This window comes from Nelumbo nucifera, chromosome 1 (assembly GCF_055504915.1).
Source record: "Nelumbo nucifera cultivar China Antique chromosome 1, China Antique-T2T, whole genome shotgun sequence".
Taxonomy (NCBI): domain Eukaryota; kingdom Viridiplantae; phylum Streptophyta; class Magnoliopsida; order Proteales; family Nelumbonaceae; genus Nelumbo; species Nelumbo nucifera.
Window position 1 is genome coordinate 75,371,476 of NC_142649.1, and position 72,089 is coordinate 75,443,564.

The window sequence follows — 72,089 nt, forward strand, 5'->3', positions numbered from 1 at the left end:
ATTCATTTACAGATTTGTTGTCACCATATTTTCTTTATCCATCGGACAATCTTGGTGCAGTACTGGTATCATTATTGCTGAACGGAGAAAACTATCCAACTTGGAGATGTGCAATGATCAACACTCTTAGTGCGAAAAATAAGATTAGATTCATGGACAGAATGATAAGCAAGCTGGATATCACTGGACTGATAGAATTGAGAGCCTGATCAAAATGCAACTACATGGTGGTCTCGTGGTTGTTCAATGCCCTAGCATGAGAACTACACCTGAGCGTTGCCTACATTGGAACCGCAATAGAAATCCGGCACGACCTAGAGCAAAGATTTTCTTAGGGCAATGCTCCACGCGTTTTTCATTTGAAGCGCAAAGTGGTTGTTTTGAGTCAAGAAAATCTCTCTATTTCATCATACTACACCGAAATGAAAGGGATTTGGGATGAACTCTCTGTTTATACTCCAATCTCAACCTACGCTAGCTGCAGAGCAAAAGATCTCACCGCAGCATGCTTGTGGATGATGCAATCAAGGCAGCTATAAAATATTATGAAACTAAGGAGCTAAGTTGGGGGCAAATGCTGAGGCTACAACAATTGAGAAGGTAGCTAATGCTTGTTGAAGGAGGAGAGAGAGAGAGAGAAAAGAAACTGAAGCAGAATTGGTGGAATATAACAAAGGGTAAAATGGTAATCTATTAACACCGTTAATATGTTTAATATGTTCAACATGAAGTTACTGACATGGGGTTCTTTGGAAGTTTTGAAAAGTTATGGTGAGTTTAAGAGAAATGCTAAAAAGTGATGGTGAGTTTTAGACAAAAAAACCTATTCTAAAATATATGATTGGTCATTTGAACAATTTGAGAAATTTGGATTTTTGAAAATTGAAATGCAAAAATTTTATGAATAAATTATAGTTGATTAGTTATTTTTTTCTTGGATGCTAAAAGCCTAAAATTTGTTATTTATAGACAAGGTTTAAAATTTTGATATGATACGCCCGATATGGGGCGTATCGTGTCAAATCTTTGAAAAATAGATATAGGATACGCATTGAAATCTGGTGTCTCATCCTTTTCCATGTGTATAGGACCCTATTGGGGGTGTATTGAGGCATTTTGGGGGCATACCAAGGGTGTATCATGGCGTATTGTAGCATATATATTGACGAAAAATATACAACCAAAAATTGGAAAAAAAAATAAAGGGGGAAAACAACCTTCTTTTCTCTGAAATAAGGCTTATTTCACCCCCTAAATAACTCTAAAACTCCAAACCTCATTCCTAGAGTGCTAGATTTGCAAGAAAAAAGTGTGACTCGTTAAATGTTTTTGAAGATTTTTCAAAATTTGAAGAAATATGGCAAAAATAGGTAAACTTTTTCAATTTTTTATAATATCTTGTGAATTCTTTTTTTTTCTTCAATGTTGAAATTTATGTTTACATTCAAAATCACATTTTTTTTTGTGTTATCAATAGATTTATGGAAATTTCATGAAGATATTTGGGGAAAATATAAATTAACAAAAATTTGAAAATGTAATTTTTTTCTTTGCCTATAAAGACTAAATATGTTTTAGATCTGTGGATTTATTTATCATATCCATAGAGCAATTGAAATTTCTTCTTTAATATAATTTTTTGACTTTTTATCTTTTTAGAATTAAAAAGTAAATAATAATTAATTATATTTTATCATTTGATCACAACAATTGAAGATATTATAATTCTATGGATGATCTATCATATCCACAAACCAATTGAAATATCTTCTTTAATAATTATTTATTATTTATTTTTATATTTTTAGAATTAAAAAATAAATAAATAATTAATTGGTTAAATTTTCTCAAAAAATAAATAAATAATTAATTATATTTTATCATTTGATCATAATGATTGAATATATTATAATTCTATGGATGATCTATCATATCCACAAAGAAATTGAAAATTTTTCTTTAATAACTATTTTTTGAATATATTATATAATTTTTATTTATTTTTTATAATTTTTTGAAATAAATAATAAATAATAAATATTTAAATAATAATATGTGCTCACTTATAAGTTGTGCCAATGTGTGTTTTATGGTTGGATAAGAGAGTTGGGCTTTTCCCATTCCATAAAATATTAAAACTTAAGAATTATAATTTATAAATTATAGTTAAACATAGGATTTTTAATGAAATTATAATTAATTACAATATATTTCTTCATAAAACCATTAAAATATATTAATTTAATGTATATACACCTGATTGAGGTCTTATATTGAGTGTTGTTGATGTATTTTTATGATTTATTAAAGTATTTATAGTGTTTCCAAGCATATTTATACGTATCTTAGTTTTTCTCCGATACACATGCATATCCAAGGTGTATCCCGATACCTCTTAAAATTGGCTTTATGATACACTTGGCATTTCCGATACTTCGAACGTTGCTTATAAACAGTGGTGTAGTTAGGAATTTTTTATAGTGGAGTCATACAATAAATTAAAACTTCATAAATGTCATTTTTTTTTTTCAATTTTCAACCTACCAAGTCACAGTTTACGAAGGCCATTGTGCCCGTTTTGGAGGGTTCAAACACAGTGACTTCTATCATTATGTGAGCCAAGAAACCCAGAAAATCGTGAAGCCCTATTAGGTAAAATCTAAAAATTTGAAAATAGGCATAAATGGGCCTGACTTTCTAGTGAAGCTATCATAGGTATATTCTTGGAAACAGTTTTGTGGAAAGTCTTTGGCATCGATGCCATATTCAGAGAAAATGACACCATGTAGGTGCCACATCAGAGAAAGCGGTGCTTCAAACAATGCCTTCTTGTTTGGTACCATTTTTCTAGAAAAAACGTTGCTCCAGACTACGCTTTGGAAATCGGGAAAGTGTGGTATGGAGCAATGCCAAATTCTAGTGGTGCAATGATGTGGCATCATCCTAGATATTGGATAATATGGATCAATGTTGAAAGCATTGCTGCCAGCACTGGTACCAAAGAAAATTAGTGTTGTTTTCTCAGAAAATGCCTATGTGGCAGCACCGATTTGAAACAAAAAATAAGAGAAAACAATGCTTACAATGCCACATACCTAGCACTATTTTTGTGAGAAAATGGTGCGATGTTCCTAGCATTGATGCCAAACACCTACTTTGTCAATGCAGCTCAACCACTGCATGAACCCTCCCAAATGGGCTCTTTATATGGTCTAAAAGTCAATTTGTCTAAAGTCCCAATAAAATGCCTAAGTGGAACACACACTTATATTTTTATTTAACTTTACTGGGGTTAATATGAAAAAATGGGCAGAAAAACTTGAAATAATATATAACCTTCATTTTTTTAAACTTTAGTGGGACAATTGACCCCACTCAAATTCATGTAGCTCCACCCCTGCTTATAGACTTATATTTTATGAATTCGGATTTGGTCCTCACAAGATCGTGCTCACACCATCCTCACAGCCACTTGCAATTGTGCATTGGGAATATCTTCTCATAAATAAAAACATAAAGTATGAAGATATTCCCAATGCATGACTATAAAAGGGTGTGAGGACAGTGTGAATACAATTTTGTGAGGACCAAATCTGATCTCCTATTTTATGGATGTGTGTAAATTATATCATTTAATCTTAATTCTTTTTATTATTTATAAAATTTAATTATTATTTTTTTTTTTATTTTTGATGCCTTGTTTCACCTTGAGGCTTATAGCTTATGCCTCACCTTTTAGAGCCACTACGCCTCAACTATATCTTTGGTCTTTTAAAACCTTGTCAGCAATGTCTTCTTTTGTTCTTCTATTACCGTTTTTATAATCTTCCTTTCAGGCTAGATAGCAACTAGGAGGTGGATAAAAAACAATCAGAGTAAAATGAAAAGTGTAGGATTGATAGAACTTTGCAGAATAGACATGGATTTAGATATGTTAATTTGTAATCAAACTTGTTGATTCTGTAGATTTAGGGGTGTCAACGGTATTTGAAAATCCGATTTCGAATTCGAGATTCGACATAATCGAATTGAATTCGGATAATTTGAATATCTAGTCGGTCGAATTCGGATATCCTATTCATACCGAATAGCTAATTGGATTTGAATTGTATGACCTAATTTGATTTGATAAATATCCGAATTTGACTGATTATTTAATTCTTATATATAATATATAAAATTTTTAAATGTTTTATATAATTATATATAATAATTAACTTATATAAATAATTTATATATTTATATACTTTATATAAATAAAATATTTATTTTGTATATTTATTAATTGCCTAAAATAATTAATTAGTCGAATTCAAATTAAATAGAATATTTAAATATTTAATCGGATTGATATTGTCTGATCTGATTCGAATTCGACCCGTTTACACCCCTATGTAAATCCTGTTGGACTGGTCTTGTTCATATTGGAACTCAGGCCTGCACAATACTGGTCTGGACATGCAACCAAATTGGGTTAGGGGCTGGATAAGGTTCTTAATTATTGGACTTTTTAGTTAATATTCCTCGACTAATCTGAATGCAGTATGCTTGTAACATCAATTTTATCTCTCAATTATTGTACAAGATTATGAAATTAATTAAGAAAGAAGCAAATAGAGCTGATGTTTGACTAGTTTTTTTCATGGTTTTCAAAACCAGATTGGATTGGACAGTGGGATTGAAAAAATCAGAAACTGATCATCGGTTCCGTTTTACTCCAGAATCGTTTTTATGGCCAAAATCCCTTGATTTGGTCAGTAAACCGTTGATTCAGATGGTCAAACCGTTCAAATACGTCCAGCAGTTTTTGGCCATTTTTTTTTATTTTTTTGTCAGAACGGGCCATCCATTCTATTCAAATGATCAGACCGTTCAACCGGGAACTGGACCCCTGAACGGGGGTTAGGTTTTAAAAACCTTGGGGTTGCAACAAGAGAGTATTTTTACTACTTTCTTTGGATTTCCCGAGCCACATCCAACCCAAATATAGTTACAAAGGCCAAAAAGAGAACACGCCATTGGGTGTAGATGTGCTAGGGCTTAAACTTTTTCTCTGGGTGAAGGAAATTTTCCTCCCTCTCAAAAAAGGAAAAAGAAAGAAAAAGACAGTAAGTAAAAATGTTCCAAGAACAACCAAACATGCATCTACTCAATGCAGTTATTAATGTCGTACTACAGAAGCTGGGCTGTAACAAAATTTAAATCCACTGTTGACGAACACTACCAAATTAATCTTACACAGCCAGACAGTCTGCTTTCTTCTCTCCTTCAGTGTTCAAGCTTTGATCAAATAATTGTAAACACTGTTTGCGAGGACATTACTATAAATGCTTAATTAGCTTATATAATATGTTAATATATACCAAGTGATCTTTGGGGAGCTCCCTTTGTTTTCATGTGGCATGGTTTCTGCACTGTACTTCTAAGTTGTCTCTGAAAGCAATCATTTCAGTTCTTTCACAAATTTTCACAGACATAAAAGCCTTCTGCATCGCCACAAAACAAAACCCAATATAGTTAAAGGACTTTTTGTTCTTTTTTGTTTTTTTGATTGACATCCATCTTGGAACAGAACACAAATGAGGGTGCATTTCTCCTTTGCTTTGTTAGATTTCTATCACTTCCGACATGGCATGTTCTAATTAGCAAAAAGCTTAATCTAGTGCTTATTATTAAACCCTGTAGAATTATGCAAGGTTTTAAAACCGGGATCGGACATAAAACCATTTTGGCGGTTCGAATTAGTGGCCCATTGTGATTTAAACAATACAAAGTTAAAATATAATTCAAATAAAAAATGATCAAAAACCATTTTCCTATTTGACGGGTTGATGATTCATTGTTTGAATTAACGAATTGCTGACCAAGTCAACGGTTTTGGCCAAAAACGGTTTTAGGGTGAAATAGAACCAATTACCTGAATGGTTTTCAGGTAAACCGGTTTGACCATTTGGTCCTGTTCGCTTTTCAAATTTTCAAAACTATGGAATTATGTATAGAATTAGGGCTAGCTGTCAATGGGTTCGGCCTAGCTTCGGTCGGAGTAGACTGGTCCCAACATGGCCAGAAAATACTCGGTCCAGTTTGACCCAAATCCTCTAAGGTCTGGAAGTAACTTCCCAAAACTCTAAGCCTATTAGTGATCATGCCCAATATGACCCAACGGTAACAGAGAAATCTTTTCGCTTGGAAATTTGACAATAAACCTGCTAATTCTCTTGTTTTCTCTCCTCGATATATCTTATATAACCCTACCAAATGACAACTTTAGATGTTTTTGTCTGACATTATTACAAGCAAAAAGCGTAAAAACATAACATATATAAAACTTTGGGGGTATCTAATTTGCATAAACACATGAAAATTGGTTTGGACCGGTCTGTACATAGACCCAAAATTTGAGATCTTGTTTCTTTAATCTTGTAAAATATTCGATGTCTTACCTATGGGTTGCTTTTGTTTTGTTGTTTGAAAAAGTGTGAAAAAAGTATTATTTTACACCTTTGAGATTTGTTTTCTTTGTGAAGGTAAAAGCTTTAAAATTTTACTTCCAACTTCCTTGACAGCTAAATAAACATGAATTTCTTGGCATACACGTCCCTCTTAACATTTGGATCACATGGTGAAAAGCTGGGACTCACGGTCCTAAACCAAGGGCTGACGCGGCTCAACATGGCTCGTGGTAAAGAGAAAGGACTGTATCACCACATGATCTGGACTACTTCTTGATATAGAAGGCTGAAGGCCCAATCAAAATGGGAATGACATGGTTAACAACCAGGTCTACTCCTGAGAGCTAGCTTAGCATGACTGACTCATGGGCCATGGCAAAGAGCAAACAAAGCCAGTCCTGAGGACCATGATGGGCCGGCCGGCCGGCCCAGTGAATGGCCCTGTCAGCTGAATTTCTGGGTATACGAGCACAATGGGAATGCACTCATTGGATCAATGTACACTCTTTACTTTGTCATGTCACCTAAAAAAAACCTAGAAAACCCTCCTTGATCATGATGCAGTTTGGAACATATTCCTGACTACTAGTAATAGAATGAGTGCCCAATGTCGCAGCATTTTGTTGGGTTTTGATCTTTGATGAAAGAAAGCGACGGGTCTTTGATGTATTGCAGCAGCCCATAAATTTTTAAAGTGAAATCTGAAGTGTGCCCAACGATTGGAAGAACGGAGAAGCTTTTGTTAATTTGTTTACTTTTATAACTAACATGTCTGTGCCTGTGGACTGTGGTATCAATTCATAAATAGGTCGACAATTTGATGAACAAATCCTTATGGTAAGGAGCCTACTTGTCGTTTGTGATGGATTTACATGCCACAAGCAATCCACCTCATCTTATTTGTGATGTGTGTGGAAGGATGGGTATCCATCAATCACTAAGCCTGTATTTGATTAAGTTAAAAATGCACAAACTAGTCATTTGTTGCAAATTGCAATATCTCCCCATTCTCAATAAGTCATTTAGATGGGTTCCACTGACAATTCATGGGTCGGTGGGTGGGTATATGCTAATTTTTTTTCTTTAATTTAAAATATTTATTATATCTGTCTGCCATGGCCAAATTATGTGCATATGTTATATTCGACAAAAGGCTAGTCGGCTGGGACAGCTGCCTTGGCCCATTGATTGATTAATTGGAGAAATCTATCAAAGGTTTCAGAGAAAGCAATTATTAATTAACAGGCTAAGTAAAGTAGTTGAAACCGTCAAATCACTTTGATTAATTCTATCTTTGATGCTCCAAGTAGTTTTATAGACTAGTTGCAATTGGTCTTATCTTTTTTCTCCTATTTAAGCTAGATTTATTGCTCAAGATCAAGAGCTAATGGTGCATGGCTTGGTGAGACAGGATGTTCATAATATACTTCCCTTGTTCTAAAAAACATCGTCACTTCCATTCCTTTACATTTGCTAGTTGCTACCTAAAAAACAAAACAAATTAAAGATTTTTCTTTGAGTGAAATTATAATTAAAATCAACAGATAAAAGGAAGTGAAAGGTTGAGAGGAAACCATGGTTCATTTGCTAGCTAGCTATCTCTGTATTCTCAGGTTTCAAGTCTCATCTATCCTCCACTTCTACATTTAAAACACTACAAAACATACAGCTTCATCGATCCGGCCATATATACAAACCCACATCTCATCTTCATTAGGATAAAGCCCATCATCTTCAATCCCATTCACCAATATCCATCCGACGCTTGTTAGCAAACACCATCTTTAGCGTTGCCTGAACTACATCCCTTCTGCTCCAATAATAATAATCAAACTCCTCCATCTCCATGCACGTAGATCGAGCCAGAGTGGTAGCTTATTAATCAAAGAAATTAAAGCTAGCATCGATCGATATCGATCCCCCTACTGGGCTACTGGCTACTTTATATAAGCGCCATGAAGACTGAAAGAAGAGGTAACTCGATGCCGGTCTCCCTACCAGCAAATCATGGCATCTTCAACAACCGTCAAGACTCTCTATCAGGCGCGCTTAAAGGATGCCTCGGCAGCCTAGATGGAGCTTGTATAGAGAAGCTTCTCCTTCACTGTGCAGGTGCCATAGAGAGCGACGATGTGACCCTAGCTCAGCAAGTGATGTGGGTGCTCAACAACGTGGCTTCCTCAGTAGGTGACCCTAATCAAAGGCTTACCTCATGGTTCTTAAGGGCACTTATCTGCAGGGTCTCTAGGATTTGCCCTGCAGCCATGAATTTTCATGGCACAACAACGCTTCAGAGGATTCAGACGAGATCGATGACCGTGACCCAGTTAGCAGGGTACGTCGATCTCATCCCCTGGCACAGGTTTGGTTTTCGTGCATCGAATAGTTGTATCTTCAAGGCAGTGGAGGGGTTCCCAAGAGTTCATATCTTGGATTTTAGCATCACGCATTGCATGCAGTGGCCTACACTCATCGACGCCTTGGCAAAAAGGCCTGAAGGTCCTCCCTCGGTCCGAATCACTGTGCCGTCCTGTAGACCGCCGGTCCCTCCCTTGCTTAATGTGTCGAGCGATGAAGTTGGTCTCCGTTTGGCGAATTTTGCCAAGTCCAGGGACGTCCCCTTTGAATTCCATGTGATTAAGGGCTCGTCTTCATGCATAAATGCTTCTGATGATCATCATGATCATATTTCTTTGGGTGAGTACTCCTCCTCCAACTCCAATTTTCACCTTGAATCGCTCATGGCTCAGCTGAGTCCTTCGATGCTACATCTTAGAGATGACGAGGCCTTGGTCATCAATTGCCAAAATTGGCTACGCTATTTGCCTGTTGATCCTGATGATGACCCACGGAGCGGCGCTGCGCGTTTAAAGCCTTTCCGGAATGCATTTCTAGAGATGATCAAGGGCCTGAACCCTTGCATCGTTACTGTGGTTGACGAGGACTTGGATTTGGATGTTTCAAGCAGCCTCATGTCAAGGATTACTACGGCCTTCAATTATCTATGGATACCGTTCGATGCCCTTGAGACTTTGCCCAAGGACAACCCACAGAGAATGGAATATGAGGCTGATATTGGTCATAAGATTGAGAACATCCTGTGTTTTGAAGGGTTGCAAAGGATAGAGAGGTTAGAATCTGGTGTCAAGTTGTCACAACGTATGAAGAATGCGAATTTTATCAGTGTGCCGTTCTGTGAAGACACTGTAAAAGAAGTCAAGTTTTTACTAGATGAACACGCTAGCGGTTGGGGAATGAAGAGGGAAGGAGATATGCTGGTTCTCACATGGAAGGGCCACAGCTCAGTCTTTGCTTCGGCTTGGGTTCCAAGTGGCCAGATTTGAGGACTAAAAGTAAAAGGGCTTGATCATCTGCAGGAGAGGCTGCACTAGTATGTCTTTTAATTTAAGATAGATCGTCTTGCTTGCTTTAATTAATTTTGTGGTCCAATGAAAGAGCTTTGACGACAAAATTGATGAGTGTGTTGTGTTTCTCCTTTGTCAGAGGGCTGCAGAATGGACACAAGACCAAAAAAAAACAGAAGAGCAGGATTATCACTAGCAAAAGTTTCATGCTACGTTTTGTTCTCACCTTTAGCTTGTTTACATGAAAGGAAAAAGAGAGAAATGTACATATTGTCTTTGAGTGAGACAAACCTATCCATTCTGTTGTGCCTCTTTGCAGGCTCATGACTAGTCATCCAAGGTAAGTAAGTCAGTAAGTGCTTGTTTTTGCGTTTACTCTTGATTTTTCCATTCGTTAACGAGCCAAAGCTTTTCTTTATTGCTTAGCTAGCTATCAGTCTATCACCATTACCAATCAGGCTTTGATCTTAACCGGCCAGTTAATTGGAGCTTTAATCAATTACTTTGTGTTTTCTATACGCCAAACCTTTGGTAGTTAGCGGGTTGGTCAGTGTCCCTGTTAGAAGGGACGACCCTGCAACGTAATTCTCCCCAACTCGCATATTTGTTAGAAAGTAAATGAACTTTATGTATTAGGTCTTGAATTTAACAATACTTAAAATTTTACATGAAGGTCTGTCTCTTTTTATCTGCCTTATTAAATGATCGGAAATTTTGTTGTTTATTTGAATTATTTTACTTATTATTTATATATGACAAGAAATAATAGGAAACTAAATTAGATGAAGGTTCTAAATTCAACCGGCCCCTATCCTTGAATGCGGGGAGAGTAGGGTTTGGATTCTCAAAATCCAACCTGCTATAGGTTTTGAGGCAGGTATGGGTTGAGGAGCTTAAGGAGGTGGGTAGGGTCTAGAATTTACAAAGCCCTCCCTCGAATTTGCTCCATTGCCATCCCTAACCATAATCTCAATTCTCAACTTAGCAGGTCATCTTAGTGGACAACGACATGTATCTCAGTATATATATTTTCTTTTTCATTTTAAAATTGTTACTTTTTTAAGGAAACCTAGGTAATTAATGGCAACAAACAAGAATGTTGGAAAAGAATTATAAAAACATATTAAAATACAAAGGTTTCCCTCTCATTAATTTCATGAGTGAATAAAGGCCAAAAAACTTCAGTCCAGTTTGGTAAGTCTTTTTAGAAAAAATTTCTAGCAGTTTAGATGGTCAAAAGATATATTGAACTTTTGGGGTATTGTCTCTCAATCTACTGAACTTTTAAAAATGCATTTAGAGGCTATTTATCATGTGAAAAGACAAGGAAGCTTTAATTGAAGCTTCCTGAAATTTGACATTTTTTTTTATCTTTTTGGGTCTTACCACATGCACCTGTCTTCTAGTCTTACCAATTTTTGGTTACCAAAAAAAATACGAATTTTCAATCTTTCGGTCTTACCAAAACCTAAAAGACTGCATGGAAAAACTTACCAAACACCGTTGATTAATTAGTTGATTTTACAATAGGAAATATATTTTGGATGCCACTAACAATTTAAATTCACTATAAGTTTTTGTTTTTGATTTTTGAGAAACTCATTACAAATTTGAATTCTCCTTGTTAGCTAACTATATGCCTTGCAATGAGATATAGGCTCAGTTTGGAAGGAATACAAATGTAAGTATGTAGAGTGCAAAACCTTATATTTTGTATTATTTTGTATGTATTTGTACTGTACATATTTGTATTTATACTTGATATAGGCGCATATGGTAGGGCCCAGGATTGCTCCACGTGGCATCAACCGAGCTAGATCTTGGCTGTCCATTCCCAACAAGCTCCAACCACTCCAAGGCAAGGTCAAGTATAAATAGGGGTGCTCAGCTCCGGGTAAAGGCACTTTGCTCTTTATTGCTCTCTAGCTTTCTTGCTCTCGAGTGACCTTGTTTGATCCCTCGTCTCAAGCTTGGTCCGACCCCTTTGAGGCGCTTGACTAACTTGATCGTTGGAGTCTCTGCCCCTGGGATAATACCTGGGGCCTTTGATATACTCTCTTATTCTCAGACTGGACACATTGGCCTCGGCTAAGGAAGCAGATTTACCTTGTTGCCCTTGACCCCATCCTTGGCAGCAACAACTGGCGCCGTTTGTGGGAAACACTCTTAAGACTTTCCTAAGTGAATACATAACTCAAATCAATTAAGCTTCTGAAAAATGGCTGATAACCAAGACAATAATTAAAATGCTTAGAACATGGTTACCATGGACCAATTCAGAATGGTCCTCGACAGACTAGACAATATAACTCAGATATTGGACGAGGTGGGGTGCCTAAAAGGAGGCCGCTCACAAGGTGGCCACCTCGTCAGGAGCCAGGGGTAGTTCAATGGGTGCTCTGCTCAGGCGCCAATAGTCCAGCGTCCCCTCAGCCCATGCAAGGCCGACCCCTCAACGTCCAATAGTAGTAGCCATCAGGTGAGTAAACCCCTAGTAAAGACATTGTGCCTCCCTAGCCGAAGGGGAGATGATCTAGCTGGGTCTCGCAACAACCGTCCGAATCGTGATCACTACCAATGCCTAGAGAGCCAATGAGACAAAGGCGGGCACTCTGGTCACTACAATCCTCCTCTGAGGGTTGGAGGCTGACGCCACGCCTCTCCATCACCAATATTAGACCTTTGCGATCTCCTTAATGATTGCCAAGCCCAAAAAGCCCAAGACGTACCAGCGTTTGAGAACTCTAGGAAATGGGCTGACCCATTTCATGTCAAAGAAGACTAGGGCGATGCCCAGGCCCCCAATGATCGGCATCAAGGCGACCTATAGGCACAGATTGGCACCATTGAAGATGAAATCCGACAGGTGAAGGAGGGCCGAGGTGATGCCTCTACTAGTTATAACCCCTCATTTACTAGGATGGACGCATTTACTGATTCCACCACCTTGGAGCCGCTCCCACCTCATTTCAAGGCTTCCACCTTGGAGACATACGATGGAACCACGAACCTAGACGACCACTTGGGGAGCTTTTGGGTAATGCTACTCTACGGGTACTCCGACGCCCTGACGTGCTGAGCTTTCCAATCCACTTTCAAGGGAGGACTGCGTAGATGGTTGTCCTCGGTCCATCAACTCGTGGGAGCAATTTTCCTACCTCTTCCTCTCCCATTTCGTCAACAGCCGATGGTGCCAGAAGACCGTTGTCTCACTTATGTTGATCAATCAGAAGCGTGGAGAGAGCCTCCTAACCTACATCGACCATTTTAAGAAGGAAGAGCTCAAAGTTTGAGACCTCGACCCCTTAGTATCCATGTACGCCGCAATTAAAGGCCTTAGGCCCAGCCTCCTCAAGTGGTCCATCTCCAAGACACCACCCAAGAACAAGGTGGAATTCCTGAAGAAAACATAGAAGTACATCTTCACTAAGGAGGTTGAGGCCAGTGAGCTTCTCTAAGAACCCGAGGCCGACACTAGTCGAGGAGCCTTGGAAAAGAAGAGAAAGGACAGACACGACCGCTGTCATGGCCACAACAACAGTAACGAGGACACCAACAAGAAGCCGTCGGCCCCTTCCTTTAGCAAATACACGCCACTCAACTCCACCCGAACGCATATCCTCATGCAAGTAGGGAAGGAAGACTATATGAAGTGGTCAACCAAGATTAAGAGGAATCCTAAGAGGGAAAACCCAAAGAAGTACTCACGACACTGAGGGCTGCTACAAACTCAATGATGAGATCAAATCCCTCATCCTCTGTGGCTACCTAAAAGATTACATCGAGGGCGACATCGCTACCTCGCCCTTACAGTAGTAGCGACAGACTGGGCCCCAGGCTCATCACCCTCTAGCTGGAGTAATTGGTGTCATCATTGGGGCTCGACATACTTGGAAGTCGTATGCCAAGTAGTTCAATATCCAAAACCAAGTGCCTAAAAAACCGAGACCAGAAGACACCATCACCTTCACTGACGATGACTTACACGTAGTCTCACTGCCCCATGACGATGCGTTGGTAATACCTATCATCATCGCCAACTATGTGGTAAAGAGAAACCTCGTAGACAGTGGCTCCTCAGCTGATATCCTATTCTGCGATGCCTACAAGAAGATACAACTGACACCAGATCAGCTCCAACTTGATGACATGCTACAAGTTGGATTCTCTGAGGTAGTCACCAAGTCCGAGGGGAAGATATCCCTACCCGTCACTATAGGGGTAGAGCCTCGACAAGTTACAAGAATGACCGAGGTCTTGGTCGTGAAGAAAGACTCCTTATATAACGAAATCATAGGGAGGCCGACCCTTCATGCACTTAAGGCGGCCATCTCATCCTATCACCTTGTCATGAAGTTCCCCACCGAACATAGCATTGGAGTGGCTAGGGGAGACCAGCAACTTGCTAGGCAGTGCTACGACACAACGCTAGGGAGCAGGAACTGAGAAGCCTTTCTGCATACTCACTGCTCGAAGACACCTAAGGCCATACTCTCGACCAGGCCCCTAAAGGAGATGAGAAGCCTTGGCCCTCCAACATTTTTCTCGTGAATAGAAGACCTATGCCTTGCACCGGGAGCTCTAATACATCCGGATGTATGATCTATCATTTAAATAAGTCTAGTGGATTTTTTGTGAATAAATTGTGAAAGTTCCTCTCACCTTGGCTCAAATCTTTGGTGTATACATTCTCGTCTCGGATGAACGACCGGCTGCAGCATACAACCTTCACTAAGGTTATATGCTCGGAATGGTCGTCGGCCCAAGGCACACGACTTGTGTAAGGTCGTATGCCTAGACGCCAAGACACCTCGGATGAGCAACCAGCCGCACCACATAACCTTCACCAAGGTTATATGCTTGAACTGGATGTCGGCCCAAGGTACACGATCCTCAAAAGGGTCACATGCTTAGTTACCTTACTTTAGCTAAGGCAAAAGCTCACGGGACCTCAGTCATAGTTAATGAGTGGCCTTTAACATTGGCCTTGGACCCAAAGACTCTCCATGGGAGCGAGTCTTCATGTAAGCCGAAGAGCTGACATTAGCCATCTGTTTAACACAAAACGCGACGAACAAACACACCAAAAAAATAGCGCTACTTCGTTAAGGAAAAAAACACTTTGTGACCTCGGCCTAACTACCATGACAATTATGAAGAGTAAGCCAGGCAAGCTAAGGCAATTTTCTCCCTTTCCCTCTCTTTAAGAAAAGGACCCTGAGCCCTTGGTGGCAAAGCTCAACAAGAAAGAAAAGACAAGAAAAGAAGAAAATGCACATGATAGACAAAAAAAACCCAGTATGTTTTCATTTCATTTGCACTGTGTGAAGCTTTACAAAAAGTCGACCTCAGTTGGGGGAGGTCAATCGCCTTACAAAAGCAATAAACAAAGCAAAAAACTTGGATATGTACGAGGAGAATAGACAAAATGAAAAGAAATTCCTTGGAAGAGACCTCGACCTTGCACGAAACATCTTCAAGCTTCAACATCCACACACTCCTGGTTGCCTTAGCTTGAGCAACTTGCACATCGCCAACTTGGCCCTTTGAGGGATGCACCTAGGGGTGGATTTGAGCCGAGCCGAGCTGAATAGTACCAGGCTCGGGCTTGCGCTCGATTCGAGCTAGAACCTTGAGCTCGAGCTTGGCTCGAGTCAAAAGTTCATAAACTCGAGCTCGGCTCGGCTCGACTCGTTTTATATTTTATAAAAATATTTATTATATATTTTATTATAAAAATATTTTATAAAAATAAAATTATATATAAAAATTTATTATATATTTAAAAATTAAGAATTATAAAATTAATAATTATAATAATTTTTATATATTATTTTCTTTAATTTTATTATATATATATTATATATTCGAGCCGGCTCGCGAGCCTCACGAGTCGAGCTCTAGTAGGCTCGAGCTCGGTTGAAACCGAGTTGAGCCGAGCTTGAGCTCGGCTGAAATCGAGCTCAAGTAGCTCGTGAAAAGCTCGGCTCGTTGCCACCCCTAGCTGCACCGTCTAGGTTGGCCCCAGTTCCTCGACTGCCTAATAGTCCCAGGCTTGAAGTCCTAGCAGGCTGATGTTGAAGTCTGGTTGGAGCACCAACACCTGATGCTTTCCAAGTAGGAAATGACACTGAATTTGGCCATCTCCTCCTTGTAGGTCTCAGCGGTCTTCCATTCCTCGACAACCTTAGCCAAGGCCTCCTAAAGTTTTTTCTCCGTTTCCTAGCACTTCTCCTTGGTCTCCTTTAGTTGCTCATTGAGCTCGTTCAGAGAAGTCTGGAGAGCCATTATCTGCTCCCTCTTGGCCGAGACGTCGACTTTCATTTCCTTGGCCGAGACCTCAGCTTTCATTTCCTTCCTACGGTCACGCTCCTCATGTGTCGCGGCTATAGATGCCTGTCGACCACTCTGCGCCTTGGCCAGCTGGCGCTTCAGCTTGTCGATCTCCTCCTGGGAGGTCCTCCCACTTTGTCACACAGGCCAACGGCGGTGGAAGACGTCTGCAAAGAACAAGTAATCATCAGATCAAAGCAACATAAAAGAGAAAATTGACTAAGTATGAGGAGTAGAAGTCTCACCTTAGCCAACCGATCCAACAATGTGTCCTAGACCCCCTGGATGGACACTTGGGTCCATGACTGCCTGTCCACCACTAAAAGCATCCCGGTCACCAGGGCTCGGCTGACACCCGGGGTGCTGAGAGATTCACCCTCCCGAACGCTCGAGTTAGGGTGGTAAACCCTTCTCGCCACCAGCGGCATGTCAAAAGAATGGAACTCAGATTGCCTCGAGCCCCCGACAGCACCCTCGGCTAATGGTCCTTCACTACCAATCCCTTTCCATTCGGAGGTTGGGGGGCCTCGGGAGGTCTCTTGGGTGTGGGGGCATTCCTCCCCTTGGTTTCAGTCAATGCCTTTCTCCTCTCGGCCTTAGTCGACACCTTCGCCCAAGGCGGTTCCTTCGGGGCTGGCTTCTTGGATGGCCCCTCGCTCGATCCCCTCTTTGTGGACTTCGCTATCGCCATTATTCAATCCTTGATGCCGCCATCCATCTCTGCAACACACAACACAAGGTGTTAGTTCAAAGACAAAGATAGAAGCAAGCCGACAAAGACAATCGATAATAATAGAGATCATGCCGAGGCAGGCGGGGCTGAGGCCAGCCCACACCAAGGCTTCCTCCGCTACCAAGGGCTCAGCACAAATCGTCTCTGACACTCGAATCCAATTCGTCACATCCGCCTCCTCGTCGTTATTATAAGGTCATATCCTCTCGGCCACGAGATCTGGCTTCCCCCACTCAGACATGAAAGGCCAACCCTCCAGACAAGACACGAAGAAGTATTTCTTCTTCCAGTTGTGGATGGACAATGGGTTGTCCACCACTCTACCCTGTCGGCCCTGGAAGTAGAATAGACCTTCCCCAGCAAGGTGCTACCTAATGGTGAACAAGCACCGAAAGATATTCACGGTTACGTGCACACCTCGGAGGTGGGAGATCACCAACCCAGCTATGATTGTCCTAACAGTGTTGGGTGCTAATTGAGGGAGAGATTGTAGCGATTGAGGAGATTGGAGACAAGCGGGGTAATAGGAAATTAGAGGCCAAAGTGGAGGTAGTGTTGTGTACACACACCTCCCCCTCGGCCGGTTGCCATGGCCTATCACCGACACTAGGGACTCTAAGCTTATAGCCCCTAGGAATATGGTACATCTCAGCAAGGGCCCTCACTTGCTCCTTGTTGAGTTTTCTATCCAGGTCGGAGTGTGGATAACACATCAGAGTCACACCTCGGCCTTCGGCCTCGGCTAGCTCCTCTAGAGTTGGGTCCTTGACTTCCTTCGGCTCTACCACTTTAGGGCACACTAAAACATTCCCTGTGGCATCCCCCCTTGGCCTTGTAGAGTCGATACTTTCATCAAGAGATTCCTTGCCCCGCCGGCTACACTCGGTGCCTCTAGGGGCAGTCCTCTTCCTTAGTACCCAAACTCTAGGGGCTCGAGGGGAGCTCTTGGATTCATTGGCGGTACCCTCATTATTGTACGAGGTGGAACAGGGCGTACTTGTGTCTAAGTGGTCAGGAAGCTCATAACATTCGGGTTCGGAGTTAGAATACGACATGGTTGTGGGAGAAGTCCTTTACCTATTAGTCTGAGTTGAAGAAGAAGGCTAAGGGTTTGATAGTAGGTGGTCGATGTCTCTGAAGACTTAAGCGAAAGCAGGAAAATGGTAGTGTTTGCCTCAACCAGCGGCCCTATTTAAAGGGAAACCTACGGCTCAGATCATTTCAATCCAGCGGTCGTGGAGCTATCAACCTAACAATCTAAACCGACGCATGCCACGTGGCATCAACCTCGGGGATATGAAACGACACCGAACGAAGTATTTGGTCCACCCACCAACTCTGGCCCAGACTGGGTGGACCATCAATCGTCTCGTGCATGGTCACATCCGATCAACGCCGATGCTGGTCTCATGTACGGATCTATGATGATTCTCGTACAGAACACGGCAAATGAACACAAGTGCCTTACACCCCAGTCATGCACAGCCTTTCGCCCTTGGCTCGACACAGTTCTCAAAGAAGCAACGCATCAACAAATGAGCTGCCACCACAGAGTTTACCTAGGGGAGCTCTCAACAGCCAAGGTCGATGCCTCCGTATAGCTGTACGATGCCCTCTTCGGCCGAAGCCAAAGCCTCTACCAAATGCTCCATCCCACACCTCCACATGGTGCTATTGTACTCTCTTCGGTCGAAGTTGAGATCTTAGCTCAACACACCAACTCAACCTCAACAATCACAGCCTCGAGAGTGGGGGGCAAGTGATATAGGCGCATATCACAGGGCCCAAGATTGTGCCACGCGGCATCAACCGAACGAGATCCTAGTCGTTCATTCCCAACAACCTCCAACCACTCCAAGGCAAGGTCAAGTATAAATAGGGGTTTCCAGCTCAAGGCAAAGGCATCTTGCTCTTTATTCCTGTCTAGCTTTCTTGCTCTCAAGTGACCTTGTCTAAGCCCTCGTCTCAAGCTTGGTTCGACCCCTTCGAAGCACTCAACTAACTTGACCATCGGAGGAGGCTTGGGGTAACACCCGTGGCCTTTGACGTACTCTCTTATCCTTAGGTTGGACACTTGGCCTTGGCTAAGGAAGTAGATTTACCTTTTTGCCCTCAACCCCATCCTTGGCAGCAATAATACTTTTTCCAAACTAAGCTTTTGGAACCATAGTGTTGATTGTTTTAAGGATATTATATGCTATATGTGCCAAAGTTCATATATAAAACATTTTAGAGTTCTATTAAACGAAAATACACAGAGAGACGGGGGTTACAGAAATTACCTTTAGGAAGTAAAAGATGTATATTTATATTAACATGGATGATCGACTTAGGCTAAGTTTGGGAGTACTTAAAAATAAGCGCTTATTTGAATAGACACTTATTTTGGGCCAAGACCACACCAATAAACACTTAAATATTGGGCTTATTTTAAGGTGTTTATTTCATTTTTGGTCTATGTTGGTCAGCCACATCATTTTGGAAATACCAATATTACCCCTATTTAAAATAAGTGTTGTTTCACCAAATGCTCATAAGTGCTTATATATTTTTCAAATAAGTACTCCCAAACAAGGCCTTAATCTTGTTTACACCACGGCCTTATAAGCAAACATGCATGAGACAGCTATGAGAATTTCTCACCCACCACATTTTTCATTTTTGCATGGTAATATGATGAATTGTTACCTTCATGCATGCTCATGAGTTAGACCCTAGGTAAGGCAAGGCATGTCTATGTATAATACTATTGTAAAGTGGATACTTGCATAATTGCCTTGATTTTGGTCATATCAAAAAAGTTAAATTAATTGGGCAAAAATTTGATGGGCCATTTTTTAAGGCAAAACGTCATATTTCATTCAACTATGAAACTTGTGTGAATACAGAGTAGTGGTCATAGTACCAAGCAATAAATTATAGAAACATTGTATGAAAACAAAGAAGTGGTAACAGTACCAAGCAAGAATACAAGTCTCTAGAAAGAATAAAATATTCACAGTGGATAAAGGAGAAAATGAAGAAACTTCTGCAACAAACAAAAGGTGAGGCAGAATCACCAGTAGAAGAGAGAAATGAGTGCATCTCCAACCACCGAAAGAGAAGGATAAATACAGTAGCGATTCATCATAACTTTAACCATCCGGAACAATAACTGCTAGAGCTTTAACAAACTAGAACTAACTAGAACTTTAAAATTCTAGAGCCATAACCATTGGAAATGTTATCGCCGAAACTATAACCAACTGGAAGTTTAACCACCCGAAAAAAGTAACTGTCGGAAATTTTATCAACGGAAGTGGAACCAATTGGAACTTTAATCACCCAAAACTGAGATTGTCGAAACTATTATCACCGAAAGTGGAATCAACTAGATCTTTAACCACCCAAAACTGAAATTGTCATTACTGTTGTTGCCAGAACTAGAACCAACTAGAACATTAACCACCTAGAATGTAATAGTTGGATTTGTTATCAACAGAACTGGATCCACCCGGAATTGTAAGTGCTGATGAAGTAAATTAAGGAAACAATCACCAACAGTGAATCAAAGTAGCGATTAAGGTCCCCACCCAACACTCTGCCTCATGTACCAAAATCCCTACAAAAAATTACAAAAGAAAAAACAAGGAAAAATAAAAAGAAAAGGAGAAAAAACGAAAGAGAGTGGAGGATTGGACTGAGTTAATCAAGAAGAAGAGAAAAGAGTGAGGGAAATGGAGAAGGGAAGAAGAAAATGGAGAAGAAAGGGAGAGAGTGGGAAGAAAATGAACGATTGAAATGGAATGAAGAGAAGAACCTAAGGACAACCCCAAGATATATATATATATATATATATATATATATATATATATATATATATATATATATATATATATTAAAGGAATGATTTCAGGCCAAGGTCCCCTAAAGTCAAACATGTAGCCCACCTACATTCAGGTCATTCCAAAGATTTAAACAAAATAGACACGTGTAAAATTATGATTAGTGGTAGTTCAAGAACAAAGCCCACTAGACATGTGTCAAATTCTGAGTAGTGATAGTTCAAGAAAAGAGTCCACTAACATGCAGAGTGGAGCCCACCACTCTGATTACTGTTAACTACTAAACTAATTAATTAATTACAGCTATTAATTACTAATAATAATTATTGTTAATTACTAATTAATCACTGTTAACTAATTCTAATTAATTAATTTCAACTATTAATTACTAATAGTAATTACACACTAATAATAATTAATTACAGAAAATATTTTTTTATAATAATTATATCTATTACTTAATTGCTGATAATAATTAATTAGTGATAATATTGCTCATTATTAATTCGAAATGATAATTAATAAATATTTTCATAATGGTCATTAATAATTCGGAAATATCATTTTATATTTGTATTAACTCATATTAATTATTATGAAAATAAATATTTAATTTTAATTATTTATATTATAATTATTATCAGAAATTATAATTTATATATTTATATGAAATAATTAATTATATTATTATTATCAGTAATTATAATTAATTATTACTAAAACTAATGATGATAACTATTACTTCGGAATGTTAATTAATAAGTATTTTAATAATGTTAATTATTAATTGGGATATAACCATTTTATATTAATATTAATTACTTTATAAATATATAATTAGTGTTACTTATTTACATTATTATTATTACAAGTAATTACAATTAATACTATTATTATTCTCCAATAAATATTTCATTTAGTGAAATAATTAATACTTATTATTATTACTGATTTCGTAATTATTAATATATTATTAATCTATTGATAATACTGATTATTATTAAAAACATTTAATAGAAAAATTTAATTACTTAAAATTATTTTCTGAAATTACTCATTTTAATTCGGATAGTTAATTAATTATTAATTATTAATTTCTTAAAATTATTATTTACTAAATAATTTTAATTACTCTTTGATTAACGACCTTATTTTTGAATAATTGATTTCTTATGTTCAATAATTATTTTTTTTGCAAAAATTCAAATAAATTTTCATTTGCAATGCTAACCACTTTATTTTTCTCTTATTCAGTTTTCCAAAAGATAAAAAATAAATTAATGATATTTACCTATTTTTATCAAATTATTAATAATTTTTTATAATAGTTACTACTAATACTTAATTACTGATAATATTTCTCATTATTAATTTGGATAGATAATTAACAACGATTTTCATAATGGTAATTAATAATTTAGAAATAATCATTTTATATTTATATTAACTCATATTAATTATTTTGAAAATAAATATTTAAGGTTATTTATTTATATCAGAATTATTATCATAACTTATAATTCATATATTTATATGAAATAATTAATTATATTATTATTATTATCAGTAATTATAATTATTACTTATATTAATTAATATAAGTATTAATTATAATTAATATAATTATACTATTATTATCAATAGTTATAATTAATTATTACTAATAATAATTATTTCTGATAAAAATTAATTACTAATTATAATTACTTTTTGATATTTAAAATCCTTAATTATTAAGTTGGAATGTTAATTAATTAATGATAATTAATAAGTATTTTAATCATGTTAATTATTAATTGGACATAATCATTTTATTTTTATATTATTTCATATTAATTATTTTTTAAATATATAATTAGTGTTAATTATTTACATTATTATTAGTATAACTAATTATAATTAATACTATTATTATTCTCCAATAAATATTTCATTTAGTGAAAGTTAAATTATAAACTTTCAATTATTCATTATTGTTAAAATAATAGAATTATAAAAGCAATTATTATTTCAGTAATTAACTAAAAATCGTAATTATAAAAAATTAATTACTTCATAATAATAAAAATAATAATAATAATAATTACCAGTTGATTGTAGTCATACATGACGAATGATTTGATTGTAGTCATATATTTTTCATCTCTTACTTCAAAAGATGGATGCATTTGCAAATGTTGTTTGGAATGGATTGTTTTTCTAAGCAACCCTTTGAATGATTTTCTTTCTTTTTTGCCTCTTTGAATGAACATTATTTAAATGCCTTTTATACATTCATACGTCACTAAATATTAAGCAGTATTGGTGATATTGTTGTAAACATCCATCTAAATTTACTATTTTATAAATAGATTAATGATTTCAAAGTTATCGATACCTTTTTGGGGGTGGGTTGCTCAATAGGACATTGATTTTTTGTTGTTAAATAGTAAATTTCAAATTAAATGATGCTGCAGTTGCCCCTTATTTAATATGGGGTCATTGGCTAGGTAAAACACGATAAGTCTCTTAAATCAAATAAAGAGCCTACCCTAAATGTCTATTATAAATAAGTAAAAAATGAAATAATTCAGATTAAATCAAATAATTTCTTTCTGAAAATTACTGAATTAAGTAAATAATAATAACAATCAATTATTTATAAAAATAATTAATAATAATAACAATTATCAAGTACTTAATTAAGTAAATAATAAAAAACGAAATAACAATCACCAGTTATCATTAATGTTTATTCAAAGCATGCCCCATAATAATTACCGAATACAGTAATTAAACCTTAAATAAGAATCAATATTTATTAATAGTCATTAAAGTTGTTAAGCCAAATCATTAATGTTTATTCTTAAATGCAAAATATGAATTAACAAATCTATTATATAATAATTATACCCGGTTGGAAAAAATATTTTAAGTAATTATTTAAATAATTATAAATTTAGTTAATATTATTACTATATAACAAAATTTTAAATTAAATACTAAAATAAATTAATAATAATAAGAAGAATGGTTAAATTAAAGTAATAAATGGTTCAAGTTGAATTTAATGACCCGTATAATTTTACGGGTTTGACATATAATGGTCAATTTATGCAGACCCGTAGATTGTATGAGTGTCTTAAAAAATAGCAGTTTATGATAAAAAAATGGTAATAAAAATCATTAATGTTTATTCATATATATATATATATATATATAATTAACTTCCCCATACATAGTACGGGGTCATTCACTAGTTTCACGTAAAAATAAGAGAATGTGGGTGTATAGGATTCTAAGAGATTAGATTTTCCTTCCTTTTTTTTTAGATTAGATTTTACTCTTTTTTTTTTCCATTCTGTCATGGCCGAAACTTCATTCTTTTATCATTCCCTCTTCCTTTTATAATTTTTCCTCTGTTTTATTTCCATTCAAGTAGTTCTCTATTTTATTTCAATCTTACAGTTTTTGTTTACTCATTTGTTTTCTGTGTTGTTTTCGGTTGAAAGAAAGGTATGCTTACAAAATAATAATATGGTAATTACTGAAAAGTAAATAAATAGTAAATAATAAATAATAATTATTTTGTAACCTGAAAGTTAAATTATGTTGTAAACTGAAATTTCAAAATAATTACTGAAAATCACTGAAATTTGCAAAATGTTATTGAAAGTTACTTATTTTAAATACTGTCAGTAATTAATATTTTCAAGTTTTATTTAATATTTATTAAAATATCACTAAACTAATGATTGCCTATAATTATTGAAAATGAAATATGAAAAATACTGATTGTGAATATTTAATGAAATTTGTTGAAAGTATTAAATAATAATTAATTATGCTTATTAACTAATTATTGACATTGAGAAGTGGGTGCCTTCCCTTGAACTCACCCAACATTGAAGACAAGGTGGGGAAATTCAAGGATTCCCCGTCCCTAACAGGGAGTGGGTGGGTGCCTTGCCTTGAATCCGCTTGACATTCGGGACGAGGCAAGGAAATTCGAGGATTCTCCATTCTAAACGGGGAGTGGATGCCTTGCCTTGTACTTGCCTAACATTGGGGACGAGGCAGGGATGGATTAGAGTGTCTTGGCTATAGGGCAGAGACAGGGATGAAGTGTGCCACTTCGAACCCACTGTTGCCATTCCTATATAGTTGTTAATTATTAGTTTTATTAATAAAAATGTTAGCTTTTGTAATTATTTTTATTATTTAAAATCAATCAAAATTTCATTTAAAAATAATGAAAATTATAACAGTTATTAAAATTACTATAAATGATTAATAAAATTAAATTTATGAAAAAAATACTTGTTTATATTAAATTAACAATAATTATTTTCTGTAAATCAATATTAAATGAAAAATATAATTATTAAAATTCTAAATATTAATAATAATTTTGAATACTTTTAGTTAATTAACAATAAATTCTGATTATTAATTTATTAAAAAATAATAAATAAAATTATTTAATCTTTCAATTTTCCCGTACATCGCACGGGTGCCCGCAAGTTCCCCGCTAGTTCATAGTATGCCATATCGTCAACTTCTCTCTTCCGAAACTCTCGTCGCCCATCCTGTGATTATTGTTGCTCTACACCCTGTCCAGCTCCTCTTATAGAATCAAACAACAAACAGAGTAAACAAAGGAATAAGAAAGGAGAAACGTGGGAGCGTGAGAGACAGATAGAGAGAGAGAGAGAAGCAAAATTTGCAACTTGAGGAGAACAAGATTCCCTTTCTGGATGAACTCTGCAAAATAACAGAAGCCCTTTGCCCTGCTTGCCTTACTCTGAAAAATAGCATAAGCCCTTTCTGGAATCTGGATGAACAAAATTCCTCGTCCATTGTATTTTGCTCACCATGACTATATCTATTTTCCTTCTAAGGTCAAAATTTAACAGAATCCCTTTGTCCTGCTTGCCTTACTCGGTAGAAAAGTAAAATCCCGATCTAACCAACAGTGTGCTTAATCCCTGCAATCTTTTCTTTTTTTTTTTTTGATATACTGAACTGAAATTACTATTTAATCACCCTTTCATTCAAGACCCAAATATCAATTTTACCAACAGTTTATTAAATTCCTGTATCTTTATATTGAATCTCACCATAGATTACCTGTATATGCTTATACTTGCCAAATTTTCTTTCTTTCTTTCTTTCATTTTTTTTTTTTTTTCAATTCATGGAAATGACAAACCCACCTCAGATTTATTTGCCCGAACAGTTACTCAACATCCCATTTCACTATCATACCATCAATGAATAATAGAAAATAAAAATACATAATAATAATAGGAAAAGACTACAATTTTGCGCCACTGCTCAAAGAGACAATGATCATATAGCCATACCCTGTTTAGGTTTTGTTTTAGGAGAAAACGGAGAGTGGCTATAAGGGGACGTGGCAGGTTATGAATTTCGTATTTAAAATTTTATTTCCCATTTGACCTCAGATTCTAATTTAAGGGGATGTGGCAGGTTATGAATGGTGACCAAAAATTGCCAGTTTTCAGTCGTCCGAATTTAACTTAAATGCAAATTAATCATGTAATATTTATTTATATCTTTACCCTGCTTTCACATGTTCATATCTTTACACTAGTGAATTATAATTAAAATTCTATAATCCAGACATTTAAAGTAACAACTCTGAAAGCCGAATCAAGTTTTGAGATTGTGTTGGACAATGAGAATTGATTGAAATATTGGATTCTATGCAGGTTGATATCATATTCTTATTTCTTCCTGGAAATGAAGAAAGGAAGGCTTTGGAAAAACATCTCAAAGGGCTAGGTCTAGTCGGGTCAGTCTGGAACCGGACACGGCCTGATAAGTAAATATGTAAAAAAAGTTCTGAATCATTAGACCTGCTTATGGGTTCGGTTTGGATTTAGCTTTTGGCAAAATTCTAATTAGTCCGATCTGAAGTTCAAGCCCGAGACAGTGTAAAGTTAAGTTCCAAGACCAACCTAATAAGACCCATTTATAATTGAATTAAATTGATGATCATATATCATACTATTACAAATGTATCCTGAGAAAAATAGGTATGTTATGTGATGAAAGAAAATATTAAAGCAGGTATTAAATTGGTTACTTTTGTATTTTTTTAAGTCTGGGTACCTTCCTTTGTATTTTTTTTAGGGTTTTTAGCAGATAGGAGTAACCTTTTGCCCTAATATCAATAAAAAGTAATATTTTTATATAATAACTAAAATAAGATAGTTTTTAAAAAATAAATATCAATAAAGGGCATTGAACACTGTTGCTCATCTTCCTCCTCTTGCCCGTTTTGTTGAAACATCCTGATAGATTCATACATCGTAAAATCAACAGTGACCGATAAGACATTGAGATTTATACTCTCTTTCGGCCCTGGTTCAGCTCCTTAGAGCGGGCTTTCTCAGCTTGACCTTCTACCTATATACAGGCCAAAATGGTGCAAGACTGACGGTAGCCAAAGTTTCTCAAAGTTTGGTTTTTTCATTTAATTACTGGATCGGAATTCACCGCTTCGCAAACAGGGAGAAAATTTTGGAAACCAAGTTTGATGACACAAGCTTGTCGCCAAGAACCCCGAGCTCCGTGCTCTCCCTCCAGTCAGCCATGGTGGTCCTATGTCCTCTTCCCACCATGATAAGGTCGTAGTCGTCCTCCAGAGATCCAATTAGAGGAAGCACATGCCCCTCATCCGCAACGACCGATTCAGGGTACAAGACAGATTGCTTGTTCATGCTCTAAAATTGAAATTCGAGCAGAACTGACTCATCAAGCTTCTTCTCAGCCTCATAATCGTCACTGTCATCACTGTTGTTCGATAATCGGAACCTTATCATGGTGATGCTCACACCTGGGTGATATGACATGCGGTTGGCATAAGCCAGTGTCTCACTGTCGTCGGCTCCTCCTAAGAAATAAGAATATCAGCAATGCCTTATAGGAGAAGTGCTGGCTAAGCACGGCGGGCCGCCGGTAATCGTGGTCGACGAGGATCCCCACCGAGCAAGGTGCACCGACGAGTACGTTTAGGTTAAGGTTAGACAAAGCACTGCCCCTCCCCAGCAGCCATGTTGGAATAGTTCCTGTGAAAAGGATTTGAAGGGGTTGCCTCCGAATCAGATGCTTCCGGAATAGATCAGGTCTTTTGGTTCACATATGACTTCATGTATATCTATTTCCCAAATATTCATTCCAATGGACGAAGGGTTTATTGTGGGTCGACATTCTCTCCCTTTGCTCGCCTTCCTTTGCCCTCAGGTGATGCACAAGAGAGAGAGAGAGATTATTGGATTAATGGAGGAGAAATGGATAGAGGAGCTGCATGTTTGATCGGTCTGGTAGAAGATAGACATTGATAGGCGGAGGTGTCGCCAGAGGTGGACGGAGGCGTGCCGGAGGCAAGGGCAGGCGACTCTGATGAATAAGCTATAAGAAATGATGAACTGTAATTTTACCCCTTTTGATATTATTTTAAAAAAGTTAATTTATTTTTAAAATTTTATTAAATTTATTATTTTTATTGATATTAGGGCCCAAAGGTGCCCTTATATGCTATAATCCCTTTTTTAAGCCTGCACGTTGTAGAATAGTTCAACTACCCTCCAATGATTTTTGAACACGCTCTTGTGTTAATCAGATACGACTTTAATGTGATATTTTATCTTTTTCACCACACACTGGCGAGTTGAGTAGTCACCGGGAGTCCTTGAGTTGTTCTACGACGTTTGTCGTTTGTTGCCGCCTCAGGGATGTTAACTCAGCATTTAGGCCCCACATCAGTACCTCTCTCCTCTCACTCCCCTTTTTTCTTCTCTCCTTTCTTCCTTACCCTATTTTTGCTCTCTCATCACTTCTCACTCACTCTCTTCAACCTAGACCTCCTCTTGAGTCACATGAACAAGGCTCTATCTACCACTAATACAAATCACGTTAAAATGGAAAACTTCCTCCTTAAATTTCTCTCTCTTTAATACACACACATACACACATACACACGCACACATCATTCCCAATTACCTCCTTAACCCATGCCATTATCCTCTCCATACTACATGCAACTATCTATCGTCAATCTTCAAAGTCAATCTTCTTATGATAACTATTCTATTTTTCTAAGAATGAAGGCATGCTCGGAATTCACGTATCTTCTTTAAAAGGCATGTTGAATCTATAATATTTGGTTTTCAATAAAAGGATAGGTGTTCCATCAATAACTCAATTAATTATATTATAATTTTAATTGAACATAGTACTATTTAATTAAATTATAAAATCAGTATATTTAATTAAAATTTCCACTATGAAACTAGTATTAAAAATTAGTAATATAAAAAAGGAAAAAATAATACAAAAAAGGTAAAATAATACAAGTTAGTAATTTTTTTTTAGTTTTAATGTTTATTTTCAATATATTGTAATCACAGAATTGTTAAAATGAAAAATAATAAAAAGTAAAAATTACAATTAATTACAAAAAAATATAAAATATAAAAAATGAATAATTATAATAAAAGTAATAAAACTTGTTTCTCTTAACAAACATTAAAGATAATAATTTTAAATTAAGTAGAATTTCAAAATATAATTAATAAAATGTAAAAAATAAAATTAATAGAATAACCCTATGAATCAATAAACCTTAATTAAATTAAATTAATTAACAAAGGTTAATTAATTAGTTATTAGTTTCTTAATTACACTAATTAACTAACAAATTTAGTTTACTTAGAAAATGATTATATAATTAAAAGATTAACTAAATAATAAGATAATTATATAATTAGTTAACTAATTATAACTTAATTATTAAAGATTATTTAATTAGTTAACCAATTAACTAATAACATAATAAATTAGTTAACTAATTAAGTTAACAATGTAATAAAAAATATAGATAAGAATTGTATAAATTACAAAAAAAATTATTTTAATAAAGTTTTATTTAAAATTAAAGTTAATACAAATTAATACATGTTTATTAATAGAACAAAAAATAATAAAATTTTAGTTTCAAAATTAAATTTTATATTTTGATATCTATTTAGATTTCACTTAAAAAATAAAATGACACTAAAAATTTGTTAATAGAATTGAAAAATTAACAAATTTGTTAGTCTTAAACTTAATTATTATTAATTTCAAATCCCCTAATCCACTAAATAAAAATTTAGTAAAAGTCAAAACAATTTAAAAATAAATAAAAACTAATACAATTAGGAAAGTCATAATGCTACTTCTTGGGGTGCAACTTGGGTGAGTTAGGTTGAGGGCCAACCCAAGCCCAACGTAAGTTTCAAACCTCTAGCTTGGGCTTGGCCCAACTCAAGGTTAAGCTTGAGTGTACCAACCCAGGCCCAATTTGAGATGAACCCAAATCTCAGGTTGGGCTTGGGCTTGGGCATGTGTAGCCCATTTTGTAAGTAGAATAGATTGATGACACTCAGATATGCATATCACAAAATGTTGGGTGGGCTCAAATTGGCTTGGGTTTGGTCGAGCGACCCAAGGCCTCAATTCAAGCCCAACCTGAGTTTAGGTTAGGCTTAAGGTTTTTACCAAGATCAACTTGAAGTTTGAAAACTCAAGCCCAACCTATGCAAAAGATTTGGTTGAGTTGGATAGGGCTCAGGTTGGTTTCACCCAAGTTGCACCCCTATCTCCTTTTGCTTTAAATTCTTTTTGCAAAGCTTGTGTGCATCACACGGGTCCCTGCTAATATATATATATATATATATATATCAGTTTGGGTCTTAATAATCAGTTCTAAACAACCAAATCCAATCCTGATCTAATTATAATCAGGAGATATAATATAGACCCGGATGTTATAATCATATAATTGTTAGACAGTTTTGTATGCCCTTAGCTTCAATCAGAATGATGTACATTATCAGTTTATTGTAAATGAATAACAGTACATATTTGATTCATGTTCCCTTGGTATGTTTCTGTGTAATACCCTTAAACTGGACACTTAATGAGACTCGTGTTAGTTTAGAATGTTCACAGCCAGTGGGTCGGTCTGGGGAGACCTATCCTGATAAGGCTAACATTGTTGTGTCACCAAGTCGGTTGGGGTGGCCTGTCTCAGCTGTCAGGGTGAGACCCTAGGCGCATACAGTGTAGGATTAATTGAATCTTTGAACTGGACCAGATTTCTAGTATTGCCCTAGACCTTGGATATTGATGGGCAAAACTGGAAAGTTACACCCGACCCCTAGACTCGATTATGATACTGCACTAGGTGTCGGATTGGACTGTCTTTGATGTACCAATCAATGAGATCCTTAGCGGGGGTCAAAACCTGGGTATGTTGGGACAGTTTGAGAATTCATCTGAGTGGGTGATCATAGTGACATGATCAGCCCCTTTGTCGGACAAAGGTAATGATCGATGATGCATTCTCACTGATGGAAACCAAGACTGCCGGCAGCTGATTTCAATCGTTGAGATTTGTTTTGCAAAGTATATTTTATATGAGATATAAAAGTATATATATTATGGTTTCTAAAAGGTTTGCAAAAGGTTTTGATTCCCGGGATCCATATAAGTAGAGAGTGCAACACTGTTCCCTGTAGCCGAGGGAGAGGTCCTCTCTTGTCGGGCAGTGTATGATCATTATGGGCTGAAAGGTTAAGTGTAAGACCATTGAGGATAATACCTGATGGGCTAATCTTGCATCTGCCCACAGTCCTTGGGTGTTACAAGGTAGCTTGGCCTAGGGACCACTTAGGGTAAGTGTTGGGCCCATAGAGCCCATTTGATGGGTTTCAGGGGGTGCACTGTCCATAATAGTGTATTCGGCCAGGCCTTGTAATAAAGGCTGGGCCGAACCCATGTGGCTGATGTGTAGATCAATGCTTGGGTCCCACGCCATACAAGGAAGCCCAACTGGGCAGCAGTTAGGAAGGTTAAGTGAACACATAAGCTTAATGGGCCTAAAAACCATTTAAAACTGGGCTATTTAATTAGTTAAATATGGGGCGAATTCTGAGATGGATTAGCAGATAGGATAGGGTCTTAACCCTATCCACTCAGAGAGTCCAGATCTGAATGTGATTCAGATCTAGAAACCTCCTAATGAGATTAGGAGAAAGCTAATCTAATCTGCAGATAAGATAGGGGTTAATCCTTATCACCTAAAGAGATGTTTTGATCCAAATAAGATTTGGATCAGCAACTCCTAATTGGATTAGGAGCTGATTCTTTGGGGTTAAAACAAATAAGGAGGGGGCGACAGCCTTTAGAGAGGACATACTCACATTCTCTTGAATGCTGAAAAACATAGAAGAAAGAATTAAGCAACCCTGCAGAATTCTTTCTTGCCACCTCCTTGTTCTTGCCGCCCAGTTTGCCAGTTCGATCTCCAGCTGTGGGAGAAGTCAAGATTCAATATTGACATCAATTCTTTGAGAAAGAATAGATAGGAAGCTGTGCTCACGTACCATCCTGCTGTTTCTTGTGAATGACAGAATTCTTAGAGAAGAATACTGCTGGTTCTGCTCTATCCTGCACTATGCCATCTTCAGTGGGAGCAGTCTTTGGATCCTTCCTTGGGCGTGAACACCTTCGTTGGGAGATATTACTTCTCTGTATCAGGTATAATCTTCTTCTACTACTTTTGGTTCAGATCTGGTTTAGTTTATGGTTCAAGATAGATCCTTGAAAATATGTTTTTCTAAATAGGGAATGCGATTCCCAGTTGAAAGAGAGAGAAAAATTTTTGAAATTCCCCCCTTTATTCCGCAAGATTTGGGCGTCCATACAATGGGTCTCTCATCCCTTCAATAATTTGATTGGTTGTCGGATCCATTGGCAGCCTTAAAATAATCTACTACCTAGGAGAGCATGTGGGAAAAACTTTACCTAGACATTAGATTTCATGGTTTTTAAAACCAGACCAGATATGTAATCGTTCTGGGGACTAGTTATCGGGTTAAACGGTCCAACCATCTAGTCTGAATAGATGGCCCTTTCTAACAAAAAATAAAAATAAAAAATAAAAAAAAACAACCAAAAACCATAGTCCGAGTCGACGGTTTGACTGCCCAATTCAGTAGTTTGCTATCCAAATCAACGATTTTTTGCCAAAAACGGTTTTGGAGTGAAACAGAGCTGGTCACCTGATTGGTTCCAAGATTTTTCGGTCCGACTGTTTGGTCTAGTCCGGTTTTGAAAACATTGCTAGTTTTCCTATCCACAAGAATATACCCAAAGACACTATGGTTGTAAGGGGTAAAGCATCTAACTGGTTGTAGTAGAGGCCTAAGATTGAATCCGATTTTGATCCGGGTTGAGGGGGTCTAAGGGAAGGTTATGTGTAAGCCCCCAAACTTTTTCTTTTAATAAAGAATGGTTAATTACTTAAAAATATGCTATATGTTTGAGAAACTACTTAAATGTACCCTGTACTTTGAAAAATTACTTGTATATAACTTATAAGATGGTCCCACATGATACGTACAATTCCTGGATCCCAGCTGTGATGGACTGGCTTGCGTGTTAGGTGGGTGAAATACTATCAAATAGTAAAACTGTCCCTTCTCGTCAGACTCGGGGAGTTGGTGAACTAATATAGTCGTTACAAGTCACATTCCCGTAAAATGCGGGGTATGGTGGTGAACTCCTCGAGGTTGTCAGGTTGGTGCCTATGTCAGGCCACCAGGTTGGCGCCAGGGCCAGGCCGCCAGCTCGTGATAGGGCCAGGTCGCACCAGGGTCAAGTTGCCAGCTCGTGCCAAGGCTAGGCTGCCAGCTCGTGCCAAGGCTAGGTCGCGCCTGGTGGGACACCATCAACTTAGCAAAGGTAGGTTGTTGTCCGGGTGTCACCTAGTTGTTCTGAGGTGCCAGGCTACAAGATGGCGAGTTGCCTGTGTGTTGCCTGGTGGCGAGCTGCTTGTGAGTGCTGCATGGTGGTGAGCTGCCTAGTGGCGAGCTGCCTATTGCATGGTGGCGAGCTGCCTAGTGGCGAGCTGCATGTGGCGAACTGCCTGAGGCGAGCTTGAGATGTTTAGCTGTCAAGAGGCTGCACTTAGTTGGCATGAGGTGCCAGGTGTCACAATGTCATTGGAGGGCCAAATCCGCCCTCATCATTTGCCCCCCACTCCCGAGCTGAAAGTAACTCGGCGAAGGGAGTAGATTTCTCCTTTTGGCCCGTAATTTGACGAGTTCGTAGGCGTTGATTCAGTTTCTTAGGCTCTGGGAGCTGCTTGAAAGTGAGCTACCCGTGAGGCACTGGGGTTTCTGCCAGTTCGGTACTTTAGCACTTAGATTCTGGGAGCGACTTGTAGTCCACTCTCCTTGACTTTGCCCATGCCGACGAGGCGGCTGGGTCTTGTGTAGTAGTGTTGTGCATGCCGTAGAGGCGATTGGGTCTTAAGCAATATTGGCCCTTAGGCTTTGGGAGGGACTCGTAGTCCACTCTTGAACTTTGCCCATGCCGGAGTGGCGACTGGGTCTTTCAGCAGTAATGTGGCCCTTAGGCTTTGGGAGGGACCCTTAGTCCACTCCTGAACTTTTCCCATGCCGTAGAGGCGACTGGGTCTTTCAGTAGTAATGTGGCACTTAGGCTTTGGGAGGGACCCGTAGTCCACTCCTGAACTTTGCCCATGCCGGAGAGGCGACTGGGTCTTTTAGCAGTAATGTGGCCCTTAGGCTTTGGGAGGGACCCATAGCCCACTCTTGAACTTTTCCCATGCCGTAGAGGTGATTAGGTCTTAAGCAGTATTGGCCCTTAGGCTTTGGAAGGGACTCGTAGTCCACTCTTGAACTTTGCCCATGCCGTAGAGGCGAGTAGGTCTTTTAGTAGTAATGTGGCCCTTAGGGTTTGGGTGGGACCCGTAGTCCACTCCTGAACTTTGCCCATGCCGGAGAGGCGACTAGGTCTTTCAATAGTAATGTGGCCCTTAGGCTTTGGGAGGGACCCGTAGTCCACTCCTAAACTTCGTTGCTCCTTAGAAACCTGCAAGGAACTAAATGTCAGAGGACCTGGGGTGGCTAACCCGGTGAGGTCGCTTCGATGGCTAAGTCAGTACTCTCATAATAGACTGCGAGCTAGAAATCATAATCTGAGAGCTAGAGCTTGCTTACTTGTTTCTGAGGCTGGTGCCTGTTCAGTTCGTCAGTTCGCACCTATGCTAGGCCGCCAGGTCGGCGCCCGTGCTAGGTCGCGCCAGGTCAGCGCATGTGCCAGGCTGCTAGGCCGTCAAGGGGGGGGGGGGGGGGCGCCTTAGAGCTACTTAGTCTGTTAGCTCCCTGCATAATCTTTAAGTTCATAAAAAAAATGGAAACTATAAAGCAAGAGTTTCAGTTTCTGAAAAGGTGAGGACTTAGCTTTTTGAGAGAAGAGGACTTAGCTTTTTGTAAGATAAGAACTTAGGTTTTGTAGGATGAGAACTTGGCTTTTTGTAGCGTGTTCCCATAGACGGTGACAAATGATGTAACCGGTTCCGGTCACGTATCATTTTTTCGTGATGTGTCAATTTTTTGGCCAAGTACCTCATCATCTCGTCTGCTCCCATGTGGTCGGTGACTCAGAGGCTGAAGTGGAGCTCCTTGGTGGCAAGCTGCCTGGAGATGAGCTACCTTGATGAGCTGCCTTGTGGTGAGCTACCTTGATGAGCTGCTTGGAGGTGAGCTACCTTGATGAGCTGCCTTGTGGTGAGCTACCTTGATGAGCTGCTTGGAGGTGATCTACCTTGATGAACTGCTTGGATGCCGAGTTCCCTAGTATAGTGCAACCCGAATGCTACCAGCAGGAGGTGATCTGGCTACCAGCAACGTGGGGAACTGAACTAGCTACTCCCTACTGGCGATGATCTGCTCATATTTGTAAGCGGCGGGAGTTGAGGGACCTGCGATAACTAAATCAGAGAACCTGGGGGTGTTTACCCGGCGAAGTCACTCCGATGGCTAAGTTAGAACTTAGTAAAGAGAGCTTGAAGAATGATATTAGAGAATGAGAGAGCTAGAGAGCAGGGGTTACCACCCCTTCCTTCGGTCTCCTCCCTTTCACCCCTGGGGGGTGAGGTCTTTATATGCTGGAGTCCTCGTGGGTTAGGTGGAGCAGTTCCTGGATCCCAACTGTGATGGGACTGATTTGCGTGTTAGGTGGGTGAAATGCTGTCAAACGGCAAAACTGTCCCTTCTCGTTAGACTCGGGGAGTTGGTGAACTAATATATCTATTACAAGTCACAATCCCGTAAAACGTGGGGTACGGTGGTGAATTTTGTTGGTTGCAGATTCTCGCCTAAGGCTCTGTTGTATCCTGTGGACAAATTTTCCTATAACTCAACAACAAATTCAATGGAACTGAATGGGGGTAAATAACGTTCTAACGATAGTATCTTCAGACATGCATCAAAACTTCTCCTCCAAGTTTTTATGACCCCATTTTCCAACATCATTGTTTTCCATCTCAACTCATATTATTTAATTTTTTTTTTTTTACTTTTGATATATGATATCGTCTTTCTTCTTGTAGTAGAGTTCAATCTAAACTCCCATTTCACTTGATAAACCAAGTGCTTTTGGGACTTGGGAGTATATTATCCTATCATTAGCCCCTGCGAAGCAGGAGTCCTCCCTAGCTTGGTATTTCATGTAAACTGTAATGACAATAGGCAAGCCCACATACTCGCTCACTATGCATATAAATATCAAGTATGGTGCACCCTAGCAAAAGACTTTCAAATTTCAATAAGGTTGTGTTTGGCTTGAAGGAAAAAGTAAGGAAAGAAAGAAAAGAAGTAGGGAAACCTTTATAAATTTGTATAGGTTTTTTTATCTTTTCTTACCTTTTCTTTCAAAACAAACATAGCCTAAATGTATCATCTACTATGCAAAAGTGAATTAAATTCTTAGGTGAAGACGGTATATAAAATTTAGGTTAACTTTTCCTATCAATGTTTTTGTAATTGCCATCCCTCCAATTTGTTTCCAATATTCTTTTCTTTTTCAAGTTATTATTCCCTCTTTTTTATTTTTCCTTATCTCTTGTTTTTTTTTTTCCGTCATTACTAGAAGACTGCCCATGCGATGCATGGGATATGTAAGCATTTAGAATTTTTAATATTAATAAATGATGATTGAAAGATGACATATTTCAGATATTTAAATGTTGAGTTTTATTGCAATAGCCAGAAAAGGAAATGTTTTATAAACAGTTGTTAACATTGTATTTAAAAAAAAAAGAAAAAAAAATTGTATTTTCTGCAATCAGAATATGAACGACTGGCATCAAAACAGAAAATTTTAAAATAAAAGAAATTTTTTTTAAAAAAAATCAAAAAAATGGTTTGAAGTAGAACTACAACTAAACATATCCAGAGAAACTGCTTCTTATTCTGTTGTAGGAGTTCTGTTAAACGAAGCGCTTTCTTTACAAGATAAAATTAGGGGTGTCAATTGGACTGGATTTGGTCCAATCCGATTTAATCGAATGTGAGTCTTATAAATAGATCAGGTCTAATCTAATCCAAAGAATATTTTGGACCATTTTGGACTAACCCAATTTAATGTCTAGACCTTCTAATCTATTTAAATTCGTTTTGATTTAGATTGGTTTCAACTCAAACCCAGTCTATTGACATCTATATTCTATCTTATATCAATGGATCAGATATTGGCTTAATCCAACCCAATCCAATATAAATTTATTACAGACAGGTCAGGTCCAATCCAATCTAATAAATACTTTGGATTGAACTGGTCCAATCCAATGTCTTGTTGGTCCAAGAAATTCTGTCCAAATTAATTTTGGACTGGACGGGGTCCATTCCAAAACCGGTCCATTGACACCCTTAGATACAATTGGTTCTCAAACCTGTAAAGGTCCCATCAGGAAAATGAGTTTTACAAGAAAACTTGTCCATAACATCCATGGAACTATGTGAAGATGGAGAGATGCTACAAAGAGAAAGTTGTTACCATGTAGAATTTCACTTGCAGAAAGTTAGCATCACATTTCCAGCTGCTTTGTGAAAACTACCAATCATCCTAACAAGAGAAGCCCAATTCTCTCTGATTCTATACTAGAAATGTAGGGAGGTAGTTTTGTAGAAACAAAGATGAAGTTCTCAAAGTTAGCTCTTGTGACTCTGTTCTGTTTGGAGACAGGAACTCTTGAAAGCAAAATCTCAGTACACACAGCCAACTGATGGTGGCTCAGTTGGTACGCACAAACAACTCTATACAAATAAGTTGGTTAAATTATTCTTTAGATTATAAAAAGTAGTGAAGCTGTGGCATTGCCTACACACATTGAATGACAGAGCCAAATGTCTTTGTTGAAGTAGTATATGTCCAAATATCAACCCTCTCAAACCAAATCTCTGTTCTAAAGAAGACTAAGAATTGGAAAATTGATTTGGTACATGTTCATTACTCTTTAATTAATAAGACCATTTTTAGATCGAATTCTAACATGTGCCAAATCTATCATGGACGATGACAGACTGTCTAGCTATCAGGTAGGGGACCTATTAGATGACAATATTTTGTTCATTGATATGGAGTCCAGACTTTCATTTCAGCTTTACACTGTTCCGCATTTGCTAGGCCCACACCAAGTCGCAGCGCTCTTTCTGAACCTTCACTTATAGTGAAATGTAGTCCGTGCCTCCGTGGTGTGGGGAAAATGTGCAATCCCTTTAGCTTACCACCTATGCTGCCGCAGGGATGACGCTTGTTTATTGTCTCCTCCCTACACAAGCAATCACTCTCTCTCTCAGTTCCCCACCCCACCCCACTATTTCCAGTACTGGTGGGCAAGTGTAGGGGTGTTCACGGTGTTTTTGGACCATGGGCCCTTTTTTTCAAACCAATTTGATCTTTTAATTTTGAAAAACTAAAAATCAAAATCGAGCCAAAATTAATTAGTTAATCAATTGATTGGTTCATTTTCTTGATTTTTTGAATTTATAATATATTACCAATATATATAATACCTTTGCTTTTTTTAAATATACTGATTCAATTTGATTTTTCGGTTTCTCTGTTTTTGACATGGTTTTCAAATTCGGACTGGACCAGAAAACTCAGGAACTGGTCATCTGATCAGTTTTGTTTCACCCAAAAACTGTTGATTTAGTCAGTGAACCACTGACCGGGTGGTCAAACTGTTAAACTGTCGATTTGAATAATAATTTTTGACTGTTTTTTATTTATTTTATTTTTAAATCAGAATGATCCATCCATTTAAATCAAACGGTCGAATTGTTTAACCCGAGAACCAGTTCCTAAAAAAGTTCCCTGTCCGATCCAGTTTTAAAAACCTTCTGTTTAAGAAAGTCCATTCCGAGTAATGCTATATATTTTTTTGGCCTTAATTAGCAGTAACGCATCAACCGTCCTGAAAGCTTAAATGGTTTTGGGCTCCTTCCTTTTTTTTCCAACTAGAACCGCACTACAGCTGATGCAACCCAAGACTTCTAAGTACTTTCTTTTTCTCGGGTTTAGGCTGGCAGATGTCCTAGTTGAACTGGATCTGTTCCCCCTTTGGGCGTTACTGATCCCATGGATCAGATATGGGCTGTAAATATTGCAGACTAGAGGCGTTTTGGCCCATCGCGTCCTTCTTTTGTTTAAAGGCGGTCCATGTCTATCGCATCTTTTTGACCCATCGCATTTGGAAGAACTTAAGTACGACCACGGTACATAAGGTACTCCATTTACCAGATACAGGGCCCGTTTGGGAGGGCTTAAGTGAAGATTCAAATAAGCTTGTTGAGCTGCTTTGAAATGCTCCAGATAAACTATTCAAAGAAGCTGACAGTCCTTCAAACTACTGACACCTGATTTGGGTTCTTAGGATTTTTCACCAGATAAAGTGTATAGGATGTTTGTGTGCGGTCCACCTCGGAACATCAAAAGCTGCTGCCCTTCAGGCCTTCCAGGGGTCACAAACCATAGCTTAGCTTATGCTAAAAGCGTCCATTTAACTGTGTTTTGCAAAATCCTATAGGAGAAAACTAAAAATCTCTAATTAAGGGGTCACAAGTCGAGCTTCCCACAAGTTATTTGAGTTCGGCTCATGAAAAGCTCGTTTTGGTTCGGTTTGATTTAAACTGAGTTTCAAATCGAGTTCAAGTCTGGTATATAGGCTCGTTTGCTAGTCGAGCTGAATTCAAGCCTGATACATAGGCTGGTTTGCTAATCGAGCCAAACTCGAGCCTAGTGAAGCTCGGCTCGTAAGACTTATGAGCCCAATATAATAAATAAATAATTTTTTATTATATACATACATATATATATATATATATATATATATATATATATATATAAAATAAACAATTTTTATTATATATAATAATATTTTTATTTTTTATATATAATAGTAAATAATTTGTATATTTCTTATTTTATTGTATATAAAAAATAGTTTTATATGTATATTTTTTATTTATTAAAACAAATTTGGCTTGTAACCGAGCTCAAGCATAAGACTATTTCAGTGAGTCGAATTTGAATAATCAAGTATTTGGCCTGGCTCGCCTTAAATCCCCCCTAGTACGTATCTTACTCTTCTTTTCCTTTCGAAATAAGAGTAATTGAAGACAAGAGTAAAATTACTCTCTTGCCCCTTCACCTCTCCAGTTAAATGGGCTTTCTTCATGGGGCTGGACCCATGGTATATCCAACACAATCCAACCACAATATTGTAGGTCATATTTGTTGCATAGCGTGACCTCATCTTGTCTTCCAACTTTCCAATTCAATTTAGCCAATTTGCCCTCATTCTTGCTGATATGAATGGATAATGGTTTTCAATTTCACAAAATTTCTCAAGATTTTGATTTCCCTCTAACTGAATGAGGTGTGTACGTCAAGATCCTTCATAGGAGGGGATGAGTGGGAGATACTGGGCCAAGCTGAGTAATAATACTGTCACATACAGTCCATACAGTCTTGTCATCATTTACATATACCTCTTTGTTTGTTGACACGGTTCAATTCATGCAATTCAAATCAAGGTTTTAAAAACTGAATCAGACATAGAACCGTTTTGGCCATCAGCTCTTGGGCCAAATGGAACTGATTGCCTGAACGATTCCTTTGTCAACCGGTCTGACCATCCAATTTTCAAAATCATGATTCAAAGTTCAAACTTGTTGTGGGTATAGTAAACATAAATCCCTTCTCATCGAATTCCTCATCTAATGTTACTCGGTGAAAAAACAGTAACAAAGAAAAAGGAAGAAATTAAAATTGATAGAAATAACTCTTCATAGGGAGTATAAAGAAAGAAGTAAACCAGTGAACATGGTTGACACATATCCTTAAACCTCATAGCGACGAGTTCAGATCTGCTCCCCACGAGGGGGCGCCCCACAACGTCCCACAGTGCATCCCCATCTTGTATTGGGAACGTCTCCCAATGATGACAACATCGGGTCTGGTAGTAGTATTGGGAGATGTTCCCAATACACGGGCAGGGATGTTCTGTGGAACACTTTAGGGTGCCCCCTTGGGTGCAGATGTGAACTCCATAGCGACTGTGTACCCAGATTTCCTATTACACTCTATTCCGCCATGAATTACGGCCACACATCTCATAATTCAAAATAGTGATGTATAGTTGCAATTCACAGTGGATAGAGAGTTTGTGTGGTGGATGCATGCATGGAGCAGGGGTGTCAATTGGACTGAATTTGGTCCAATCTGATCCAGTCCAATGTGAATCTATTATAAATGGACTAGGTTCAATCCAATCCAATGAATGTTTTGAACCAATTTGGAATGGTTCACTTTAATGTTTGTACTGTTCAATCTGTTCAAATTCATTTTGATTTAGATTGGTTTCAACCCAAAGCCGGTCTATTGATACATATATTCTCATCTTATATCAATGAATCAAGTACTGACTTAATCCAACTCAATTCAATATAAATTTATTATGGACAGACCAGGTTCAATCCGATTTAATAAATATTTTGGACTAGATTGATCCAATCCAATATGTCTTATTGATCCGATCCATTGACACCCTTACATCCAGAGCTGTATGTAAAGGCTGGAATTCTTGGCCTACAACTGAAACCTTACTTTGGGAGTGATTTAATTTACGTTGGGTTCTTGTCACTCCAACTACTCAAGCGGGCACAACTTGGGCAGGCTAGAATTCTCTGAACCTTTAGTTGTGAGGTCATGGATGCATCGGCATGGCCATCCAAGTGATGGTCCTCACGACCGACCTAGCTCTCACTAGTCGTTATAACAAAGAAAATCATTCTTTCGAGTAAGAAAGAGGTTAGTATATTAATTGGTTCTTCGCTTTCTTATATAATAACATAAAGTAACGTTTTCTTTAGGAGTTGTAGCTCTTAATTATAATTTTTTATTGAAGGTGGACCACCAAGCCATCCACTCATCAAATACTGGCAATGTCAAACTCTAAGGCACACATACAATCAAATACAGGCAAGCTTAATTATATATAATGTATGGGTATGGGTATGGGTATGGTCTAGACTCTAGACCCATCCATAGTTTGACTTTGAAAGGGTTGCTTTTGTTTCATTCTTGCATTTCAAAATCCTTGGCACGTTGGTGCCATTCACGTTCATATTGGCAGAAGACAAGCTGTCCTATCACGTAAATAACAGTTTAGGCCGAGTTGGGAAGGAGTACAAATACAAATGTATACAAAATAATATAAAATACAAAGTTTTCCAGTCTATAAATTTGTATTTGTACTCCATCCAAATTCAGCCTTTCGAACTAATTTAATTACGACAGATGTTTTAATTTAACCTCGGTTTAGGGTTTTAGGGTCTCAAAACTGAAATAAAATAAACCCCATAAAACCAGCATTGTTTTGAAATCACTTTTAGCGGAGGAATGGTGGTTGATTCTGATTCTGCTCCATCGGTTGGTTAATTTGTAGTGACTGTTGATAGCTCTTCTAAGTAATTGTTGAGAAATGTTTAGTTGAACACAGTAGCTGTTCAGCAGATTATAAAATTAACGATAGTATCCCATGCCAGTAATTAATAAAATACATGAGATCCAAATCATTTACCCTCTCACTTAAACTCCATATATTTTATCACTCACGTAAGATATTATCATTGGTTCAATGGCCATTGCATTCAGCTAATCTCAACTCTATGGCTTATGAAAAGCCAGAAATGAAGGGATGATTTAATACTGATATTATAGTGTCGACGTCATATCTTTGATATCAAAGGGTCAAAATGTGGAGTGCTCATCTGCAGACCAGACCACACAACGCTGGTTATATCCATGTGCACATGAGACCACAGCCGCAAGATGTTCTCAGTGTGTTTATATAGGTGCGTTTGCACAACGTTATTGTCAGCCGACTCCAGATCTGTGCTATACACAAAAGATTGGGAACATCTCTACGGTACTCGCGGCAACGCAGAAGAAATTTTCATACCTACTAGTTATCTACCCGTGGCAAAAGTAATATTAAGGTTTAAAGTAGAAATTAAGTTTTTGGTTGGCATCAAAAACCAGTGGCAGAACCAAGTAAGAATAGACATTTTCTGTAAAGCTTGGACTGTTTGCTTTGCATCCGAACATATATATACTTCTTTTTTACTCCAATGTTGTGGTTCTATGATTCTATCATCATTTGCATAATGGCATGTAGTTCTGCTTGGTCAGTAGAAGTTGGATTTGATGTTCTTCCCTCATTAGCTTTCGTATAGTTTAGACCTTCATTTAATATTACAATACCGAAACTGTATAAAGAGTCTGAAATTTTCCCTGCATCAGTAAAAACAATCAGCTCAGTAGAATTAGCAATAGATAATTGCATTCTTTGACTTCTAGAAAGGGAGTGATGTAAATTTGCATGTGGCCTTGATTCCATGGATTGTTGGAAGATTTTATTAATCATAGAAATGATCTGAGAAGGTAGAATTTGCTTTTTCTTGAAAATTTCTCATTCCCGACATACCAGATGTAATAACAAGCAATAGCTAGCCAGTTCAGACATTGAAAGGAAAAGATGATTATCGGCTAGTTGGTTATAAAGATCCTTAAGACAGGAACCCCAAGAGTCGTGAAAAATATTATACAAGTTTAGATTCCAGGGATTTTCAAATAACACAGCCTGAGAGAATTGGCAATTAATAAAAATGTGAGTAATTGTTTCTTCTGATTTTTCACATAGAGTACATAGCTTGTCTATTGGATTTATAAAAGTTTTAACCGAAACAAAATTGTTAAGAATTCTCCAGAAAAAGAGTTGATAACAAGGAGTAGTCAGCTTCTAAATCTTGGATAAGCAGAATTTGAAATTTTCTGATAGATTTGGAAGAATAGTCCTTTGTTTAATCTTGTATTCCTCCTTGACTAAATAATTTCCAAAATGATGAGGGGTCCAAATCCAATTAATTTCATTGTTGGAGGTAAGAATAGGAGTTTGTAAGATATCCCTTGATTCCTCTCTTGAGAAGAGAAGTTGAATTACATCTGTATTCCAATGCCCCATAGAAATTAGGGACAAAATATTCAAATTCTACAAATGAGGGGCAGTAAGAAAGGTAATCCAATGGAATTTATGATTTTTCTGAATCCATGGGAATTGATGAACCCGAAAGTTCAAATTTTCATTAACAAAATGACCTACTTCAAAAGCTAATTCTAGTATTTTAGGACATACTGCTTTCCAATAGATAGAACCAGTAGAAGTAGAGGCATAAGGAATTATATTATGAATTTTGAGATATTTGGATTTCTATATTTGAGCCCATAATTTGTGTTGTTCATTTAAAAATTTCCAAGCTATTTTCTTCATAAGAGCATGGTTCACCAAAATAAGATTCTTAAAACCTAGACCACCATATGCCTTGGGTAACAAGAGAACATTCTAAGAACACCAATGATAAGGATGTTTACAAGAAGAAGATACACCCCACCAGAAATTTTAATTAGTTTATTCACTTGATCTATCGTTTTCTGAGGGAATTGAATAATACTCATAGCATGAATAGGGAAAGCTTGAAGGATAGATTAAATAAGAACTTTCTTTCCAGCTTGACTGATGGTTATCCAATTGTTTAATTTAGCCTTCATATTTTCCAGAATAAAGTTAAGTTGAGAATGTCTATTGCGGGACCAAATAAGAGGAAGGCCTAAATATTTTGAATTCTTGTTAAGAGGGCCTATATGCAATTGTCTTTTAATCATACATTGGTGCCGAGGTGAATATTTTTACTGCAAAAAACTTCGGATTTTTCTAAGATAATCATTTGCCCAGAAGCTTGTTGAAATTTAGTAAGAATTTGAAGTAAATTATCTAAATCTTCCTTATGGGCTTTCAAAAATAGCATAACATCATCTACAAAGAAAAGATGAGAAATTTTGGGAGAGTTAGAAGACAAGGATATACCTTGTACCTTGCCTTCATTTTCTGCTTGAAAAAAGGAGACGACTTAATCCTTCCATTACTAGGATAAATAAATAAGGAGATAAAGGATCTCCTTGCCTTAAGCCTCTAGAGGGGCAAAAGTGTCATTTTGAAATACCATTGATTAGTATTGAACAAGACACCGAAGAAATACATTCTTTAATGATTTGACAAAAGTTCTCAGAAAAACCTAAAAGAGAGGATTTTTAGAAGAAAATTCCATTCAATGTAGTCATACGCTTTTGACATGTCTAGCTTTAGAGCAATATAGCCTGTACCACATTTCTTATGTTTCAAATAATGGAAAACTTCGTGAGTCAGAGGTATTGTCAGACATGTGACAACATGGAACAGAAGCTACTTGATTTGGAGCTATCACTTTATAAATTACATTACATAAACTGATAGGCCTATAATCTTAGACTTTTGTGTAGTCAATCTTTTTGGGGATAAGACAGATGAAAGTATGATTTAGCCTTCTGAGCAGTTTCTTATTCCTAAAAAATTCCTGAACCACTTGTACTATTTCTGATCCGATCAAATCCCAGCAATCCTTAAAAACCAAGGTTGGCATTCCATCTAGACTAGGAGATTTTAGACTGACTATACTGAAAATGATAGATTTAACTTCCTCTTCAGATGGAATATTTAGAAGCCTAGCATTATCCTCTTCTGTAATAATTGAGGGAAATAAATGTGGTAAGTCTTCAATTTCCTGAGTATCTTGGGAAGAAAAATCTCCAAGAAATAATCCACAAAGATTTTCGCAATGTCTTCATGAGAGGATTTCCACTTATTATTGTCATCCACTATTCCTTCAATATAATTTCTTTTTCTTCTGAAAATAGTACTTTTATAGAAAAAAAGTGGTATTCCTATCACCAAAATGTAACCAAGTGTGGTGAGATTTCTGTCTCCAAAAGCTTTCCAATTGCCACAGTATCTTCTAATTATTTATACAGGCTATGTAAGTTTAAGTAGTCTTCCAATTGTTCGGCTTGTATGGTTTGTGCTTCCAAATTTTTTATTTCTACTTTCGGATCGAGATAATAATGTTTTCTCCACTGGAATAGATTTTTCTTTACCCTATCCAAATTCTGAGTTATCCTAAAAGCCTTATGACCATTGATTTGACAATTCAGCATTCCTCCATAACTTGTTTGCTAGAGGACTTGGCTAACCACATCTCAAAGAATCTAAAAGGTTTAAGTAAATTTTGAGTCGATGGGTGGAGACTTAGAAACAAAGGGTGATAGTCAGAATCCCATTTTGAACCCAGAGATAAAGAAGTATTTGGAAATAATTGTAATCAGTCCGGGGACAAAATTGCTCTATCTAAATTTCTATGAATTTGGTAGGCTTGTTTATCTGATAAATGTTTGTATCGATTTACATGTAAGTCAACCGTTGGGGAATCTTCATTTTAATGTTTCCCCTAATAGAAAGGTATTTATTTACTGTTTTGTTTATGTGGCGCATAACTGTCGATGAACACTAGAAAAACACCTGTCATGTATTTATTTACTATTTTGTTTAAGTATAAACATTTATTTAATAAATGGAAACCATACCAAACATCTAGGAGTATGTGTCAATTAGACTGGATTTGGTCCAATTCGATCCAATTCAATGTGATTCCATTACAAATGGACCAGGTTTAGTCCAATCCAACCAATGAATATTTTGGACAAGTCCAATTCAATGTCTGCATCATCCAATCTGTTCAAATTCATTTTAATTTAGATTGATTTTAAACCAAACTCAATCCATTGACACCTATATTTCTATCTTATATTAATGAAAATATTGACTTAATCCAACCCAATTCAATATAAATTTTTATTATGAACAGAGCAGATACAATCCAATCTAATAAATATTTTAAACTGAATTAATTCAATTCAATATATGTCGTTGGTCCGTCCAATCATTTCAAATTGATTTTCGAATGGACGAGGACCGATCCATTAACACCCTTAACTAGGATGATGAATAGAATACATCGAACTCTTTGTACAGGGTTGTTAGGTCACAGTACTATTCGAATTTTTCTTGATAATTGTATCAAATTGTCAATGAGGGGGGGAAATAGTGTGGTGAATCTGAGTACCCAGCGCACTGAATCACGAGTCCCGCTCCTGCCGGATGTCAGTCACAGCCGAAATGCATGAACTTACGAAATAACGAATTGAAGAAATCTGTAATCTTTCACGAGATAAAAAGAAAAACTTTTACCGAACCTTTTTTTTCGTATTCACTCACCCCATCCATGGATTTGATTCCATCTCAACGCTGGAACAAACCAGTTAATACATCCTCAATTGGTTACTTTTACCGGACTTCGGCTGTATGTTACGGAGGAATCTCAATAAACATGCATCATTGAAATACGAAAAATCAACCATCGGCCCCACCTATAGCTTCATGTGCAATTTTATTTTATAAAATAGACCTCATCATATGATATCCACTCTTATTTCTTCTTCAATGAACTCTTTGAATTCGGATTGGAATATATTTTGTGTCAGTTTCATAGGTGTTAACGGTATTTAAAAATTTGATTTCGAATTTGACATTCTATATAATTAAATTGGTTTTGGATAATTTAAATATCTAATTAGTTGAATTTATGTATCTTATATATCGAATAGTTAATCGGATTCAAATTTAGATATGACCTGATTCGATTTGATAAATATCCAAACTCGGTCGATTATTTAATTTTTATATATAACATATAAAATATATAAATGTTTTATAAAATTTATATATAAAATAATTAAATTATATAAATAATTTATATATTTATATACTTTATATAATAAAATATTAATTTCATATATTTATTAATTATCTAAAATAATTAATTAATCGAATTGAAATCAGATTCGAATTCAAATATCAGATTTTTTTAATCATATTCAAATTCAAATATTACTTGATTCAATTTAAATTCGACCCGTTTACACCGCTAATCCCATCCCACACCAATGAATACTTTATGGTTTATACTTCATACCCACCTCATATTAATTTCAATAAGACGTGATTTGATCGATCTCATCTGTGGCTCCAGCCCCAATTATTTGTACGGATTTGCTTAGGTGATGGATCCGGGTAGTTGGATACATGGCATCAATGGGACCAAATTAGGCAAGGCCCGTCGTAATGCTTAACCACTTATATTTGTATGGGTCACCACTTGCCACTTTAATGGTAGTTTTTTACTTTTTTTTAACCATTAGGTTGGCGTCACAATTAAATCTGTTCATGGGTCAAGCTAGACTTTGCATTTGTATTAGTAGAATATATTCAGGCTCGAACCCAAATCTAATCTGATCATTGGGTTTAAATCTTGAGCTCGAGCCCAATTCTTATATAAACCTTGAATCTTAGGTATTAGTTTGAGTTCGGCCAAAAATTTGAAAAAATGTATTTTTTTCTTTTCTTATTTAATAAAATAAGTGTTTTATTTATATTAAAAAACTTTAAAACTCAAAAATAATAAACATCTTATTATTACTTAAAAAAAATAAAAGAATTATAAAAAAAATATTGTATATATTTTTTATTAAATAAAATATATTTTTTATTATTTAATATATAATATCATGTCAAGTTCAGACTTGAACTAGACTTTATTGAAAAAGCCCAAACTCAACCTAAAAAAAGTCAAACTCAATGCTTTAATTTCGAGTCCAAACCTGTGAACCTAAAATTATGACCAAACCCAATTTATAAAAAAACAGACCCAGACCGGACCGAGACTATCCAGCCCATGAACAGGTCTCGCAGAACTCACAAGAGATGCTATCATGCTGGCCAATTCAAGTGGGCTGTGGTCCCACACTCCCATGTGGGTTCGGTGTTGAGTAAATTTCAATCTAACGTGTTGGTCCGTTTGTATTTCTGATTTCTTCATTAATGTGTTAAATATAAATTAAAAAAAAAAAAGGTTACGATTACAGCTAAACGTGGATTGAACTGTCTTTCCTTATTATAATTACTAGTAGGGAAAACTATGCAGCCAGCAGGAAGAGATTTGACTAATCAACAATGGCGAATTTTGATTAGTTATATCATTATGATATTGATATGGATACCGATTCATTGGTTACAACATACAAGTTATTCTGGTATCGGGTACACCCAAATCGGATCCGGTACAAGGATCCATCATTGAAAGTCAGAAGTTCTCGTGATCAGATTTATGACAGCCTTAGATAAGACTAAAAGATATCTCTTTGGATTGGATAAATATAATAGATTGCAAGTACCCTTGTTCCACTAGTACTAGCAAAAATAAAAAAAAAAAAAGAAAAGAAAAAAGTAGCGTAGTTTGATCTGGATAGTGGAAGGCAGCGTGACATGCAATCGGTCTTTGGGAGTTACATACACAGCCCAAAATTTGCGACTTGTGAGTACGCTGTACGCGTTTGACGATCAGAGCCGTGGGATCCACTTGAGAAGAAAACATTACATGCAACAACACTGAGCAATCAATTAGTTATAAAGATCCAAAACCAGGATTCCGTTTCAGTTGGGGTACTTGCTTGTTTTTGTGTCTCCTCAGCCACAAGATTCAAGATTAGTTTAGACATACAATAAGTATCAACTACAGCACAGCAAGCAAACCGCCTTTATTTTCCCAGCAGACTAGACGTGATGGGGAATAACTGAACGGGGAACAAACCTACAAAGGGAAAAGCTAAGATGACTTGGTTAATTTCGGATCAAGAGACGGATAGGTCTTTTGTTTTTCTTTTTTAGTGGGACCCATATGGGCGGTGGGCCCAGACATGAGACCTTCTTGGCTTCTTGCTTCCAAAGTGGATAAAATGGTAATTTGGTCAATTACAAATCACGTGGAAAAGCGGGGAGGCACTCCTAAAGGTCTTTTATCGTTTAGTAAGACAGAATTATTTACTGCAAAAAAGCTTCTAAGATTAGTTAATGATGAATAATAAATATAATGGAGAGAGAATGGCGGGTGTGTGCTCTTCACTCCTGCAGAGATTTTTGGTAAATTACAAAGCCCCCCCCCCCCGGTATTATGGGGCTAGTGATAAAGACCCTTGGCTGTTAAACAAATAACTTTCTTTATTAGTATTCCGTCAATTAATTTCAAAAAGATTTACATCTGATTATTTAAAGTTTTCTAAATGTCTAAATTACCTTTTTCTAATTATTTAAAGTTTTCAAAATGACGATGCCGGTTGACTCCGTTGCAAGGAATGGGTCTAGAAGAACAGAGGAGAGGAAGGAAGAAGAGACTGGGAGGGAGAGAGAGAGAAGGGAATGTTGCCGCTGCAACTACTAACAGCAGCGGTGGGCGTAAAGCATAAAGCATACCTTCACCACGGTACAATGGAAGTTTATCTCCATGACCACGGTGGTGCAAATAAGTAACAAAATTCAATCTCAATTCAGAAAATAATTTAGATTACTTCATATAATCGGAGAAGAGAATTCTTGTAAGAGTTGATCATGACAAGGCAAGTTAAGGCATGAGTTAAAAATGAAGAAACTGAACCTACCCAGTATGGAACTCCATAGATGTTAAGCATTTGGATAGTACCGATTGCAAAGGACAATTCCACCATTGCTCCCCAACAGAGCGTGGACGTGATCATATCTTTCTTCTCATGAGCGACAAACAAGTCGCTGTCTGGATGGAAGTGTGAGCTTGACTTTTCGAGACTTCTATTCTACTGTAACATAATTAAATTAAAAACAGAGAAACAATAGGAAACGCATATATAAGTTGATCTAATGGATTCTGAAGCAATCAGGAAATAGCTAATTTACCAGCAGATAGAAGGAAATGCAAGCATTGGAAAAGGTACCAGAAATGCAGCCTTCGGGTAATGTCCAAACTCTTGTAAAGGAGGAGATAATCAAATATAAATAAGAAATTAATAGCGAAAAAACACCAAGAAAACAAGAACGGAGAAGAATTTAAAGAAAGAAAGAAAACAAGAGCAAACAATAGGCCAGTATAGAAAATTAATTGATGGGATGCCATGATTCGTCATTCTCAACATGCCCGTGGTTTTGATGGTGAGTCTTGTTGCTTATTCTCCTGCAATGTCATCACAACACAATTCGTTGAATCCCAGAATTCCTAGAGTTGATATTTAAGTTCATGAGATCTCTCAAAAAAGAAATAGAGCTATCAAAATAATACCAGACCACATTGTTTAGCTTTGGTTTTTTGGAGAAGCTCCCAACCATACTATTTAACTTTGGGTTGTTTGAGAAAATCCCAAGGCTGCTGTGCAATCCAAAACTCGTTCTATAATACTAAAAAGAATAGAAGCAGGAGGTCCCAATCATGGCCAAGTACAAAGAAAGTGAAGAACATGGTTCCCTGCTCAGCCAGGTAAAGCAGCCAAACAACCCAATTGTTGCTGTAAGCTGTAGCTGCCGCCAATCCAAAGACGACAGCAATATCCCTAACGACGAAGCTCATAGACTGCCATGTGTTTATGAACAGTTCAAAACCAGAAGAAAATGAAGAAGAGAAAATTCTCATTCATCAAAAAACCAGCTACTAACAGTAGCTTACATGAGCTTATATACAAAACGAAGAGAGAGAACTAACAGAAAGAATAACAAACTTTGTAACTAACACTGCCACCTCATCATGAAATGCCAGCTCACTAAAACTAACTAATTAATTCTCTAGCTCACTTAACAAAATAAATAACTAAATAAATGAGCTACACTAAAATTACAGCAGCTATACAGTTTAAGAATGGCAGCTCGAACTTCAGCCAATCAAAACGGAATGGGGGCACTAGGATCAAATTCATCGAACTTCATCGACGAAATACGCGAGGGAGGAGTCCTAAACCACATTCTGATAAAACCCAACTCACTAGAAAATTCATTATTGTAAAGCTGAATATATTGCAATTTCGAAGTGATGCTGGCATTTCTCCGCTGAGATGTTTGGAGAAAAGCGACACTCCTAGCAACACACCACTAGAGATTTTTTTCCTTGCCGGAGATTTTTTTTTTTGTTTTTCGGTGATGATCATCGGTGGAAAAAGTTAGATTTCTCATTGCCAGATATTTCTTGCCAAAGAAAATGAGATTTTTTTTTTCTTTTTGGCGACAAGTAAAGGTATTCCGAGGTCAATTAGGTTTTTAGAGAGAATGACAAAAAAAAAAAAAATAGAAAAAGTTTAATAGGGTATTTTGGTAATTTGATGGCCGAGGGGGTCTTTGTTTAACGATCAAAGTTCAGAAAGGTCTTTATCACAAAAAAAAAGTACAGGGGTTTTTATCACTGACCCCATAGTATAGGGGGTTTTTTGTAATTTATCCTTTTTTTTTCTTTCATTGCGGGCTTGCAGCGATGAAAATGGAATGAAGAGAGAGAGAGAGACTGAAGGAGAAGTCCAGCAATAAAGCTTGAGCTCTACGTTTCTGGGGAGTCTCTTCACAACATATTGGAAGGAAAAAATTTTGCTTTGCTGTGATGTTTAGTCGGGGTCGGCCATTACAATTGTTTCTCTAAAGAGGGGCTCACTCTGCTTCATAGCTTCATCTGTTATTTTTTTAAGTCTTTCGGTTATTATTATATGTTTCTTCTCTGTCTTTTAGGCTTTGTTGGTTCTTCTCTCTATCTTTGAGTTCAGAGACATTTGCTTCTTCCACTCGCATTGACTAAGCAGCAGAATCGAAGTGACCTCTTTCTGTTGTCTTCTTTACCCATTAAGAATATGGACTTTTATGGCCATGTCTTCTCCTTCGTCCTCATTCCTCACTCTCCTCCTCGCTGTTGAATTAAGCTGAGAAATTAAAATTTTACGCTTGGTGTTTCAGAAAGTCTTCTTCTGGTGTTAAAAACCGTTTAGTTTGAGTGGTCTTTTGTCTTTGCTTTTGTACTCAATGATGGAAGTTTTCTGTAATCTCGAAGTGGATGTTAACGGGCAAGAGATCTTCTTGGTGGATAAGGTAATTATACTCTCTGCTCTTTCTTTTCATTTCTTTTATTCTTTGGATAGTCGCAGACTTCTTTTTCCTTCTCTTGATGTCCTGTTTGATTCGATTTAGTCTGCTTGAATTGGGTCTGTTGTTTGTAACTAGTTCTTGCACTGTGGATGCTTCTGCTTGTTAGTTTAGATGCAGAAAAGGTTTTCTTCTCCGCTTGTTTTGTTGTTTTCCAGCCACGAAGCCTTTGCCGCTTTTGACCAGTTGTTCATGAGAATTCTAATTCTATTTCCCCCCTTATTTTCCCTCTTTCTTTGGATGCTTTTGTATAGTGCATTTGTTCTCGTTAAATCTAGTTAAGTTGCATCTGTATTACAGGAACATGGTGCTCTTAAATTTTTTTCCTTTCTTTTCGTTTTCTTCCTTCCAGTTAGAGCTGCATCATTTTGTCACCATTATTTTCACAAAACAGGGTGCTAGCTGGGCTTCATTTTTCTTTTTTCCTACTAATATCTTCTTTCATCCTGTTTATTTCTCTTTCTTGGTGAATAAATGTTCTTACCTTTATTATTTGCCTTCACTCTTTTTGAGTGATATTGGTGTTGCTACCGCATTATTTATTGCTACTTCCTAGCTCATCTTTTTTATTCTGGGATGACAAACAGACATCTTTTCCTGATCACCCTTTCACAAATTCATTATTATAACGACGTCTCACCATTCGTTTGCAGGAATTGGTAAAATTATCCTTCCATCATATGTGTATTTATGTAGGCCTATGTATACATTTGGCTCTTGCTTATTGAATTTCCGTGCTTATTCTATTGTTGCTTTCGAGTTGCTCTGTTTTGTAGTATGTACCTTATGTTTTTATCGAGCTCATATTCCTTTTCTAGAATGACCTGTTTTTTTTTTTTTTTTTCATTTCTCCTTTAACAAATTTATTATTCATAGTTCTCTTTTGTTTCGATCCGTTCTCATCTGACTTTATTACCTTATGGGTACTTGCAGAAAATTATTTTATCGTTCTCGGGTAGATTAAGAAAACTATTTGGTAAATCTATGAGCAAGAGCAGGAATGACAAGGTCATATTCCATGACTTTCCAGGAGGAGCACAGGGTTTTGAGCTCATGGCTAGGTTCTGCTATAATAATGGCAGAATAGAGGTAACTCCGTCTAACATCATCCTATTAAACAGTGTTGCCCATTTCATGGGAATGGCTAAAGACGTCTCGGGAACCCAAAATTTAATCGAACAAACTGAGAAATCCCTTGAAGGGATTCCCGACTGGACCTGGTCTGAGATTCTTGTAGCTTTGAAGCAGTACCAAGATTTTCCTTTGGTAGAAAACTCTTCAGCTATACTTCAGAAATGCTTGGATTCCCTTGTACCAAGGCTGGCTATGTCTAGTGATGTAAGCCCCTCTACGTCTTCCCCTGACAGCTCTGGTTTCCGGCTTTCCTGCGATACCAGAAGCACTGAAAGCATGAAGAATAGTTTCTCAAGGGCAACTTGGTGGTTTGAAGATTTTGTGGTTTTGCACCTCAATTTGATTGAAAATTTGATAAAGGCGATGATTGCTCAAAAGTTCAGTCATGTAATTCTAAGTAGGTTTCTCTTCTATTACCAAAAATCAAGGTTTTCAGGAGCAACATCAGATGAGAAGCGTATGATTGTAGAGAGTGTTGCGGAGATGCTCTTTTCCCTTCATTGGAGTTCTGTTTCTTGCAAGAACTTATTTGGGATTCTTCGGGTGGCTTTGAGTTTGAATGTAAACAAATGTTGTCGGAACAGATTAGAAAGTATGATTGGTTCGCAGCTGGATCAAGCAACACTTGATAACCTTCTTGTACCTTCTCCTCCTGGTGTGGCTTATCTGTATGATGTGAATCTGGTTCTTAGGTTCTTGAGATCATTTCTTCGAGGAGGGGGTTGTTGGGTGTCTTCTGCTCGATTGAAGAAGGTTGGTAGCTTGATGGACTTATACATTGCAGAAGTGGCGCCAGATTCCTGTTTGAAACCTTCGAAGTTTGTTGCATTAGCCGTAGCTCTGCCAGAATCTGCAAGAGACTCTCATGATGGAATATACCGGGCAATGGACATGTATCTCGAGGTGTAATATTACATTCTCAGAATTCCTTTCTCCAAGTATATGCAACTTTAGTGGAGTGTCAAGTGTCAACTCTGTTGATTTATCTTCTGTCAATCTCAGAAACACTCGAAATTTATGATTCTTTGCAATATATTTTGATTTGTCTAGTGAGAATTAATATGGGGATGTGGGGTGATTGATTTTTCTTTTCCTTTTGGTTGATCAGATCTCTGAGAAGGGTTGGGAATGACAAAATGAGCTTGGGTTCTACTAAAAGTAGAGATGTAGACATAATTTCAAGCCATTAATTTTGTCTAACGTTTGAACTGAAATGGGACTTCTGCAGGTCCATGCTGGACTATCGGAGGAAGAGAGGATGAAGATCTGTTGTGCACTGAACTACGAGAAACTCTCATCAGAAGCTTGCAAACACCTCGCTCAAAACTCAAAATTTCCATCAAGAACAGCTGTCCAGGCCCTCATATCCCAACATTCCAAGCTCAAAAGTTTAATCCAGGACACGAGCTATGTCAAACCCATTAGTGATTCGCCCTTCAGTTACTCTGAGAAGGGAACTAAGTTAAAGAAAGTTGAGGATGGAGATCAAGTGGTGCTATATGCAAGAAAGCTTGATCTTTCAAGCGAGAATGAGAAGCTCAGAGCACATTTACAAGGGATGCAATGGAGGGTGATGGAATTGGAGAAGGTTTGTAGGAAAATGCAAACCCAAATGGCAAAAATCATGAAGTCAAGACTATCGAGCTCTAGCAATGCCAGATCCTTGCCCAGGCTCTGTTCCTGATGGAAATTTTTACTCCTTTTTTTGTTTTAATTTTAATAATTTCCAATACAATTATTTGTATAGTATCACAAAATGGGTGTGCATAATGTAAGAAATCCATCTCTTTTTTGCAAAAGTAAAGTTTCATCTTCTTTTGGTTTTTGGTGTGCACAAAAGCAAAGATGATTGAGAGTAGCTTCTTTAACAGAAAAAAAGAAAAAAAAAATGAGATCTTGGCTGTACTGATGGAGAGAGTACATGTATTTCTTTTCGTAAATGTGAGGCTGTTTTTATTATCTACCCAGGTATATATGAATGGTCTCCAAGGTATAGTCCCTTTCCATCACCTTCATGTAGTGTATTGATGTAACTGCAAGTTGACAACTGGTCTGCTATACAGTATAAAAGCGAAGAACATATTATGGGGTAAATCAAAAGCTGAAGACAGAAATTGGTTCCTGAAAAATCTAAAAGTACGTGCTAAAACCATCGACCTTTTTTCATTAGAAAGACAATCCAAGTCTATGATTTTAATTAATTGAGACTGTAATCTGTTCATTGTAGTATATCAGCACCTACACAGAATCATGCAAGTGTCATCGATTTCATATCTTTTTTTTTCTTGCTTCTTTCTGTGTTTTTACTTTGGCAGAAGGATTGAATGAAGCCGACAACAATTCCTTACATCCTCCTCCAGTGGGATAAAGGAATGGAAATTATAAAAAGAGTCACCCAACCGATCAGGGTCTTCCATTGACTTATACCGATCCAAAGAGGCCAAGACCTACCTCCTGACTACTTTTTCTGCTTTGTCCACGCCAGTTAAGCCAAGGGAAACGACGCTAATAAGTAACTAGAAGCTTAATTTATTCTGGGGCTGAACCGCTGAAATCAGATTCAGGGGAGAGATGCGGCGACTCAGGCAGGCGTTTAGTAAAGATCCGGCCATTGATGTGATGGATTGCACTGACATCTCACACACCATCTCCTTTTGAGCTTCATTTCATCACTTTGATAATCCAAAATTTTCAGGGTTATTTATGAAGTTATGCATTTAACCACTTCCCTGAAAAATCAGCGTATCCGTGGACCCTTTCCATCATTTTCAGAAGCGAGACAGACGCGGTAGCCAGTATTAATTTACTGCCAATGTCAAAGGGTTTGTAAGTTGTATTTGTAGCGACTAGCGAATGCAGACATGTATAAGATAAGACCGACTCAACTCAGTGTACTGAGTGGTGAGTCAACTGACCGCGTCAGATATAAGACTGGCCAAGGGTACGCGCATTATAGGTCCACCGCCACCGCCCCCAGCCCCAGGTGAAGCCTCGTACTCGTACTGAAGCCTGAAGGGGGGGCAGTGGGGCACCAACTCGCAAATCGCAAGCATTTAATAGTAATAATACAAGAAAAACCGGGAGCGGGAACGGCCAAAAATAACCAAAACGATTTGAGTCGCATTGAAACTTGAAAACCCCTAAACCTAAAGCAACAAAAACTGAGTACCATCACATATTTTGATATTCTACTATTTCTTCCCTGTTCGAGTCTGTCGACAAACAGTAAACAGAGTGGTCTTAGAGATAGACGTATTTTTTCTATAGACTGTAGAGATACGCTTAAGCAGATGGTTCACTGAACCAGAAATGGAACGGACACCAAACAGGGAGGTAGCTAGATAGTAGTTAGTAGTTACCCACCAACGGGCTGGTTGACTGGTTCATGGTGTTCGACAGTTCCATTTACAAGGCGGTTCCCTGTGTAACAATGAGCAGGAATGTCGCCAGGCAAGACGCAAGATCAAGATGTGACCACAAGAATCCTTTAAATAGTACAGCTATGTGCGTGTATATGTAGAAGCAGAGCACCAAGTTTGATTGACATACAAAGTGATCCAACAAAGAGATTTGGCTCAGTTGGCCACGTCGGTGAGCAGGAATCTTCCATGCTCTGGCCTTCATTGTTCATGTAGTGCAAAGGTGCTGCATGTGTTCATCAATGGTCAAATCGCTTCTGCTTGTGGGGGCAACAAACTTTTGCACAACAGTCCCTACCATTGCCACTTGGCAATCTTTCCTTCTGGGCATCCTTCTTTACTTGCTGAAACTTCAATTGATAACTTGTTTTACTTGAAAGGAAGACGTGAAATGTAAAGCAGAAAAGGACTGGCCACCAAAGGGATGGCCCCTTCACAGTACAGACTCAGAGCTAGGGTGGTCTTACTTCCTTACTTCACCATGGGGGATGGCTTGGAGATTATTAATAAAAAGGAACGAGTAATGTAATAGAGGCAATAGAGCAGAGGTGTTGTAGTAGGAAAGAGGTAAAAAAAGAGTTTAGTGTGTAATGTAAGATAGTAATTAAGATGGATTGATTATTACAATCATCCTTGCATCATCAATACGCCAGCCATCAAATGCCAAATGTAAGTGGATGGTTCACGTGGTCGTGAAACCATGAACCAGTCGTACTCCACTCCACTACATATTGTCCCTTGCTTCCTCAACTATAGTCTATATATTATTAACATGTGTGGCCTAAATGTGTTCCGTGTACCTCTTCTCTTTACTGTTGTGAGTCTACAACTCTTTTCATCATTCAAGTTACAAAGAAAAGACCCTTGTTCAAAGCATATATCGCTTTCAACTCTGCACTGATCTGCACCATTATGAAAGCAGACTTATAATGTATTTTCATTTTGATATGTTGCGGGCTTTTCTCCTTTTCCTCCTCTCTCACTTATTCCACATGATCATATCAAATGAAGTTTTGAACAAATGCAGATTTACCTAGCTATTCCTCTAGATATTCATCATAGGTCTGGATGGAGGGTGATTTGGCCCGAACTCATCATAAGAGGACACGTGCACGTGAGTCAATATAAGTGATAACTCAGTGCGATCAATCCGTCAAGATCCAGCGTGGCAGTTCGCTACAAGATGACACTCTCATTACCCCGAATTAAGATTCTTCCAGGTAGGAAGCGCCCCGAGCTAAGATTCTCCTAAGACGGGAATCTCCCGAGCTGAAGGCACTTCGGGTTGAGCTCAACAGCCTCCTAAGAATAAACTCCCCCCTGTCCAAACTCAAGTAGGCCACCTCGGGTAGAAGCACCTCAACATAGGGTAGCTCGGTACAAAGTAGCTCAGGGCAGAGCAGCTCGGCATATCACAGGAAGATCTCCTACCTGACAACCGTACCTGTCAAATCTGGAGACTGTGCCCACGTCTCTCGCCAGGCGGTGTCGTGCCTGCCAACCCTAAGAGGTGTCCCTTGTCTGGCAGGGCCGTACTCTACAACGGTTACCTGCGCCCACCAGCTCAGTCTGGCAAGTAACGGTTGCGGTAGAGAATCAAAGGCGGTTATACCTGATTTGTCAGAACATCAGTATATAAGAGCTCCAACCCCCAAGAGCAAAGGTAACTTGCGTGATCTGCACTCTAGCCCTTTCATTTTTGCTTTGCAACTCTCTCTTCCTGCTACTAACTTAAGCATCGGAGTATTCCCGCCGAGAGAGCTCCCCAGGGATCCTTCTTCTTCCTCACAGGTATCTTGTCCGTCGCCAACTAGGAGCGCAGCTGCTGCCAGCTAGGAGTGACCAGATCGCGCACCATCAATTGGCCTTGTCTGTGGGAACGCTTCGAAAAGCCTTCTTGCACCAAACTTTGCAACTTCAGTTTCCATGGCTTCCTCCAGCAGCGCCGGATGCAGCGTAGAAATGAATGCCGTCAGGGAGCAAATTCAGGTCCCAGCAGTATGTATTGGACAGTTCACCGTCCCCCTCTCTACGGATGGAGTTCCTACTTTGAACATGCCTCAGATAATGGCACCTGTGAACGCTTCACTCCCCTCCATGGTAGGAACAACTTTCGCCGAACCCTCCATTGTTCCTCCGATGACCGGCCAAAACCAGCTTGAAGACCTGGTGCACTGCATGCGAGCTATGCTGGCTCAAATGCAACAGTTTCAACAGTTTCAGCTGTATCAGCAGCAAGTGTTGCACCAAGTCTATCAGCACTAGTACCAACAACAGTTTCCACCACTGCCTCAGAACCAGCAGCCGGTTCTGCCTCGGCATCCAGCCGCACAACCAGCTAAGCATCGTCATCAGAATGAACACCCCCTTTGTCGGGGAGAGACCTCCGAAATCCAAAACCCTCTTGGTAGTCGGGTGTCATCCTGTAGGAGTGAAAAACTAGACACTCCTCCCGCCTCGCAGCATGTGAATAGGTCGAAAGACCTTCAGCCTGTCAAACCCGCATCACCTCGGTTCTCAAAGTTCGAAATCCCGCTTATGGAAAATTAGTTCAAGGTCCTGGCCGCAGACTCCAGGCATGGTCCCTCCATTCGTAGCCTTCACCAGCAGTCCGAGCCACTCCCCGCGAGAATGGTGCCTGACAACACAAAGGCCAGCAGCACCAACGCAGAACCAACAAAAAAGCAACGAAGACGTCGTAGAGCTCGCCGAGCTACAACCCAGATCCTGCTCGAACTAAAGGAAGAAGCGAGCTCGGGAGCACCAAAAGCCACTCTGCTCCTCTCTGTGCCATCTCCCGTGGCTCCCGAACTCCTTGTCATCCCAATGCCGAAAGATTTCAAGGTACCTCCCCTAGACAAGTACGATGGATCATTCGACCCAAATGATCATGTAGATGCTTTTCAATCACAGATGCACCTAGCCGGAGCAAGTGAGTCCTGCATGTACGTAGCTTTCTCTACTATGTTTAAGGGGGTAGCTCGCACATGGTATAGGAACCTCACATCCGGGTCAATCAAAAGCTGGGCGCAGTTCGTACAGATCTTTACTTCGCACTTTGTCTCCAGCAAGAGATGCCTGAGGACCCAAGAAAGCCTCCTCGGCATAATCTAGAGGGAAGGGGAGTCCATCCGCAACTACATCAAGAGATTCAATGATGCATGCCTACAGATACCTGACCTGGACCCCGCGGTGAGGCTCACAACAGCCAAAAGAGGCATGACGCACAAGGAGTTCAAGTGGCACGTGGTTGTCAACAGACCTAAGGATGTAACTGAATTCCTCAAGCTCGCGGACTAGTTCATCAGAATGGAGGAGGAGATGAACCAGAAGAGCGAGAACCTGCCTGAGAAGAGGAAAAGAGAAGGTGAGTCCTCGACCCACGGGGACAGCAAGAAGAAGAAAGAACCTGCTCAGGGAGGAAGGCCAGATCAGTCTTTCCGATCTCCTCCAGCCGAAAGGCCGAACTACATGCCATTGAATGCGAAGCGAGCTAAAATCCTCATGGCAATCAAGGACGCGACCTACGTGAAGTGGCCACCTCGGATGAGAGGAGACCCGAACACTAGAAATAAGAATTTTTATTGTCATTTCCATAGAGATCACGGTCATAGTACCGAAAGTTGTAAAAACCTCCGCGATGAGATAGAAGAACTCATTTGTCGCGGATATTTAAGAAATTTTGTACAAAATGATAATAAAACTGGGCGGCAGGGGGAGCAAGGTAGAGATGCTCCTGAGTCCAGCAACAGTCAAGGTGACCAACTGCAGAGGCAACCACCCGAAGAAAGGCCAGTTCAGTGAATGATCCAAATGATCACCGGTGGATCAATCGCCACGGGCTGCACCTCGGTCGTGGCAAGGACCTTGGATCGTGAGATCGAAAGAGAAGATAGAGGAACCGATCTTCTTCACCAAGGATGACGCACGCAAAGTCCAGTACCCCCACGATGATGCGCTCGTTGTAAAGATAAGAATCAATGATTTCGAGGTGAAGTGTGTCCTCGTTGACTCCGGCAGTTCGGCAGACATACTCTTCAAGCCCGCTTTTGAGAAGCTTCAACTTCAGGAGAGCGATCTCAAGCCCGCGAACACTCCCTTGGTGGGCTTCAACGGAGAGGAAATCAGGCCCCTAGAGAGAGTCCTCGTATCAGTGGAGGTCGGCACCTAGCCTAGCATAGTGAGGCTCGAGCACAGCTGTTTGGTGGTCACAACTCCCTCCCCGTACAATGCCATAATAGGTCAGCCCATCACCCATGCTCTGCGCGCGGTGGTTTCCACCTATAATCTGGTCATTAAATTATACCGACCTGAACCGAGCTTGCCCGAAGGACTGCTTCCCACTCTCCAAGATCGATCGTTTGGTGGACGCGACCTCAGGGCATGAGTTGCTGAGCTTCTTGGACGCCTATTCGGGCTACAACCAGATCAGAATGGACCCTGCTGATGAAGAAAAAACAGCCTTCATAACCGAGCTCAGCCTGTACTGCTACAAGGTCATGCCCTTCGAACTAAAAAATGTTGGAGCAACATTTCAGAGACTTGTAAACCGACTGTTTGACCGTTGATCGACAAAAAAGTAGAGTGTTATGTAGACGACATGGTCGTCAAAACCCAATTTTCAAATGATTTAACAAAATATTTGCATTCTATTTTTGAAATTTTGCACAAGTTTAATATGAAATTAAACCCGAACAAGTGCGTTTTCGGTGTCACCTCGGGTAAATTCTTAGGTTACATCGTTAACCGGCGTGGCATTGAGGGCAACTCTGACAAAATTAAGGCCATCTTAGATATGAAACCACCCCAGAAATTGAAGGAGGTTTAGAGGTTGAACGACCACGTAGCCGCTCTGAGCTGCTTCATGTCTAAATCGGCAGATCATTGCCTGCCTTTCTTTAAGGCAATTAAAAGAAGCAAGGGCTTTGAATGGACCGAAGAGTGCCAATTCGCCTTTGACGAGCTCAAAAGGTACCTCGCTAGCGTCCCGGTATTGACCTGACCCGAGGAGGGAGACATTTTGGAGTTGTACCTCTCTACAAGTGACGAGGTAGTAAGCTCGATACTAATAAAAGGGTAGATCGGGTCCAACGACCCATCTACTATGTTAGCAAAGTGTTGTAGGAAGCAGACCCGAGGTATCTAGAGATCGAAAAGTTGGCGTACGTGCTAGTTGTTGCAGCTCGGAAACTTCGACCGTATTTCCAAGCTCATACGATCATCGTCCTCACCAATAAGCCTCTGAGGCAAGTCTTGCTCAAGCCCGAGGTCTTCGGTAGATTGACAAAGTGGGCCATCGAACTCAGCGAGTACGACATCCAGTATAAGCTGCGAAATGCTATCAATGCCCAAGCCTTAGCCGACTTCGTCGCAGAATGCACTTTCAGCATCGAGGTCCCTGAGTTGGCTGAGCCCGAGCACAGTGAGGCTCCAACTAACGTGGCCTCTCTCCTGGTTAGACAGAACCTGACCTGGGATGAGGAGCTCTAGATCCTCCATGTGGATGGCTCGTCAAATCAATAGGGCAGCGGAGCCGGAATTGTTCTATATGGACCAAAGGTGAAGCAGAGTACGAGGCGTTGATAGCCGGGCTGGCCCTAGCAAATGAAGTAAAAGCTAAACACATCGTTATTTGTAGCAACCCCCAGCTCGTGGTCAACTAGGTCACCGGCGAATACGAAGCTCGCGAGCCAACCATGGTCACCTACTTAGCCAAAGTCAGAGAGGCTCTGCTCAACTTCCAGTCATACTTCATCAAATAGATCCCGAGATCCGAGAATGCTGAGGTCGATGCCTTGTCCCGATTGGCCAGCGCAAGCGACAACACCATGAGAACCGTGTACATAGAGAACCTGCCTTGGCCTAGCATTCTCGGGGGGGTAGAGGAGGTCAATTCCGTCGTACAAGCAGAGCCGAGCTGGATTAATCCACTCACGAGCTATCTGCTACACGGGACCCTCCCTGCATATTGTAATGATGCCAGAAGAGTAGAGCGTTAGGCAGCCAAATACGTCATAATAGACGAATGGCTGTACCGAAGATCCTACACGCTCCCTTATTTGCGTTGCTTGCGACCTTCCGAAGCCGAGCTCATGCTCCGCGACACTCATGAGGGCTTGTGCGGAAGACACTTGGGGGGCAAGGCCCTCGCCCAGAAAGCACTACGACAGGGATATTATTGGCCAACGTTGAAGGCAGATGCGATTGAGTTCATCAGAAAGTGTGACAAATGTCAGAAGCACGCCAACATCCACCACCAGCCCGCTGCCGACCTGAAGTACCTCACCATCCCATGGCCCTTCGCACAATGGGGGATCGATATACTCAGACCATTTTGACCAGTGATAGGACAGAGGAGGTTCTTAGTGGTAGCAGTTGATTATTTCACTAAGTGGGTGGAGGTCGAACCTCTCGCAACAATCATAGCGCGGAATGTGCAAAACTTCTTTTGGAAGAATATAGTTTTTCGTTTCGAACTACCCCGAATACTCATCTCTGACAATGGCAAGCAGTTCAAGGACATTAAATTCTAGAACGGGTGCAAAGATATGGGAATACAACAAAATTTTACCTTGGTGGCGCACCCTCAAGCGAATGGCCAAGCGGAGGTCACAAACAGAGCCATTCTCCGCAGATTGAAGGCACGCCTAGGCTGAGCTAAGGGACTGTGGGTAGACGAGCTGCCTAGTGTACTATGGGCTTATCGAACCACGGTGAAGACTGCAACAGGCGAGACCCCCTTCAACCTCACGGCACCGAGGCAGTCATCCCAACCGAGATCAAGGGTCTCATGCTACGTTTGGAAGTGTACGATGACGAAGCAAACGAAGATGAGCTACGCACCAACCTCGACCTACTTGACGAGGTACGGGACCTCGCATACATTAGGACCGCGGCCTACCAGTAGAAAGTAGTTTGGTACTATCATGCCAGGGTCAAGAAGTGGAAACTCCGCGTCGGAGACCTGGTTCTTCGTAAAGTCATGGTACCTGAGCCCGATGTTGGTAAGCTCGGACCAAATTGAGAAGGACCCTACCGAGTAAAGCGGGTGCTCGGGGAAGGAACGTATGAGCTCGAAACCCTAGAAGGGAAGCAAATACCTCGGGTATGGAATATTGTCAACCTAAGGCAATATTACCTGTAATTACCGAGCTGAGTGGACTATATAAGTCGCACTCCCAGCCTAAGGGCTAAAACGCCGAGCTAACAAAGGACCTCGGCACTATAAGACCCAGTCGCCTCTTTGGCATAGGTGAACTCTAGGAGAGTGGACTATAAGTCGCTCCCCCAGCCTAAGGGCCAAAATGCTGAGCTAACAAAGGACCTCGGCACTATAAGACCCAGTCGCCTCTTCCGCATGGGCGAACTCTAGGAGAGTGGATTATAAGTCACTCCCCCAGCCTAAGGGCTAAAATGCCGAGCTAACGAAAGACCTCGGCACCGTATAAGACCTAGTTGCCTCATCTGCATAGGCTAAGTACTTGTAATGCCTAAGGCGCAGGCAACTCGAGTATGAACCTTATGATGCATAGCCGCCCCGGCATACAACAGGTTGAACCCGTTAGGGACAATCAATGTCAACTTAAGTAACCCAGGTGTAGACAGATCGGGCATATACCCTACTATGTTGCTCACCTCGGTGTACATCATAAAATTATCCCTACTAAGTACTGGGAGACAGTTCGGGGTGATGACAGTCGAGAAACCTCCACTTCGGGTACTTAGCTCGATAGCTTAATAGTTCGGGGTAAAATAATCACTTCGGAAAATTGCACAGCACTTGGAAAAAAGCGTATTTTCATTACAAATACATGTTTCGTTACAAGAAGTATGTGGAAGAAAAGAAAGGAAAAACTGAGCTTGCAGGCTCAAAGTACAAGGACCGCCCGAACAACTTGAGGGACTCATCATTCTTGCTCGGAGCCTCCGTAGAAGTGCTAGCCTGGTCGGTGGCATTAGCCTCTTCAATGTCATCACCCTCTTCCTCAGAGTTCGGGTCTTCGGCGGCTTGGCAGGCTACCTCTCCTGTGATTCGCGAGGTGGTGATGGCACTTACATCAAGCTCCGGGAACTCGCGCTTTATCAGCCACCTGCTGAGCTTGAAGCCTTTGCGATAGGCCTCCACCAACACCCCATCGAACTCCTCCAATTTGATGTAGTCTTGGACAACCTTGACTTTGGCCTCGTCCATGGCTTGGAGGAGGATATCAGTTCACTCCTTGACATCGGCTTCGAGGTTCTCTACCTGACGCTCTAGAGTTCCCTTATCTGCCTCAAGGTTTTCCACCTTGCGTAGCAGCTCCTCCTTCTCCGACATCAGCACTTGAATGTAGTTTTTCTAAGCTATGGCATCGCTCTCCAACCGATGGATGTGACCGCGAGCTAGCTTCAAATCGGTGTGAGCCGTGCGGGCTGAGTCTTCGGTAGCCAGAGCTCGCTTCAAGTGCCTCTCGGATTGAAGAGTCAGGGCGTGCACAGCGGAGTTCACCTGCCAAGAGTGCCAGTTAGCACCAGTAAGGCAACAATTGCAGAAGTTGAAGTACAACGAGACTTACCACCATAGAGTGGGTAGCTGCTCGAGCTCCGAGCTGAGCAGGCGATAGCTCGGCCCATTCAGAGATCTCCTCGGCACACACAACCCCTTTGCTCTTCCGAAGCCTATACTGCGGGTTCAGGATGCTCCGAGCTGTTCCTTCACTCCCTGTGGTAGTGACGGCTGTCTCGGGCATGGGAGCGGGCTCTGTAGTGGTCTCGGGAGTGGGCTCTGCAGTTGTCTCGGGAACAGGCTCTGCAATCGTCTCGGGCTCTCGAGGTGGGAGGTTCTCCGACTCCAAGTCAATCACCAGAGGAGCATCAGCAGGCTGTTCGGGCTCAGGAGTAGGAGCCCATGGAGATTCAATGCGAGCTATCTTAGCAGCTTGCTTCTTCCTTCCTTTCATCTTTCTGAAGAGCCTTTCTGTGCTAAGTTGCTCCATGGGTCCTGCAACAAAGCTCGACATCAGTGATACTACCAAAAAGTGCCAGCTACTGAGGTAAAGTACTAACTCTAAATAAGGCAACCTACTAGGACTTAGACCGGCCTGAATGAGCTTGTCCTCGGCAATGTAGTCCTTGTAGTCGAAGCCGAGCTCCACCCAAGACTGGAGCGTCTCCCTTGTATCCCGGTCCAGCCTAATGCCGGAGTCCTGAATGGCCACCCTCCAGTGAGTAGGGAAAGGCCACCCCGCAGGGTTGTGAACTACAAAGTAATCTCGTTTCCAGGCCGGGATTTTGTTGGGAAGCTCGTGTAACAACTTGAAGCCCAGGCGGGGGGACAGGTAGTAGGTCTGCCTATGCTTAGGGAGAACGCTAGAGGCATTCTTCTTTATGGAGAGGATGGAGGAGAAAATGTTGAGGTCAAGAGGAAGGGCGTAGTCAAAGCAGAGGGAAATGGTACCCATCACGTTCCGGATAGAGCTCGGGTGGAGTTGATCTATAGTGACGTTGAAGTAATTTAACACTTCAATAATTAGGGGGTGCAGTGGAAGGCGGAGTCCGGTTGCGAGCTGTTCCCCGAAAATCACGATCTCGTCGTGACCGTGTTCCCAAGGGAAGTCGCCTGCACGAAGGTGGTAGGTATACTCCTTAGGAAGGTTATATCAAGCTATTAGGGCCCTAAGTCTGTCTACGGTCATAGTAGAAGGGCCGAACTTGTCCGATACCCGACCTCAATGAGAGTGGACGTCGGGTTATCCAAGGCCTCCTGTGCCTCGTAGACTGACTGTGCCTCAGAGGCACCTACTTGAGCCGAGGCACCCACCTCAGGCTCATCTAAGAGACTATCAAAGCTATGGTTTGACATAGCTACGAGCTGAAAATGAACTAAAAAATGAGAAGCGAACTACGAATTGAAAAGGAGAGACAAAGGAGACTCACCAAGGGAAAACGATCGAACTATGAAGACTGACGAACTAGAAAACCCAAGCTGAGGAACTTAGTCGCGACCTCAAGACGAACGATGGTGAACTTATGGCGGAGAAAATGACCGGGGTCCCCCCCTATTTATAGCCTCTATGTTCGAGATTCAACGGTTGAGATCAAGACGATCTAACGGCTCTCAAGAAAACCAGCTACGCGACCCCAAGGTGAAATCAGTTTAGCGTGTTTTTTGACATCCGTGGAGTCTATATATCGCATGACGTCCGTGCGTGAATTGTACGCGACCTAGGTTATCCTTGATTGAGTCGAGCAGCGAACTGGTCCGACCGACGAACTATCTGGCGGGGCGGCATAAACATCGAGCCAAATCCACAAGTCACGTCGTGAACTCCCCACACCAGGCCAGGACCCCTGGCTCGGGGAGTGGGGGGCAATTGATGGAGGGTGATTTGGTCTGACCTCATTATAAGAGGACACATGGACGTGAGTCAACATAATTGACAACTCAGCGCGACCAGCCCGCCAAGATCCAGCGTGGCAGCTCACTACAGGATAACACTCCAATTACTCTAAGCTAAGATTCTTCTAGGTAGGAAGCACCTCGAGCTAAGATTCTCCCACGGGAATCTCCCGAGCTGAAGGCACTTTGGGTTGAGCTCGGCAGCCTCCTAAGAATAAATTCCCCATGTCCAAACTCAAGTAGGCCACCTCGGGTAGAAGCACCTCAGCACAAGGTAGCTCGATACAAGGTAGCTCGGGGCAGAGCAGCTCGGCATATCACAGGAAGATCTCCTGCCTGACAACCGTACCTACCAAATCTGGAGACTGCGCCCACGTCTCTCGCCAGGCGGTGTCTTGCCTGCCAACCCTGAAAGGTGTCTCTTGTCTGGCAGGGCCGTACTCTACAATGGTTACTTGCACCCACCAGCTCAGCCTGGCAAGTAATAGCTGCGACAGAGAATCAGAGGCGGTTATACCTGATTTGTCAGAACATCAGTATATAAGAGCTCCGACCCCCAAGAGCAAAAGTGACTTGCGAGATCTGCCCTCTAGCCCTTTCATTTTTGCTCTGCAACTCTCTCTTCCTGCTACTAACTTAAGCATCGGAGTATTCCCGCCGAAAGAACTCATCGGGGATCCTTCTTCTTCCTCACAGGTATCTCGTCCGTCGCCAGGTAGGAGTGCAGCCGCTGCTAGAAAGGATGACCAGATCGCGCACCATCAGATTTTGTTTGATATACAAGAATCTTGACTAATTTGCTCTCATCTTTTAGTCCCAGCCTATGATTAATTAGATCGAGTCCAACATAAATTAAACCAAATTATGTTGGGTTTGGCTTTACTACTGAGTATTAGTTGACTGAATCCCTTTACATATATTATTTAAATCATGTAAAAAGAATTTCAATTCCATATTAACCTATGATTTCCTCCGGTAGGGTATTTTAGGCTCTATGTTTCAGCCATATTTCCACCCCTTGCACATTAAAACAAATACAGCCTTGCCCATAAGAAAACTGCGAAATATATACAAATTGTCAAGCACCCCCTCAATCATTAACATCAATAAATAATATTAAAATTACCTTTGTGATATGCGATGCCATACTGAAATAACTCTGATTGTGGTGGAGCATATCTCCTCTTCACATTTTAGTTGCACCATGCAGAATAAATTCAATTCAATTATAAGAATGTTAACAACTTTCTGTAGAAAAAGAAAAAAAGTATTAAGTACCGTTTTGGTTCATAGGAATAGGGGTTTAGAATCAGAATCAGAATGGGTAATTTTGATTTGATTCTAACTGTTTGATTGGACAAAACCAGAGTTTCATCCTCATTATTGGTAGAATAGTGTCATTTCCCATTTGAGGGAATGGTCATTCTCTCTCTCTCTTAAAAATAAAATCTTCCGATTCCCATTGTCATTCCTGTCCGAACCAAACATAATATAGGAATAGACCAGTTTCAATTCCAATCAAACTGTAGACCAAACAGACCTTAACTAATTGCAATAGGTTACCAATGCTTTATATATACTCATTACTTTGTTTATTGTCTTTCTCTTACTGACTACCGGGCGTGTCCGCGTGGGCAACTGGGCATTGGATCAAGAGCTTAATGGACTTTGAAAATGTTAAGTAATAGGCAGTGGCTACCATTGGACTACTCGTGAGAACCAAGATGAAGCCCCAGACATGGCAGAATCTTACCGGTAAAGTCTTCACTTTAGCCTTGTGCTCTGAACTAAAAGCACTACTCTGTACTCCTACTCCATCTCCAAGTCAAGGGCTCAAGTCGAGATGGGCAAATCTTGGTTTGTTGAACTTTTTTCTAGTTTCTTATTTATTTATGGAGGAAGGCTACACTTACACGCTTCTAAAGCGTGTAGCCACTGCAGGCTACAGCACCCCCAAAGCAAGACACGTGCTCTAGCTGGTTAAAGGGTATATAGTTTGGTCCCGCTTATTACTTAAAACTCGACCCAGGAAGAAAAAAAAGTCTTCTTCACCCTCTTCTGCCTACTCTCGTCCTGATTAGTCAGACTTGAACTCATTTTACAGTAATGGGATATAAGAAGAAAGATAAGAAATCGATAACTCGTGCAATTCTGTACCACTGATTTGATTTCTATTCCAACAGGAACATTTTATCTTATTCCATCCCCTTTTATTAGTCTGCTCATTGTATCTCTACATGGAGGTTTAGGAAAATTACATTCATATGATCAGGTTGTTTTTTGCCCTTTTTTGATTACCTGCAACGACACATCTTCACACTTGAAAAGTACCCAGTACCATGAAAAGTTCTCAGATTCTTTCAATCCACAACGCCCTCTCTCTCTCTCTCACTCACACACACACACAGTGAGGTTAAAAGAAAAAAAGTGGATCAAGTCAGGAAGCAGACACTGAGTACATTTGAAAAAGAAAAGAAAAAAAATGACACTTTAAAGTAGCTTGTGTGATACTGTCTGACACCTGGGGGAAGGCCGGGTGGAGGGTTGCATAGGATTCTCGTTCTTGTCTGACATAACAAAACACATACTAATTCGAAATTGATTTGGTTCTAAGTTTGGTGTTCATAATGCCTCTTTAATTTCATTTTTTTTTTTTCTTATTGGGACCGGTAGTTTGATAGTTTCGCCCACTGGACCCCAACTTGTTTAATAATTAAACAAACACTCTTACAGAGTCAAAGGGATCATCTTGATTTTCTGGGTTTCGTTTTGAGGGAAAATGGATATGCCAAGAAAGCATTAAATGAAGGGACATGGCATAGAACTTTCCCCTTCGCTTAGACGGTACTCCTCCCCAAGCCACACACACACACAACCAACAAATCAATTTAAGGAGCATGTCTATGAAAACTGAATACTTGGAGGGAACCCCACAACAGGCAAAAATAATCCAATCCAAATGATAGAGAGGAGGAGGAAGGGGGTTTGTTGTGAATCTGGGTTTGGGGAAGAGAGGTTTGATTGAGTGCAGGTGCATTCCTGTTTCTAAATGCTGCCTGTAGGGAAGGCTTTTTGTCTGTGAATGAGTTTGTCGAGTGTGGTTTTGTAGGTTGGACTTCCCTCGAGCTCTACGCTTACTTCAACTTCCCGACACTACTTTGGAACCCCTGCGAGATTTTGAGTGGAATTATGACGTAAAAGTATGTTTCTGTAAATGCTACGACACAATTTGTCCTACGTGCTTCTTCTCTTATTGATTGAAGAAAAAAAATCTGTTTCTGTAGTCTGTTCTACCGGGGAAAAGCACGTAGGACAAAATAGTATTGTGGCACTGGGAATAACCAAAACAATAATGCTATAAAAATGAAAATGGAAATATGGTTCCGGCCCAAATTCGACTTTGGAGGGTTCTTTGAAAATGTAACGCCTGTTCTGGAAATTGGAAAATCAGTCCAGTTGAGTTTCCCATTGAGCTCAAGCAATTTATTTAATCTGCATATTATGAGATAATCTCTAGCCTGCGATTTCGGTCTGGGGGTTGTGATTGTAAGGGCATTGCTACAGTCAGGCCTGTTAAACATATACGGCACAATCCATCTATTAGCATTGCTAGTCCCTGGTCGTAAGATACTGTACTAGGCCTTTCTCTAAGAAGGTAAGTTTATTTGGGAAGCATCTTAGTTTTGGGGATATTGATCCCCTGGAAATAGGATTCAATCCTAAAGTTGTATATTTGGTTTGTAGGTTTGATTAAATAACTGTGTAGTAAGGTTTTAAAAGCAGTGCTGGACATGGAACCGTTTTGGGGACCATTCTCGGGTCCAACGGTCCAACTGTCCAGTTCGAATGAATGGTCCATTTTGATTTAAAAATTAAAAATAAAAAAACATAAATAAAATAGAAAAACGATCAAAATTCATTGTCTGGGTTGACAATTTGACCACCTGGGTCAGTGGGTCTTTGACCAAATCAATGGTTTTTGGCACAAGAGCAGTTTTATGATGAAATGGAACCAATTCCTAGGTCAACTGGTGTGACCATCTGGTCCCGTTCAGTTTT

General features: G+C 39.3%; 1 protein-coding gene and 2 pseudogenes across 3 annotated transcripts; 2 read left to right on the top strand and 1 right to left on the bottom strand.

Annotated features, from left to right (window-relative positions):
• Positions 1-7,853: 7,853 nt before the first annotated feature.
• Positions 7,854-10,234, top strand: LOC104604954 (scarecrow-like protein 32 pseudogene; annotated as a pseudogene). The gene is made up of 2 exons (XR_016085919.1): positions 7,854-9,843; positions 9,957-10,234. The product of XR_016085919.1 is annotated as a scarecrow-like protein 32 pseudogene (transcript).
• A 5,956-nt stretch (positions 10,235-16,190) lies between these two features.
• On the bottom strand, positions 16,191-51,905 carry LOC148803449 (omega-3 fatty acid desaturase, chloroplastic-like; annotated as a pseudogene).
• Positions 51,906-52,445: 540 nt separating this feature from the next.
• LOC104604955 (BTB/POZ domain-containing protein At3g22104-like) lies at positions 52,446-56,202 on the top strand. Of its 2 annotated transcripts, none has more exons than XM_010269537.3 (3): positions 52,446-53,045; positions 54,033-55,136; positions 55,462-56,202. In XM_010269537.3, exons 1-3 carry the CDS (start codon positions 52,980-52,982, stop codon positions 55,915-55,917), a joined length of 1,626 nt encoding a protein of 541 aa, XP_010267839.1. In that variant the 5' UTR covers positions 52,446-52,979; the 3' UTR covers positions 55,918-56,202. The 2 variants fall into 2 exon arrangements, with proteins under 2 accessions (XP_010267839.1, XP_010267841.1); XM_010269539.3 differs by lacking the exon at positions 52,446-53,045 and adding an exon at positions 53,091-53,758.
• Positions 56,203-72,089: the final 15,887 nt, after the last annotated feature.

Bases quoted from the DNA above. Each gene is read 5' to 3' on its own strand.
- LOC104604955 (XM_010269537.3), top strand. From the start codon at position 52,980: ATGATGGAAGTTTTCTGTAATCTCGAAGTGGATGTTAACGGGCAAGAG. The intron at 53,046-54,032 runs GTAATTATACTC...GGGTACTTGCAG, and splicing joins AGATCTTCTTGGTGGATAAG to AAAATTATTTTATCGTTCTC. The intron at 55,137-55,461 runs GTGTAATATTAC...GGACTTCTGCAG, and splicing joins CAATGGACATGTATCTCGAG to GTCCATGCTGGACTATCGGA.